The sequence below is a fragment of the Ovis canadensis genome, chromosome 2, assembly GCF_042477335.2.
Source record: "Ovis canadensis isolate MfBH-ARS-UI-01 breed Bighorn chromosome 2, ARS-UI_OviCan_v2, whole genome shotgun sequence".
Lineage (NCBI taxonomy): Eukaryota > Metazoa > Chordata > Mammalia > Artiodactyla > Bovidae > Ovis > Ovis canadensis.
In genome coordinates, this window is record NC_091246.1 from 202,668,909 (window position 1) to 202,740,997 (window position 72,089).

At 38.0% G+C, this 72,089-nt stretch overlaps 1 pseudogene; it reads left to right on the plus strand.

The window, feature by feature from the left end:
* The first annotated feature begins 30,712 nt into the window (after window positions 1–30,712).
* LOC138434707 (WW domain-binding protein 11 pseudogene) lies at window positions 30,713–32,893 on the plus strand (annotated as a pseudogene).
* The last annotated feature ends 39,196 nt before the right edge of the window (window positions 32,894–72,089 follow it).

The window sequence follows — 72,089 nt, forward strand, 5'->3', positions numbered from 1 at the left end:
ATACTTATGACATATCTTGTTATAAAAATTTTCATTTTAATGTGATGTATTTTATTATGTCTTTTCCATATGATTTCTTCTCTGTGTGTCTTGCATCAGAAACCCATCTCTACCTAGAATGCATTAAAAATATTTGTTCATGTTTTCTAAAATTCTTAAAGTTATTTTTCACATTAAGATCCTAGAACCATCTGGAGTTTACTTTTTTGGTACGGTGTGAGATTAGGATCTAATTTTACTTTAACCACATGGAAAGTTAATTGTTCTAATATCATTCATCGAATATCATCTTTATCCACTTATTTTTATTTTTACCCACTTACTTTAATGCCTCATCCATCATATGAATGCTTTCTTTTTTGCTATTAAAATCATCATTTGATTCATCTTGTTTTTACTGCTGCTGCTGCTGGTAAGTCGCTTCAGTAGTGTCTGACTCTGTGAGACCCCAGAGATGGCAGCCTACCAGGCTCTTCCGTCCCTGGGATTCTCCAGGCAAGAACACCGGAGTGGGTTGCCATTTCCTTCTCCAGTGCATGACAATGAAAAGTGAAAGTGAAGTTGCTCAGTTGTGCCCGACTTCGCGATCCCATGGACTGCAGCCTACCAGGCTCCTCCATCCATGGGATTTTCCAAGCAAGAATACTGGAGTGGGGTGCCACTGCCTTCTCCGTTGTTTTTACTAGTTAGTATTAAATAAAATGTATAGAACTTCACTGGTATCAAACAACTTTTGCTTTTCTGATATAAACATTAATTAAATATGATCTACAAACAAGTATTTTTCATATAATTGCTGCATTCAGTTGGATACTATTTAGTCAGAATATTGTATCTATAGTCATTGTGAGAATGGTCCCTAAGTTCCTTTTTTTGTGTACTATTACTATTCTTATGCTTATTTTCATACAGAAAAATTACTCTGGCATCCTAAAAGTTTATTAAAAGGTTTTTTAAAAATTTTAATGTATTCCAGAATTAAATGCTTCAAAAAAAATCCCTCTTTATTCTGTATCTATTTCTTTAAATATATTTCCAACACTCTTCAAAAGATCTAAGCCATGATTAATGACAAAACATGTAGACGTTAATAGTGTCAGTAATGTGATAAAATATTATGCTATATTAACTTTGCATTATTTAGTATAATGAAATGAGACCATTTTCTAAAATGTAAAATGTACATTTTGCAATCATACAAAACAACTTATAATATTATCTTTCCTCTATTAATATATAAACATAAATGTTTTGAACAAACATATGTTTATCAGTAACAATGTATCCAAAAGATTTATCTACAAAATTTTATATTTTGAAAAAAATCTGGTATGCTTATTTCCCATATGAATAAACTAATTTACAAAGTCAAAAAAGTGTTAGTTATTCAGTCATGTGCGACTCTTTGCAACCCCATGTAGTGTAGCCTGCCAGGCTCCTCTGTCCATGGAATTCTCTAGGCAAGAATACTGGAGGTGGTAGCCATTCCCTTCTCTGGGGGATCTTCCCAACCTACGGATCAAACCTGGGTTTGCCTGCAATGCAGGCATTCTTTATGGTCTGAGCCACCAGAGAAGTCCCAGAGACTTGACCCAATTATTTATATAAAGATTATAAAATATTCTAAACCAGTATATGCATTTTTCTCACCTATAGATACATAAAGAGAAGCATTCCTTTTAATGCGAGAGAAAATTCTTGACACGTAAGTCTTATAAAAATGTCAATACTAGAAATGCTTTAAGAGAAAATATCATTTGCACCTGTTACATATGTATCACTAAATTTCTCATTTCAGTGGCTAATCTGTTCAGTTTTCATTCCAATCCCAAGAAAGGCAATGCCAAAGAATGTTCAAACTACTGCACAATTGCAGTCATCTCACATGCTAGCTCAAAATTCTCCAACCCAGGCTTCCACAGTACTTGAACTGTGAACTTCCAGATTTTCAAGCTGGATATAGAAAAGGCAGAAGCAACAGAGATCAAATCGCCAATAACCATTGGATCACTGAAAAAGAGACAGAATACCAGAAAAACATCTACTTCTGCTTTATTGATTACACCAAAGCCTTTGACCGTGTTCAGTTCAGTTCAGTTCAGTTGCTCATTCATGTCTGACTCTTTGTGATTCCATAGAGTGCAGCATGCCAGGCCTCTCTGTCCATCACCAACTCCCAGAGTTTACTCAAACTCATGTTCATCACATTGGTGATGCCATCCAACCATCTCATCCTCTGTCGTCACCTTCTCCTCCTGCCCTCAATCTTTCCCAGCATCAAGGGCTTTTCAAATGAGTCAGTTCTTCACATCAGGTGGCCAAAGTATTGCAGTTTCAGCTTCAACATCAGTCCTTCCAATGAATATTCAGGACTGATTTCCTTTAGGATGGACTGGTTGGATCTCCTTGCAGTCTAAGGGACTCTCAAGAGTCTTCTCCAACACCACAGTTCAAAAGCATCAATTCTTTGGTGCTCAGCTTTCTTTAAAGTTCAACTCTCACATCCATACATGACCACTGGAAAAACCATAGCCTTGACTAGACAGACCTTTGTTGGCAAAGTAATGTCTCTGCTTCTTAACATGCGTCTAGTATGGTCACAGCTTTTCTTCCAAAGAGCAAGTATCTTTTAATTTCATGGCTGCAATCACCATCTAATTTTGGAGCCCCATAAAATAAAGTCTTTCACTGTTTCCACTGTTTTCCCATGTATTTTCCATGAAGTGATGGGTCTGGATGCCATGATCATAGTTTTCTGAATGTTGAGTTTTAAGCCAACTTTTTCACTCTCCTCTTTCACTTTCAACATTTTACTGTGAAAATCACATCATTTGACTGTGTAGATCACAACAAACTATGGAAAATTCTTCAACAGATGAGAATACCCAACCACCTTACCTGCCTCCTGAGAAATCTGTATGCCGGTCAAGAAACAACAGTTAGAACCAAACATGGAACAACAGAATGTTTCAAAATTGGGAAAGGAGTATATCAAGGCTGTATATTGTCACCCTGTTTATTTAACTTATATGCAGAGTACATCATGTGAAATGCCAAGCTTGAAGAAGCACAACTGGCATCAAGATTGCCGGGAAAAATATCAATAGCTTTAGATATGCATATGACATCACCCTTATGGTAGAAAGCCAAGAAGAACAAAATAGATGGGGGAACAATGGAAACAGTAACAGACTTTATTTTCTTGGGCTCCAAAATCACTGCAGATGGTGACTGCAGCCATGAAATTAAAAGACGCTTGCTCCTTGAAAGAAAAGCTATGACCAACCTAGACAGCATATTAAAAAGCAGAGACATTACTTTGCTGAAAAAGGTCCATGTAGTCAAAGCTATTGCTTTTCCAGTAGTCACGTTTGGAGAATTGGACTATGAAGAAAGCTGAGTATCAGAGAATTGATGCTTTTGAACTGTGGTGTTTGGAGAAGACTCTTGAGAGATCCAACCAGCCCATCCTAAAGGAAATCAGTCCTGAATATTCATTGGAAGGACTGATGGTGAAGCTGAAACTTCAATACTTTGGCCACCTGATGCAATGAATTGACTCCTTGGAAAAGACCCTGATGCTGGGGAAGATTGCAGGCAGGAGGAGAAGGGGATGACAGAGGATGAGATGGTTAGATGGCATCACTGACATGGTGGACATGAGTTTGAGCAAGCTTTGGGAGTTGGTGATGGGCAGGGAAGCCTGGCATGCTGCAGTCCATGAGATCACAAAGAGTCAGACATGACTGAGCTACTGAACTAAATTGAACTGATACCCAGAGGATTGTGGTAAGCCAAGCAGTACAGCTTATACATATAAGGTATAGAGATGGAAGCATGGAATGTGAATATTTTGATGACTTATGAGGTCCCAGCTCTGATTCATTTGACTATATGGCTTTAGCAAGTCACTGTTTCTTAATACTAACCTGGAAGATCTCTTAGGAGATATCTAGCAAGGCTTTTTCTATATCATGCCTTCTGTCATTTTGTTATCATGCAATTAAAAGTGTATTATGGCATAGAATTAGAGACAGTAGAATTTGGAAAAGATCTTTAAACTTCATCCAGGTCAAAATGTGATACTGCAGGCAGACGCTTTAACCTCTGAGCCACCAGGGAAGCCGTATACTTTAATGATATGAAATGCATCATCCAGATTTTATTACATGTTATACTGTTGATCATTTTGTTGTGAAATATACTCCAAAGGATCCAGTCTTACTATTCCTTCAGATTTTGTCCAAAAGTTTCGAAGTGATCACTGAATAGCAATAAATCAAAGCTTTCATGTGCTCATTTTCTTGTGGTTTACCCATAGTTGCTTGCTGTCTAATTTAAGCTCATTAGGTGTATTAGTTTTAACAGGGACATCCAATAATCAGAGTGGAAGAGCTGACCAATGTGCTGCTTTTAAGGGTGCTGTGTTTGATACCATAACAACCAGAGGTGCCTTTCTAGTTCAGTGTTTGAAGATAATAATGATACAGACTTCTTTCAGACATTTTCTAGGATTGCCAAATATTATAGAAAATATGTGGCATTATCAACTAATTGAATCACTCATTTCTGTGATGAAATGCCACACTTTTGATGAGAGTGTCCCAGTGGTATTATTTTCTCTACTGGTCTTACAGAAAAATGGAGGCATCTAGGATACTGGGGAGTATTCTAAAGAAGTCTTTGAGAGCAATCTGGTATCATAGCCTTCTGTTATTATTTAGCTGCATCCTTCCTGTGCATCACATTTTGACCTGGATGAAATTTAAAGATCTTTTCCAAATTCTACTGTCTCTAATTCTATGCCATAATACACTTTTAATTGCATGGTAACAAAATGACAGAAGGCATGATATAGAAAAAGCCTTACTAGATATCTCCTAAGAGATCTTCCAGGTTAGTATTAAGAAACAGTGACTTGCTAAAGCCATATAGTCAAATGAATTAGAGCTGGGACCTAGTAAGTCATCAAAATCATTAAAGTATAAAACAAGTCAGTTTCCAAAATGTGACCAAGTAAATCCATTGAGCTACCTATAAGATATAAGAAATGCAAAAAATGGACAACCAATGGACTGAGAGACAATATCTGCAAATGATGTTACCAACATGGGATTAATTACCTAAATAAACAAATAGTTTCTACAATTCAGTAACAAAAAACAACCCAATCAAAAATGGGCAGAAGACCTAAACAGACATTTCTCCAAAGAATGCATATAGATGGCCAATAGAAACAAGACAAGTTGTTCATCATCACTAATTATTAGAGAAATGCAAATCAGAATTCTAATGAAGCACCATCTCATTTGAGTCAGAATACACATCATCTAAGTCTGCAAATAGTGAATGTTGGAGAGGGTGTAGGGATAAAGGAACCCTCCTACTCAGTTGGTAGGAATGTAAATTGGTGCAGCCACTATGGAGAACAGTGGAGGTACCTTAAAAAACTAACAATAGAGTTACCATATGATCCATCGATCCCACTCTAGACATATTACCATATGATCCATTGATCCCACTCTAGACATATATCCCAAAAAAAAACTGTAATTCAAAAAGGTATATGCACCTCAATGTCCATAGCAGCACTTTTACAACAACCAAGACATGGCAGCAACCTAAACATCCATCAACAGATGAATGGATAAAGAAGACGCGGTGTGTGTGTGTGTGTGTGTGTGTGTGTGTGTATAGGAATGCTGTGCTATGTCACTTCAGTCATGTCTGACTCTGCGACTCATTCAATCATAAAAACACAAAAAGAAAGAATGTCATTTGGAGTGATGTGGATGGGTTAAGAGACTGTCTTCCTAGGTGAAGCATATCAGACAAAGAAAGACAAATATAACTTTTATGTGAAATCTTAAAAAAATGATATAAATGAACTTACTCACAAAACAGAAACAGGCTCACAGACATAGAAAACAAACACATGGTTACTAAAGGGGATAGTGAGGCAGCTGGATGAGCAGGGTAAACTAGGAATTTGGGATTAACATATAATAACTAATATGTATAAAACAGATAAATAACTAAGACCTACTGCATAGCACAGAGAACCACACCCAACATCTTATAATAACATGTAATAGAAAATAATTTGAAACTGAATATATACATATATATACATATATAAAACAGTCACTTTTCTGTACACTTGAAACTAAAACAATATTGTAAATTAAATATAGTTCCATAAAATTTTAGGAAAAAACACAAAAATGGCCATTTCACCAAAGATACTATGCTTAGTCATTGCATATCATTATTATATATCATAATCATTGAGTATCTATTCACTACTAGGGGAAACAAGTAAATATAATCCTCATTTGCACAGTACTTAAAGTTACATTCTAATCTCAGTACAAAGCTCATTCACTAAAAGAGAAACAAGGTAACAGAGATTCTAACGGAAAAGCCACATATGTATGATGAATAGATGTATGAAAAATGAAGTTGGAGGTAGAAAAATTATAAAAGGAATCTGTTGGAGAGTTTGTTTTTAATTTGGGTAAAGAGCCAGTTAATGAGGATGCCATTAGAGGATCAAAATATGAGTGAAAATCTCCATCAATTATATTGTTATATTTCCTATTAACAATATCAACTTTTAGCTGTAGTTCTCATTACATATTAAAATAATACCAAATAAATTAAAATAAAGGGCATGTTTAAACCTACAGAATTAAGGTATGCAAAGACAAGCTGAATTGAGGAATGAAATTTTATAAGAAAAGTTAGAGTAAACTTACTTCCCAGAAAGCAGAAAATTCTGAAAATATAAAAATATTTATCTAAAATATGTATCATAATTTCAACTCATGGTACCTATGCTACAATTAGTCTAACCACTGATTTGGATTTGCATTCTTCAATGTGGGTATCTTTAGCTCACATTTTGGCACATGTAGATGCCTACATATTGAAGGTGCCCATACCACAGTTAGACTGGTCATAGATAGAAATCATATATAAGACCTCTACACTATCACCAAAGGACTTTGATCTTTGATCCTAGATAGTAAATGCTTTCTAGTAAATGAAATCAGAAGACGACCGTGTCTTACTAGGAAAGTGAAGACAAACCTAGACAGTGTGTTGAAAAGCAGGGACATTACACTGCCGACAAAGGTCCATATAGTCAAAGCTATGGTCTTCCCACTGGCCATATACAGTTGTGAGAGCTGGACCTTAAAGAAGGCAGAACACCAAAGAATTGATGCCTTCCAACTGTGGTACTGGAGAAGACTCCTGAAAGTCCCTTGAAAAGCAAGGAAATCAAACCAGACAATCTCATTTGATGCAAACAGATGATTCATTGGAACAGTCCCTGATGCTGGAAAAGACTGAGGGCAGAAGGAGAAGAGGGTGTCAGAGGAGGAGATGGCTGGATGGCATCACTGATGCAATGGACATGAACATGGGCAAACCCCGGGAGATGGTGAGGGACAGGGAGGCCTGGTGAGCTGCAGTCCGTGGGGTCACAGAGAGTTGGACATGAGGGGCGACTCAACAACAACAACAAGCAAATGTTTTAAAACCAAGTCTGGGAAATAAACCTTTGATTTTCATCTGTCTATTTCTTTATTGTAAATTTGACCACTGTGCTGTGCTTAGTTGCTCAACCGTGTCTGACTCTTTGTGACTGGACTGTAGCCCAACAGGCTCCTCTGTCCATGGGGATTCTCCAGGCAAGAGTACTGGAATGGGTTGCCATGCCCTCCTCCAGGGACTATTCTCAACCCAGGGAACAAACCCAGGTCTCTTGCATTGTAAGCAGATTCTTTACCATCTGAGCCACCAGGGAAGCCCTAAATTTGACCACTGTCACATCCCTGTTTCCTAAACCTTTTACTTATTTGAAATATTCTTGTTGACAGATAATATTTTTTATTTCTGTACTTGCTTTACTTTTTTAAAAAATGTTATATATTTTTGGCTGTGCTAGGTCTTTGTTGCTGCATGGGCTTGTCCCTAGTTGCAGTGAGCAGGGGCTACTCTCTTGTGGTTGCAGGCTCCTCATTTTCGTTGCCGTGGCTTCTCTTGTCGTGGAGCATGGGCTCTAGAGCACAAAGGCTTCACTAGTGGTGGCATGTGGGTTCAATGGTTAATATATGCATTTTACAAATAGTCTGTACAAATGAATATTTAAGCAGTGCAGCAAGAAATATCCATGCCTATTTATCATTTTGCTCATATGTGGGATACAATATTTTACATGCTTCATTAAACGTATGCTAGACATATCATGGTGCCTTACTGACCACAACCCAAAATTTTTGCTAAAGCAGCAGAGTCATATAGGCAAATTATTATATGACATGAGTTCCTTTTCTCAGCCTAGGAAAATTGGAGTATATGACTTTCTAACTTCAGTAATTAATTTACCAATCTATTGACTTGCCAATACTTACTACATAATACAAGAGCATGTACTCAATTAAACTTTCTCTTTCAGAAAAAAAGGTGCTTAAAGATTTTAATCATCTATTCTCATCATCATCAAATACCTTTCTTATTTTCTTGACTATATTAATTATTGCTATTTTAAAGCCCTTGTGTAATTATTTCACTATCTGTGTCATCTGCACTTGCTTCCATTGTCTGTTTTTTTCTCCTTAGATTTTAAAGGGCAAGCTGAAGACTGTATATGAAAAATGTTGTGGTTCTGATGAAGTTTTCTTCATTCAGGAGAGGTTCTCCTTTCCTTTGGTAAGCAGAGAGACTGGAAGTTGATCAACTCCTTCCAACTAGGAGTTGACCTGAGGCTGGGCTACAGTTTTGATCTATCAGTCTCTTTGTTGTAGACCCCAGGGTGTATCACTTGGTAGGTTTTACTAAAGAGGATAGGGGGCCAGGTGTCCGCAGGGCCTCCCCATTGAATGCTAGTCATCACCATGGGACTGTAAAATCTCTGCTCTGCTTTTTTTTCTCTCAGAAGAATGCTGAGCTAAGCCCTTAGTTCTCTCTTATTATGAGGAATCCTAGCCCCTTAAATCCCAAATTTTTGTTTCTTGAGCTCTATGAGACTATCAGAATTTCCACAAGCTTTTCTGTCTCACAGTAATATCAACTTTATTCCCATTCTGAGAACCAAAAATGCCGCAAGGGAAATAAATAATGGTTGCGGAGTGTCTTTTCACTTCTGAGCTCAGAATCTGCTTTATCGGGATTTTGCCTGCTCAAGACCAAGTACCTGCACAGATTATCCATTGCCTTCAGACATTTATTGTTCATCTGATTTTCCAAATTTTCCTCAGTGAAAGCAGTGGTCCACCACAAACTGGTGCATCACAGCAGGAAACTGAAATCCCTCCCTTAGGAATTTCTACTTAAAAAAAAAAAAAAGAAAAAGAAAACCAAAAGTGAACAACAAGAGTTAAGTCACTTAGCAGTGAGTATTAACACTGTAGGGACATGTAGGAAGGAGAAATTTGAGACAGAATTAAAAATAATATGTTAGGCCAGAGTTATAAGAAAAATAAATGATATATAGCAGCATCCCCTAATTCGGTTCTCGTTTGAAAATTAACAGATATTTAACAATAAATAGTTCTGTAATACAAAACCATTGTGAGAAACTAAGTAAAAGCCAAACAGGTTTTTAAAGATAGAAATCATCAAAGGCTTCAACTTATTCATGTGTTTTATGAATCTTCTAGATCTTATACAGCATTACTTCAAATGTATTAACTAAGAAATCCTTTCACTACAGAACTGTAAAAGCTTAGACACAAAAACTTGAATTTTGTGCCAGACAAAATTCAATAACATTAGGAAAACTAAAAGTCTTAATTTATAACATAAACTACAACAATATCAAGTAAATAGAAAAAATGAGTGACTGTTATCAGGAAGCAGGCAGGAACTTATGCTATTGAGGTCTTACAAACACCTTATATCTGGGTATGAAGACCTGTACAACTTTTTTTATTCTTTGATCCCCCAAACATTCATACCCTACCTATTGGCCCATAAAAATACCTGTAGTAACTCCCTCCACCAGAAAAAAAAAGAGCTTATGTAATACATAAAATGTAAGTATTTCAGTCAGTATCTTTTATGTGATAAAAATTTCTTTTCATTAAAAATTACCCACTACATTTATGTGTTGAATGTATTCTGAGAAATGCTTTATTTCATTGGAGAAGTCTAGAGACATTCTCCTACACTGAAAAAATTAACTCTGCCCCCAAGTGTGTGTGTGCTTAGTCACTCAGTCATGTCTGACTCTTTTTGGACCCCATGGACTGCAGCCTGCCAAGCTCCTCTATTCATGGAATTTTCCAGGCAAGAATACTGGAGCAGCTTGCCATTTCCTGCTTCAACGGATCTTCCCAACCCAGGGACTGAACACATGTCTCATGCGTGTCCTCCATTGGGAGGTGGATTCTTTACCACTGCACCACCTGGAAAGCCCTCTGCCCCCAAGTGGTGATGTTAATAATCATAGATTCCATTGATTCAATTCATGTAACTATAGTTACTGGGCCAGTAACTATCACCTCCTATGAAAGAAAAAAATAATGTATCTCTATAAAGACACACTTTGGTCCCAGAATGCTTTCATTACTTTGCATTCATTTAATATATTAGTATTATTGTGAGACTTTTATGTTAGGTGTGTGTTAGCTACTCTATAAAAATGAAACTTAGAATACCTTTTGTGAACAACTAACAATACATAATTCAAGAATGAACTATCTTATAAAGGAAAGAAAAATGAGGAAATGAAAATCTATATTATTCATTTTCATTTGTGTTACACTGAAGAAAACCCCACTAAAGGTAATTAATTGAATTCTCTTCAGAGGAACTTTCAAGATGGCATATTGACCCAATGTTCATTTTCCTGTTGCAAGCCAATGAAGTGTTATTATCAGGGTTTCTGCAAATGCATAAACTATTTTTATCCTTCATATTAAATAGAACTGGAAGAGAAGTAGTGAGTTTTACAAATGAGAACAAAAGAGCAAAGGGAAGCACCATTGACAAAGTATTTTAGAACAGTTTAGGAGTCAAGAAGATGGCCTAAGTTTTTCCACTGTGCCAGGTATAAGACAAAAGCCAGTGTGGGACTATGACAAATGAGGACACACAGGCTGCATCCATTGGCATCCAAATTCAGTCCTTATGTCGTGTGTGGACAAAACAAAACACAGCAAGATCCAGCATGCGGGTGGTCATTTTTCGGCCCCTCCTTTAAACACTGCCAGCCCCAGATAGTAGTAAGCAGCAAGTTAATGAATATAAATTATATAAGAAGAAATCGCATCCATTGATTGCTTTCTATGCGCCAGGACTGTTGAAATGCTTAACAGGTATTATGTTAACAAAACATCTTGACAACATAAAATGTATACTATTAATATTCCACTTTATAGATGAGAGCTCTAGTAAAATTTGTGATTTGTCATTTTCTTTTACAGAGTCTGGTCTTTTAAAAATAACCTATTTATTGAAACTTTATTCTGTATTCCACATACACTCCTAAGCCCTGTTCCCACTTCCTCCTTGTAACAACTTTTGTTGTGGACTGTTATTTGAGGAAACTAAAGCCCCAACAGCTTAAGCAGTCCAAGTAGCAAAGTGAGTAAGCGATGGCAGTGATATCATATTAAGGTTAGAAATCTAGTTTTCTTGACCCCATTGGTTTTTTGATAAGTACTGGTAAACAACAGTACTGGTTCAGAGTGGACACAAGCCATGCATTCATTCATGCCCCTTGAGCCTCCCTGGGTTTTATCTGTAACCGTGGAGCACAACTAGAAAGCATTCCCATCTCCTGCATATTTGCACTAAATGACAAGGATATTCCAATGTCTCTGTTGCCATTCTTAACCTAGTTTTTTTTTAAGAATGCATTAGCTGATGCTTCCTAATTTGCTCTTTCTAGAATTAGTCATTTTTTTTTAAATACACACTATTTTATTAGGATACTCTTCATGACGAAGAAAATTTACTTCTGAAACATGCTCCTTTCAAAAGAAATTTGCAGACACCCACATAAATGATTAAGTGTAAGGAACACATTTTTTGTGCATTTATGGAATGACACATTTATAGTCTAGTGCAACCTCTATACATAAATTTCTATTGTCACGACAATGTGAAAATAATAACTGTTTTATTACACATTTCAAAGCTAACCCTGTTTCTTTAATTTAAACTTAAACTTGTTTCTTTCCCAAAATAGTTCACTACCCTTCTGTTCAAAAAACCCTAGAATGGGATTTTTAGGGATGCATGTCCCTCTGTAGTTATCCTTAACTCTTGTATCTGACTCAGTCCTCACTGTTTTCGCTCTCTTTATGTCTCACTTGTGCTGTTCTCTGGCTGTTTTCCATCCCTATTCTTACATCTCTCCCATGCACATCTCAGCACTTAAATTGACAATGCCTTATTTAATATCCAGGCCCTGGGGTGTTCACCAGTATCACTGTGTACCCCTCAAAGCTGGTTGCAGCAGAAAGGTGTATATATGAATGGAAATTTGTGACCATTATCCCTAGCAGAGCTATGGGATTTCTCACTGCCTTAAACTGTTAAATTGACATGTGAAAAAAAATTAGCCTAGACCTCCAAACACAATAAAGAAAAATTTTTTCTCTCTGGAGAAAACTATGATATCTTTAAGCTCACTTTAGGTACCTCTGAGTCTCTCTTTCTCCCCAAAGAAAGGCAAAGCCAAAGAATGCTCAAACTACCACACAGTTGCACTCATCTCACACACTAGTAAAGTAATGCTCAAAATTCTCCAAGCCAGGCTTCAGCAGTATGTGAACCATGAACTTCCAGATGTTCAAGCTGGTTTTAGAAAAGGCAGAGGAACCAGAGATCAAATTGCCAAACCACAAATTTTGGAAAATTCTGAAAGAGATGGGAAGACCCGACCACCTGACCTGCCTCCTGAAAAATCTGTATGCAGGTCAGGAAGCAACAGTTAGAACTGGACATGGAACAACAGACTGGTTCCAAATTGGGAAAGGGGTACGTCAAGGCTGTGTATTGTCACCCTGCTTATTTAATTTATATGCACAGTACATCATGAGAAACGCTGGGCTGGAAAAAGCACAATCTGGAATCAAGATTGCCAGAAGAAATATCAATAACCTCAGATATGCAGATGACACCACCCTTATGGCAGAAAGTGAAGAAGAACTAAAGAGGCTCTTGATAAAAGTGAATGAGAGTGAAAAAGTTGGCTTAAAACTCAATATTCAAAAAACTAAGATCATGGCATCTGGTCCCAGCACTTCATGGCAAATAGATGGGGAAACAGTGGAAACAGTGTCAAACTTTATTTAGGGGGGCTCCAAAATCACTCAGAAGGTGATGGCACCCCACCCCAGGACTCTTGCCTGGCAAATCCCATGGACGGAGGAGCCTGGTAGGCTGCAGTCCATGGGGTCTCGAAAAGTCGGACACGACTGAGCAACTCCCCTTTCACTTTTCACTTTAATGCATTGAAGAAGGAAATGGCAACCCACTCCAGTGTTCTTGCCTGGAGAATCCCAGGGACAGGGGAGCCTGGTGGGCTGTCTATGGGGTCCCACAGAGTCAGACATGACTGAAGTGTCTTAGCCACTTAGCCACTAGCCAAAATCACTGCAGATGGTGGCTGTAGCCATGAGATTAAAAGACACTTACTCCTTGGAAGGAAAGTTATGACCAACCTAGGCAGCATATTAAAAAGCAGAGACATTACTTTGTCAACAAAAGTCCATCTAGTCAAAGCTATGGTTTTTCCAGTAGCCATATATGGATGTGAAAGTTGGACTCTAAAGAAAGCTGAGTGCCAAAGAATTGATATTTTTGAACTGAGGTGTTGGAGAAGATTATTGAGAGTCCCTTGGACTGCAAGGAGATCCAACCAGTCAATCCTAAAGTAAATCAGTCCTGAATATTCATTGGAAGGACTGATGCTAAAGCTGAAACTCCAATACTTTGGCCACCTGGTATGAAGAACTGACTCACTGGAAAAGACTCTGTTGCTGGGAAAGATGAATGCAGGAGGAAAAGGGGACGACAGAGAATGAGAAGGTTAGATGGCATCATTGACTCAATGGACATGAGTTTGAGTAAACTGTGGGAGTTGGGGATGGACAGGGAGGCCTGGCATGCTGCAATCCATGGGGTCACAAAGAGTCAGACACGACTGAGCAACTGAATTGAACTGAGTCTCTCTATATCACAGGCCTCTGTAAGATCAAGTTGTCTGAAACTCTTCCTGCAGAAATTCCTGAAATCCAGCACATTCAGCTCTACATGCCTCTAACCTCATCTTGCTCAGTGCCAGTCAAACAACTTACTAGACCCTGCAGTCTTCTCAAGATCTAGCATCTGTTTATGGGGCTTTCTTTCCCATTGCTTAACTGTTAACATCCAACCCAGGACAAAAACCAACATCCTGGTTACACTGACATTCCCCAGACAAACTGGGAGATGGTGAAGTACTGGGAGCTGGGAAGCCTGTGGTGGTGCAGTCCATGAGGTTGCAAGGAGTTGGACATGAAACTGAAATACAACAGTACTTTATATGTATTTCTACCAAAATTCTTATAATAACTTATTGGCCTTTTTGGCATATCTACTGCTCTCTGAGACCATAAGCTCTTTCACAGCAGAGATCAAGTTTTATTCATCAATCTCAGTGCTTGGCACAAAGAAGAGAGTCAAGTACACACTTTATAAATATTTCATAGAGTAATCAATACATTATTCTTCTGAAAAATTGCACTGATTTCACTTCTGCCAGAAATGCTCAGTTGATCTTATTCACTATTTTTTTTATTAATAGACTTGCTTTTTTGAACAATTAAGTTTACCAAATAATTGAGAAGAAAACACAAATAGTTCTCAAATACCCCCTCACTCCCCTTCCCAGTTTCCCTTATTATTAACTCTTGATCAGCATACTACATCTGTTATATCTGATAAGCCAACATTGGTAGAGAATTATTAACTGAAGTCCACAGTTTACTTTGGAAGCTACTCTTGGTGTTGTAGAGTTCTATGAGTTTTGACAAATGTATACTGACATGTATCCACTACTACAGTATTATATAGAATTGTTTCACAGTTCTAAAATGGTCTTCAGTTCAGTTCAGTTCAGTTCAGTCGCTCAGTTGTGTCCGACTCTTTGCGACCCCATGATTCGCAGAATGTCAGGCCTCCCTGTCCATCACCAACTCCCGGAGTTCACTCAGACTCACGTCCATCGAGTCAGTGATGCCATCCAGCCATCTCATCCTCAGTTGTCCCCTTCTCCTCCTGCCCCCAATCCCTCCCAGCATCAAAGTCTTCTCCAGTGAGTCAACTCTTCGCATGAGGTGGCCAAAGTACTGGAGTTTCAGCTTTAGCATCATTCCTTCCAAAGAAATCCCAGGGTTGATCTCCTTCAGAATGGACTGATTGGATCTCCTTGCAGTCCAAGGGATTCTCAAGAGTCTTCTCCACACCACAGTTCAAAAGCATCAATTCTTCAGCACTCAGCCTTCTTCACAGTCCAAATCTCACATCCATACATGACTAATGGAAAAACCATAGCCTTGACTAGACAGACTTTAGTCGGCAAAGTAATGTCTCTGCTTTTGAATATGCTATTTAGGTTGGTCATAACTTTTCTTCCAAGGAGTAAGCATCTTTTAATTTCATGGCTGAAGTTACCATCTGCAGTGATTTTGGAGCCCCCCAAAATAAAGTCTGACACTGTTTCCACTGTTTTCCCATCTATTTCCCATGGAGTGATGGAACCGGATGCCATGATCTTTGTTTTCTGAATGTTGAGCTTTAAGCTGACTTTTTCACTCTCCTCTTTTACTTTCATCAAGAGGCTGTTTAGTGCCTCTTCACTTTCTGCCATAAGGGTGGTGTCATCTGCATATCTGAGGTTATTGATATTTCACCCGGCAATCTTGATTTCAGCTTGTGGTGCTTAGTCATTCAGCTATGTCTGACTCTCTGTGACCTCATGGACTGTAGCCTACCAGGCTTCTCTGTCCATGGGATTCTCCAGGCAAGAATACTGCAGTGGGTAGCCATTCCATTCTTCAGGGGATCTTCCTGACCTATGGATCAAACCCATGTTTCCTGCATTGCAGGTGGATTCTTTACCATCTGAGCCACCCTGGAAGCCCCCAAACAGTCTTATGTTCCACCTATTCAACCCTTCCTCCATTCCCTCCTAAACCACTGGCAACCACTGGTCTTTTCACTGTCTCCTTAGTTTTACTTTTCTAGAATGTCATAGAGTTGCAATCATATAATATATACCCTTTGATGACTGGTTTCTTTCACTTAGCAACTTTGCATTTAAGTTTCCTCCATGTTTTCTCATGGCCTGATAGCTAATTTCTACTTCTTGCAGAAGTATACTCTTTTGTATAGATATACCACAATTTGTGTGTTCATTCACCTATTGAAAAACATTCTGGTGGCTTTCAAGTTTTGACAATTAAAAATAAAACTCCTATAATCATATATATGCAGGCTTGTGTGTGTGTAAACATAAGTTTTTAATTCACATGGGTAAATACCAAAAAGCATGATTGCTGAATCGTATGGTAAGAGTTGGTTTAGCTGTGTAAAAAATTGCCAAACCATTTCCCTAAGTGGCCATTTTGCTTTCCCACTAACAATGAAGACAGTGCTTGTCCCATTCACTTTTCAGGATATAATGACCTACTATTTAAAAAATGCTCATATTGTACTGTTTTGGTTTTTTTTTTTCCTTCTTTGAAGACTTATATTTTCCAGTCAGCATTCATTGCTACTTTCTTTCTGATCTCATATCATTTGATCAGAAGCCTATATACCACTTTGCACATAGCACTTCCAGTATGTCAGTGTAGAGGTGCCTCTGCTACCTAAGTGATACAGATCTCAGTTTTCTCTTTGTATCCTAAAACAAAGTTTTCTCTTTGATTCTATTCTTCTATGTAGAAACAAAGTAGAATCATGGGACTAACGGGATACTAATAGAATCTGAATTAAGAGCTGGATCAGATTACAATGAATAATGCTAACTGCTCTGGAGAAAAATATTCCTGCATAAAGTGCACTACCCAGAAGAGAATGGAAAAAGCTTACAACTAGACTTTATGTTCTGTGCCCCTTTGTATAAGGACAAGCATATCTAACTCTAAGCATAGCTACAGGGGTGCAGTAAACAAAACATTAAGCTGTGTGTCAGGAGAACTGGCTCTGTCCCCAGCTCTGCTGGTGACCATCTGTGTGACCCTGGGCAAAGTCCTTAGTTTACCCTGTGTCCTCATATGTAAATAAGGGGTTTATTCATCCAACTTTAAAAAACTGTATTGATTTCCTACTATGTGTCGATGCCTAGATGCTTCAGCCACAGCAGGACCCAAGCAGTCAAAGTCAATGTGCTTCCATTCCAAGGATAAGAGAAGCAATGAGAAGAAAGAGCAAACAAACAACAAGAGCACATATCAAACAGCAATAAGTGACATGAAGCAATGAAATGGAGAGAGCCTTCCCCATGGGATGATATGAAATTGAATGGCCTGTCAACCTCTCTGAGGATATGATATCTAAGCTGAGTCCTGAGTGGCCAGAAAAAGCCAATCAGCCTTATTATGAACATCTGTGGGGAAAAAAATTCTATGAGAAACAAGAGATACAAAATACCCAAGCCAACTGATGCTTCTAAATTCCCTCCCACCTCTTAGATTCTGATTTTACTGTTGTGTGATCATGGCCATTGACGGTGTGACATTTCACTAGTGAAGTTATACAAAAGAAATTAGTATTCTCCTTCAGAGGTCTGTGAATGGGAAACATGACTTTGCAAGGTACTCTATCAGCCCACACTTAATAATTTATAAATGTTATTTATCCTGTCATCCAGCCTTCCCCCTTCCTCATACAACAGCACCTTTTAAAAGTCCATCACTACACAATTTAGCACTTTGAACTGCTTTATGTTCCAAGGATCATTTAACACTTTTTTTTGAACTCACTTAAAGATGATTTAAGCACAACAACAAGCAAAGAATTTCTTTGAAGTCATTGGTATTAAGCAAATCAAACTATGACTCAAATACCAGGAAAATAAATTCTTATCTAATTTGCCTAAAGAGGCTTAATGAACATTAATCAGTTATGATGTTAAATTATCAGAGCTCACATTCTTGGTGAGTTTTATACATTCATTAAATTTCTGTATTTATTATATCCAACTTGATTCTTAGGTGATTATTTTACTCATTATTAGATGCAAAACACCTTCTTGAATTTATGTAGCCCACTGTATTCTTCACATAACTCACAACAATACAATACATATTATCTTCATTTCAGACAGGAGGAAAGTGATGTTGAGGGAGATTAAAGAATTAATGGAAGTTTCACAGTCAATCGCTGGAAGAGCAAAGCTTGATGGCTAGGTCTTCCTTCCTTTATTCCTTCCTAACTTCCCACTACCCACGTGTCAGAGACTATGTAAGCCACTGGCAATTTGGTCATGAATAAATCTAAGCTCTGCCTTCAAAAAGCTCACAAGGGGCTAGAAAAAGACAAACTTGTTCTTACCACCAGCAAGGATGCAGGAGAGATATATACTCTAGTGTAGTCTACACATGGGAGCCATCTCTCACAAGACTCCACTGCTTTCTTTTCCATAATGCAAGGACAACAAGGCTGTATTTGCTCATCTAAACATATTCACAGTATTTACTGCATTGGACTCTACGTCTGCTTCATTGAATAGAAATAGCCATGATCTGTGTTAAAAAAAAAAAAAATGGCTACAACAGAAGAACTTTTTCAAATACAATTGAGTTAATGCTTTTCCAGTATTGCCCTTGAAGTGAAGTCGCTCAGTCGTATCCTACTCTTTGCGACCCCATAGACTGCAGCCTGCCAGGCTCCTCTGTCCATGGGATTTTCCAGGCAATAGTACTGAAGTGGATTGCCATTTCCTTCTCCAGGGGATCTTCCCAACCCAGAGCTTGAACCCAGGTCTCCTGCATTGTAGACAGACGCTTTACCATCTGAGCCACCTGGGAAGTCCCAGTATTGCCCTTAATTTGCATAAAAGTTATACTGACTCAAATCTGGTAGGTCAGTTTTCCCATGCTAAATGTGTAAACTTAGCTAACTGGCTAATTGTGTGGATGAAAAATCCCACTAAAACAGTAGAGCTGCTTTCAAGTGTTGATTTAGAGAATATGAGTTTAGCTAACTTGTTCCCACCTCCTTCACATTTACATGCATAGAAATAATACTTACTTGGAAAGGAATAAAACAAAAGTAGTGCCTGAATAAATCAGAATTCTAATTTTCTTAACAAGGTCTGGGCTGTTACTTCAGTCATGTCCGACTCTGTGCAACCCTATGAACTATATATTTCCTGCCAGGCTCCTCTGTCCATAGGATTCTCCAGGCAAGAATACTAGAGTAGGTGGCCTTCCCTCCTCCAGGGGATCTTCCAGTCTCAGGGATCGAACCTGGGTCTCCTGCATTGGCAGGCAGGTCCTTTACCACTAGCACCACCTGGGAAGTTCATTAACAAGGCAGCAGAGTCAATAGCATGAAGTTGGGTTCAAATAGCTCTTAGGTCTCATCCTTGCTCTTTCACTTACTAATTGCATGGTAATTTGCATTGGTAAAGTTGATTAAGCTTCATAAGCTTAAAATGGGGATAGCAAAGATTGAAGTAAGGAGGAGAAGGGGACAACAGAGGCTGAGATGGTTGGATGGTATCACCGACTCAATGTACGACTTTGAGTAAACTCCGGGAGTTGGTGATGGACAGGAAGGCCTGGCTTGCTGCAGTCCATGGGGTCGCAGAGTCAGACATGACTGAGCAACTGAACTGAACTGAGGACTTTATTAATATTTGTATAATTCCCAGTATAGTTCCTAGTACCTCCTAAATGAACAAGTAGATAAGAATATCATTCCTGTCCTGCAGAATTGCCCCTTATATCCAATTCCCTTGGGTATTATAAATATTGGTGTGTGTGTATGTGTGCTGAGTCATTCAGTCATCTCTAACTCTTAACTACCCCATAGACTGTAGCCTGCCAGGCTCCTCTGTCCATGGAATTTTCCAGGCAAGAATACTGGAAAATTTCCAGTTTTGGGTTGCCATTTCCTACTTCAGGGGTTCTTCCCCATCTAGGGATTGAACCCATGTCTTTCACATCTTCTGCATTAGCAGGCAGATTCTTTGTCCCTGCACCACCTGGGAAGCCCATTATAAATATTTACTATCCAAAATATTTTTAAGTAATGAAGCTTATGAGAAATATTCATATCTACAATATTTATGATTATGATCATTAAAAAACAAAGGCTCTAAATAAATTTAAAAAAAGGATCTAAAGGATCTACTTCCTTCTGCAAAGGATATTTGTTTGACAGTTAAGGTTATATTTTGTCTATATTTGAATATCATATCATGCTAAAGATCTTTAAATGACTAGGACCAAACTCATCTGTTATTACAGTCCAATGATTTTATCATTCATCAGCCTATCCAACATTCTTAACTATCCTAGTGTTCAGAAGAACTCGAAACAAATCAGGGTGATAGTGAGATCATTCTGACTCTTTCTAGCTGCCATACTAGTCTCTTTCCTAGATTCCAGGATACCTCCTGAAGTTTTCCATTTGGTCTGAAGTAAATGGAAGCCATATGGACTGTTTTAGACATCAAGAACAGTAAAGAACGAGTAAATATTGTTGTTCATAAGCTGAGTTATTCTTGACTATTAACTGTACTATTACAACTACTTGTAATTTTTATTAAAATAATACCAGACACCGTCCTCTGGAAATGTCTTATTCAGAGAAGTGAGGTCTCAACTAAATGAATGAAATCACTTAATTACCTTGTTTTTAAGTTGGTAAAGCAGCCAGAACATCCTTAAAAATAATTCACATTTCTGTCCCAATTCCTCATTCCTGGGCATTGCAGCAGATGAAAGGGGTGAAGGAAAGGAGAAGGACAAGTCAGAACAACACTGCAGTGACCATCTGTCATTTTAACCCCCTCTCTGTGGTATATTTACATGAAAGTCAGCTGAAGTTTAGCAAAAGCCAACAGTAAATCATCTACACTAACAAAACTGAAAGACTCTCACTAGGAATTTTTAATGCTTCCAAAGAACAACCTTAGCCAAAATGAATATAGTCAATATTTTCAAAAAGATGTTGTGCGTTTATTAATAACTACTGCCTTTTCTCTGGACAGCTGTTTAAAAGCACCGAGTTTGGAATTTGCAACCACTCAGACTTGAAAGTGTTGGATTCTTTGTATTATTTGGAGTCATAAACACTTCCTTCTAGAGATTCCAAGTAAATAGGAAACATAATGAGAAATCAACATTACTCCCCAATCCCCTGGTATGTTAAATATTTGCTCCCATATAACATTTCCAAATGCTTGCTTTGCATTTGGGCTTCCCACCTGCCAGAGTTTCCTCAAAAGAAGTCCCAGAACACTTGCTGTTCATCCACTCAGTGTGCCCTGCAGACTTCTTTAATTGAAGTGCAGTTTGCACACTTTGGAAGAACTCCTTCAGGACCAAACCAGTGCATGAGAACTTGAGGACCAGCTTTCCCAGAAAGTCACAGGCTTCATTTCTTTGGCAGTTTCTGCACAAAATACTGCCAAAAAGCAAGGACATGCTACCTATGAATCTTACATCTCCATGTGGGTCAGCAATCAGTCATTTGTAAGCAACCTCTATCTGTTTAAGCAGATTGGGTATTACCTTATCCATTTCTATATCTCTGTGTATCTATTATCTATCAGTGAGATATATATGTACAATAAGATTACACACAAAAAGAAGCAGAAAAGGAATCGGTTTTTTTTTTTTTCAATGGAGACCCTTTACCCATCTTAAGATTTTCTTAGAAGGCAAATACTGTAGAATATACCATCACCTGAACAAAAAACTCTCTTGATGCTTTGCATGTTAAGTGTGTTTGCAGTTTTTTCTTATAACTATTCTGCTAAGAACTTTTTGAGAAGGATAAAACATCAAAGTGATTTTCTGTTTGTTTAGCTATTAAACTTCCTGCAATCTTTGTTTATTTTAAGTATTTCCAACTACACGTTTATAATATGTCTGTTAAATTAGTTAAGAGACTTTAATTGGGCATTGGGGATTAGTTGCACTATTCCCAAATCTCTTTACTAAAAATACATGAGACTAGTGAGCAGTTTATTCATAACCTTGTTACTCTGAGCCACTAGTGATGCCATCATTTTCCCTCTTCACATTTTTACTATGGCAAACTTAAAATTCAATTCATAGCTTGGTTTGCTCATGTTTCATAAAGTAGCCTGCAATAATTTTAAGTTAAACACAGTGTATCCACCTGCTAAATTTGGAATAGAAAAGGATGGGAAAGTTTCCAAAAAAGCCACATTAAAACCACAAATAGAATTTGTAATTTTTCTAGTCATTGTCCAATAATTCATAATATTATTCTTCCATAAAAAAATATATATTACATTGCCAAAAAGCAATGTATCTTGCTTAACTATAGGAAATTAAAACTGAAAAACAAAGAATATTTCCTGTGGGAAAAATATTCAACACTATTCATATAATCATGAATCTACATCATTTCTATGTGCATTAAGAACTAGATAATAACATCATGTCACTTACAGCATTGGCTGGAAAATTTTTTGTGACATCTGTGTATCCGGAAATCTGCTTGGTAGTTGAGAATCATTAACACACAATAAAGAAGTCTGACAAATTGAATCTTGCTTCCCTTACAGCCTGAAGGTATGAGTTCAACCCAGAGAACAACTGAGTTCATACTAAGCCATCAGGCTGGAAGAAGGCATGCTAAATCATCTCACTTCCAAGGGGATATTCCTCTGCAGGTAAAATTCAAAGTAGTCCTTAAAATTCACTGGGCTCTTGTTTTTCTCTAAATCAAGAATTTCATGATGCAATTCTTCCCATAACCTATCCTGAGATAAGCAATAGGATATAAAGTTTGAGACATGACAAGTCTTTTGATCACAGTTTGAGCCTTACTCCCAACAATCATCTGTGGAAGGAGGAAAGTCCTACATTAAAATTACTGACCAAAAGGATTTTAATATTCCTCTCAGCTTGATTAAACTTTAGACCTCAATTTTCCTGACTATAGGCTCCTGACTTCCCTTTTTTGGAGTATTCACTTTAGAACATTTGACATTGTAAATTCATTCTCTGCCACCTTTACATATAAATCTTCTACAATCCAGAAATATTTCTCTCAAGGTCCTTGAAGACATCTCTTTGAAATGGGATCATGAAGGAGAGACCCAGTTTCTGTGGCAGGGTAGGAGCCTAACTTCAAGAAGCAAAAATTAGTAAATGCAGATGGCCTAAGCACACAGATTAGCCCACTCTGAACATCCTCCAGGACTTTTCCATTAGCTTGGCTCAGAATGTAAAAATCCTCCCGCTATCTATTTCAGCACTATTGAGTCCATTCCCTCTCCCCTACTGAAATAGTTTGTCTCCTGAACTGAAATATTCTTGAACAAAATCTCCTCTGACTGTGAAACTCATCTAATGCAATTTTTCCTTCATAGTTCTTTTTTTTCTCTCAACAAGACAGATGCTCAACCTAAATTATTAGCAACTAGTCTTTACTGCATGAATGGAAAAAAAAAAAAAGAAACCTTTACAAAATGAAAAAGTTCTGGCTATTACTGAAATTCCTTTTGTGGGAGATTAATTTATAAAGATTGTAGGTTACATATGTTCTGATAGCTTTAATATGAGTAAGTCAGCTCAGTACTATTCCAACCTCTTTAACTAGAATACATCCACTTGAAATAGTCCTATTTCTTTCTGACATACTAGATCTGAGTCCACTTGCTGCCAAGTTTTTTGTTTTTTTTTTTTGTTTGTTTCTTTTACCTCCTCCTCCCCTCTTCACTCCCAGGACACTATTCTATCCTCAGTTCTTAATAAGTAATTTTGATTGATGCTTACTGAGGATGAGGGCACCAGTGAGAAAGAAGTCTGAATAAAGATATAAGAAAATAATTTCTCCATTATCTCTTTAATGATTCCCTGGTGGTGCCAATTCCCTCCAGTCCTGTAAAACCAGGCAACAAAGATAAAAGTATATTCCTGCTGATGAGTCTACTGTGATATGAAGAATGAATCTCATTGTGGCTGACGGCAAAAGGTTAACAAGGAAATGATTAACTTACATACAGAGGCTCCTTCCTCTTCCTGTGCTTTCAAAGTGTTCAATAGAGAAGGAAAAGACTGTGCCAGGGAAGAAGACACTATTTATGACTTTCTGGCAGAAATTCTAATATTTTTTCTTTAATTTACTAATGCTGAGTTCTTTTTCATTTTTATGAACTTGTAAAGTCAACTCTATTAGGAGCAAAATGTATAACTAAGGTAATTGCTTCTATAAATCAAGGGAATGAAAAGTAGCAGTAATAAATTAAAATAAAAATACTCTAAAATACTTTCCTATTAAACATGATATGTAAAAAATTTGAAGTTTATATTAGTCTCATTCCCTATGAACTCAAGATCTCAGAAGACTTGCACTTGAATAGTGAATGAAGTGTATATCACACATATCCCTCAACTATTTTATACCGTGTTGTGTGTGTGCATATATACATGGTGTCAGTGAAGCCATGAGATGAATGAGTCAATGCCATGATATATTCTCTAGTGTCAAGAGAAAGAGCTAGTATTGACCGAAATTTATGTAGATAGCACAAGAGAAATTCCACATGAGTCAAATACTTCAGCATTAAAGAAAAATATACTAAATAATGTGTCCAAAAATAATGATTTATGTTCCTTTCAGGAACAATAAAATAAATATATGTATTATTTATTTAATTTTAAAGCGTAATTATTTCATTGTAAAAACATTGTCTCAAACAGATGTGTTAGCAACTGAAGAGACAAAAATCTCTAATAATATCAGAGGATGGTACAAATGTAACATAAATGGGTGAAGCTATATATTTCAGTAAGAAGCAGGATTGAGTAAGGAGTAGCATTCCAGTTCTGAGCTAGAAAGAATGCACACTACCCATCTCAGAGCATTCAAAGTCATTTTAAAAACTATCTCCTGACCCTCACAGGAGGGTCTGTCTGCCGCCTAGATATGTTCCCCAAATTTCTAAGTATACAATCCCTGAAGTTTTGGATGACCCTGTTTGAGGGGTCTGAAATGTATATTTGTATAATTTAAGCATACCTAGGATATAAAAGTCCATTCTAATTGTAATAGTCATAAGTCAGGTCAATGAGTTGTATCTGAAGTGGTAGGTGGTTTTCAAAAAGAAGCATAAACAGAGAGAACATAAACTATTTTGATCACTCTTTCTTTGCCCCTTTCTCTCTCTCATTCTTGATGCACAGACCTGGTTATACTAACTAATGCCAATATACTTATCTTCCCCAGTGCTTCTGCATTTTTTCACTTAGATATATTTTCTGGGGTATAATTATCACAGTCTCTTAATAAATTCATGATGGATAATTTAGAAATATATTTTACTTCTAGGTCCTGTCACTTGAAATGCTTGATATTAGATGATTAGTTTGATCTTTGGTATATTTCAGAAACTTTCACCTAAGTTCAAATCATTATTTGCAAAAGTGGTCTAAGCACTAGGGCTGAGATATGGAAAGGAAGCAAGCCTAATGAGTCCTTTTGGGGTTTATAAAAGCAATCAAAAACTTGGAAGGACCAAGAGGCAGTAAACTGATTGATGGTCCCTGTGTACTGCGGCATACAACAAACCCATGAGGTGCTCACAAGTGTGCATTCTTTCAATCTGTAGGAGGCTTTCAATGACAATTTAAGTTTTATCTCATGTGCTGTAGTAAGCAGTCCAGGAAGAGTAATTAATAAATAGCAACCTTTATATGTAAACTGAGTTTCTGGAAAAGTAGATATCTCGCGGTGCTATGAAAATAAAGACTGATTTAGTTACTACTTAAATCTAATTATGGAACAGATTTTGTTCTCATTAAAACTAGCTTTTCTTCTACTAGATAACATTTGATATATTTTACCACATGCCAACCTCTATCTCCCAAAGCAGTTATGTCAGATTCTCCTCCAAAGTCCTCCTAAACAAGAATTAAGTTAAAAATCTAAAAGTCCTCGGGTAGTATATATATCAGGGAACAGCAGCCACATTCCCAGTGAATAGACAGCTCAATGAAAAGCAGCTACTATTTTCACAATGTGTTTTGATCAATTTAGGACTTCAGGTCCTGGGAGCCCAGATTCATGCCCATCTGGCAGTGCTGAGAGACACACACTTAAATATCTGATGTGCAGCAGAGCTAACATTATAACATGGGAACCAGGCAGTCACTCACTTCTGATTTTCACCACTCACCAAGTGCAACATATTTCCCGATTCTGCTGTCCAAAATGCAGGAAGAGCAGCAAGGAAGAAAGAGACAAGATGGTAATGTAAGAAAGAGCTAATAAAAGAAACAAATGATTCACAAGCAATCTGGCGAGCAGTGATCAGGCCTATTGTGCCTCCAGTTCACTATGCTAAAGACAAAAAGGCCTTTATCTTTCCCTAAACAGAAAATGCTCCAGTTAGGTTTCTCCTCTTGAAAGCTTGCAGATATTGCCACAAAATGCCCCTTACCTGTCCTTGGAGGATAATGGGAGGACGTCAGTGTCTTCTTATATGATCTCAACAGACTTTATTCATACAAATGTTCTGTAATCTTGTATATGCTTATAGAGATATATATTTTTTTCTTTTAGACAATTAATTATACTAGTGGTCTCAGGTGTAGAATTTTATTTTCAAATAATATTGAAATAATATTAAAATAATAGTTCCAATCCATAATTTACAATATGAAACATTCATATTTTACATTTTATGGTAACACATGCTTAAGAAAAAATAGATATTGCTTTCATTTCCTTACTGTTTGTGGATATGACATTTGGTAGCAGCTCTCTAGCATTTACTTTAAGTATAAGCAGTGTGGGTTGTTACCAGGGTGGGAAGAATGAAAATAAAAGCCCCTTTCCTTGCAATTCTTTAGCAAAAGTTTTGATAAAGTTTTAAAGTTCCTTATCTTTGAGTCCCCCATATAAGCATAAAAATACACACAGAGCAAAATCCAACAATTATTCAGTAAAGACTGACAGAACCAGTCACCACATAATAACAAACTGAGATTAAAAATGAAATGTGGATTTAAATGTTTTATCACCCAAATTATATGCTTTTCTGAGATAAATCAAAATACTTTCCATTTTTCAGTTACTTATTTAAAAACAGGTAAATATTTCATACCCATCAAAAGTGTTTTCTTGATATATGCAATAACGATAAAAGAAGAGGGCAACAGAGAATGAGATGGTTGGGTGGCATCACTGATTCAATGAACATGAACTTGGGCAAACTCCAGGAGAAAGTGAAGGACAGGGAAGCCTGGCATCCTGCAGTCCATGCGGTAGCAAAGTGTCGGACATGACTTGGAAACTGAACAACAACACAATAAAGACAATAGAGGGAAACATTAAATCATAACTAATTCCTATAAATTTAAACCTCATCTGTACACTTTATTAAAGAGAAAGTATTTTCTTTCTTCTCTTTTTTCTTTCAAAAATATTTACTAAGTTCCTATGAGTGACAGACATTATTCCAGGCACCAGAAAGACATCACTGACAAAAAAAAAAAATTATTGCCCTTGAGAAGCTTACAATCTAGACAGTAAATATACACCTAATGAAGGAAGAAATAAATCTGTCATTATTTGCAGATGACATTATATTATAACAAAAAATCCCAAAGATGCCATCAGAACTATTCATTAATGAATTTGGTAAAGCTGTAGGATAAAAAAAAATTAATCTACAGAAATCCATTATATTTCTACATTACTAACAACAATATATCAGAAAGAGAAATTAAATAAGCCCATTTCTTATCACATCAAAATGAGTAAAATACCCCAAAATAAACTTACTTCAAGGGTTTCCCTGGTTGCTCAGGTAATAAGAATCTGCCTGCAATGCAGGAGACTTGGGTTTGATCCCTGAGAGAGGAAGATTTCCTGGAGGAGGGCATGACAACCCACTCCAGTATTCTTGCCTGGAGAATTTCACGGACAGAGGAGCCCAGTGGGCTATAGTCCATGGAGTGGCAAGGAGTCAGACAGAACTGAGTGACTAAGCATACACACACAGGGAGGCAAAAAATCTGTACTCTGAAATCTATAAGACACTGATAAAGAAAACTAAAGATGACACAAAGAGATGGAAAGATAAACTGTGTTTTGAATTGGTTGTTGTTTCTATTCAGTTGCTAAGTCATGTCCAATTCTTTGGGACCTTATGGCTTGCAGCACGCCAGGCTTCCCTGTCTTTCACTATTTCTCAAAGTTTGCTCAAATTCATGTCCATTGAGTCAGTGCAGCTATTAAACCATCTCATCCTCTGCCTCCCACTTCTCCTTTTGCTTTCAGTCTCTCCCCACATCAGGGTCTTTTCCAACAAGTTGGCTTTCACATTAAGTGGCCAAACTATTGGAGCTTCAGCTTCAGCATCAGTCCTTCCAATGAAAATTCAGGGTTGATCTCCTTTAAGATTGACTGGCTGGATCTCCTAGAAGTCCAGGGGATTCTCAACAGTCTTATTCAGCACCACAATTTGAAAGCATCTGTTCTCTGGTGCTCAGCCTTCTTTATGGTCCAATTCTCAAATCTATATATAACTACTAGAAAAACAATAGCTTTGACTATACAGATGTTTGTCGGCAAAGTGATGTCTTTACTTTTCAATATGCTGTCTAGGTTTGTCATAGCTTTTCTTCCAAGGAGCAAGCCTCTTTTAATTTCATGGCTGCAGTCACTGTCCATAGTGATTTTACAGCCCAAGAAAAGAAAATCTGTCACTGCTTCCACTTCTTCCCTTCAATTTGCTGTGAAGTGATGGGACTAGATGCCACGATCTTTGTTTTCTGAATGTTGAGTTTCAAGTCAGCTTTTTCACTCTCCTCTTTCACCCTCATCAAGAGACTCCTTAGTTCCGCTCCACTTTCTGCCATTAGAATGGTATCATTTGCATATCTGAGGTAATTGATATTTCTCCTGGTAGTCTTGATTCCAGCTTTTGATTCATCCAGCCCAGCATTTTGCATGACGTACTCTGCATATAAGTTAAATAAGCAAGGTGACAATATAAAGCCTTCATACACACTGCCTGATTTTGGACTAGTCATTTGTTCCATGCCTGGTTCTGACTATTATTTCTTGACCCACATACAGGTTTTTCAGGCGACAGGTATGGTGGACTGGTATTCCCATCTCTTTAAGAATTTTCTACACTTGTTGTGATCCACAGAGTCAAAGGCTTTAGCATAGACAATGAAGTAGAAGTAGATGGTTTTCTGGAATTCCCTTGCTTTTTCTATGATCTAATGAATGCTGGAAATTTAATCTCTGGTTCTTCTGCCTTTTGTAAACCCAGCTTGTCCACCTGAAAGTTCTCAGTTCACATACTGGTGAAACCTAGCTTCAGGGATTTTGAGCATAACTTTCCTAGCATGTGGAATGAGTGTAATTGTTTGGTATTATGAATATTCTTCATCATTGCCCTTCTTTGGTGTTGGAATGAACACTGACATTTTCCAGTCCTGTGGCCACTGCTGAGTTTTCCAAATTTGCTGGCATATTGAGTGTAGCACTTTAACAGCATCATCTTTTAGGATGTGAGATAGCTCAACTGGGATTCCATCACCTCCACTAGCTATATTCGTAATGATGCTTCCTAAGGTTCACAGTAATCTTCTGGTATTGAAAGAATTAATATTGTTAAGAGATTGGCAATCTGCAGGTTTAATGCAATCTCTATCGAATTACCAATGGCATTTTTGAGAGAACTAGAACAAATAATTTCAAAGCTTATAAGGAAATACAAAAGACCCTGAATAGCAAAAACAATCTTAAGAATAGAGCTGGAGGAATCACTCCCTGATTTCAGACTATAATACAAAGCTATAAGAAACAAAACAGTATGGCATTTGCACAAAAATAGACACATAGATCAATAGAATAAAGAGCCTAGAAATACACCCACACACTTATGGCTAAATAATCTATGACAAAAAAGGCAAGAATATATGGTGTAGAAAGGATATTCTCTTCAATAAGTAGTGCTAGAAAAACCGAACAGCTACACATAAAAGAATAAAATTAAAATATTCTCTGATACACAAAAATAAACTCAAAATGGATTAAAGACCTAAATGTAAGAATGGATACTCTAAAACTCCTCAAGGAAAATATAGGTAGAACACTCTGACAGAAATCACATCTATATTTTTTTAGATCTGCCTCCTAACATATAAGAAGTAAATGTAAACACAAACTAACTGAACCTAATTAAACTTGAAACTAAATGAAACTTAAACTTCCTTTGCACAGCAAAGGAAACCATAGACAAAACAAAAAGACAACCTATTGAATGAGAGAAAATATTTGCAAATGATATGATTGATAGTGAATTAACATGCAATATATATAAATAGTTCCTACAACTCAACATCGAAAAACAAACAACTTGATTTGAAAATGTGCATTAGGGAGAGGCACGAGGTTTCAAGATGGGGGGTGGTTGGGTGGTTGACCGAAAGGCAGAGGTGAAGGCCCTTAAGAAGTGAAACAGGCTGAGAATCGTCCCCTCCCCAGTTCTCACAGCGTCAGGAGCCCAGCAGAAGTGTTTTAGGTTTTATTTTCTAAACAAGCAAGTAAATCAAACAACTTGTCAACATGGGGTGGAGATCCACGTCATCCACCAAAAGTGGAAAATTTATGAACCCTACAGACCAAGCCAGAAAAGAAGCTCGGAAAAGAGAATTAAAGAAGAACAAAAAACAGAGCATGATGGTACAAGCTGCAGTTTTAAAGATGAAGGATCCCAAACAAATTATCCGGGACATGGAAAAATTGGATGAAATGGAATTTAACCCAGTGCAGCAGCCACAGTTAAATGAGAAAGTGCTGAAAGACAAAGCGTAAAAAGCTACGTGAAACATTTGAACGTATTCTACGACTCTATGAGAAAGAGAATCTAGATATTTACAAAGAATTGAGAAAGCTAGAAGTAGAATATGAACAGAAGAGGGCTCAACTTAGCCAATATTTTGATGCTGTCAAGAATGCCCAGCATGTGGAAGTAGAGACTATCCCTCTGCAAGATATGCTGCATGCTCCTTCCAACATCTTGATCCAGGACATTCCACTTCCTGGGGCCCAGCCACCCTCCATCCTTAAGAAGACCACAGCCTATGGACCTCCAACTCGGGCAGTTTCTATACTTCCTCTTCTTGGACATGGAGTTCCACGTTTGCCCCCTGGCAGGAAACCTCCAGGTCCTCCCCCGGGCCCACCTCCTCCTCAAGTCTTACAAATGTATGGCCACAAAGTGGGCTTTGCCCTAGATCTTCCCACTCGTAGGCTAGATGAAGACATGTTATATAGTCCTGAACTTGCTCAGTGGGGTCATGACGATGATGTTTCTAGCACCAGTGAAGATGATGGCTATCCTGAAGACATGGACCAGGATAAGCATGATGACAGTACTGATGACAGCGACAGTGACAGATCAGATGGAGAAAGTGAAGGGGATGAATTTGTGCAGCTTGATGACACTGAGAGAGAAAACAATGAAGAAAAGAAATCAGGTCTGAGTGTACAGTTTGCAGATATGCCTGGAAAATCTAGGAAGAAGAAGAACATGAAGGAGCTGACTCCTCTCCAAGCCATGATGCTTCGAATGGCAGGTCAGGAAATCCCTGAGGAGGGACACAAAGTCGAGGAATTTTAGAGGACGATGATGAAGATTCGGGTGATTCTGAAGCAGAAAAGCAATCACAGAAACAGCATAAGGAGGAATCTCTCTCTGATGGCACGTCTGCAGCTTCCCAGCAGCAAGCCCCTCCACAGTCTGTTTCTCCATCTCAGATATAAGCACCCCCCATGCCAGGGCCACCTCCGCTTGGACTGCCACCTGCTCCACCTTTACGGCCACCTGGACCACCTACAGGTCTTCCTCCTGCACCACCTCCAGGAGCTCCTCCATTCCTGAGACCGCCTGGAAAGCCAGGACTCCTAGGGCCTCTGCCCCGCCTTTTACCTCCAGGCCCACCACCTGGTTGACCTCCTGGCCCTCCTCCTGGCCCACCCCCAGGTCTGCCTCCTGGCCCTCCTCCTTGGGCACCGCCACCACGGCTACCTCCCCCTGAAATTCCAGGTATCCCTCCACCCTGTCCTGGCATGATGCGCCCACCTCTGGTGCCTCTTCTTGGACCTGCCCCACCAAGGCTCTTCCCACCAGCTCCCTTATCCAACCCGGGGGTTCTAAGTGCTCCCCCCAACTTGATCCAGTGACCCAAGGCGGATGACACACGCGCAGCCACCATCGAGAAGAAAGCCACGGCAACCATCAGTGCCAAGCCACAGATCACTAATCCCAAGGCAGAGATCACACGATTCATGCCGACCACACTGCGGGTGCGTCGGGAGAATAAAGGGGCTGCTGCTGCTCCCCAGAGAAAGTCAGAGGATGATTCTGCTGTGCCTCTTGCAAAATAGCACCCAAATCTGGCCCATCTGTTCCCGTGTCGGTGCAGACTAAGGATGATGTCTATGAGGCTTTCATGAAAGAGATGGAAGGGCTGCTGTGACAGCTTTGGATGCTAGATCAGGCTTCTGTTCACATCAGTGGTTCCTGGAGAAAGAGGCTTTTACTCAGCTTAGGTGGAAGAGTTGCTTTCACTGTCAGGGTATTTTTAATTTCATTTCAAGGAATATCTTAAAGTTTAGCCTTGTTCAGAATTTACTGCATATAAAAGAGAGGGTATTTCATTAAAATAAATTGGTTATTGAAGCAGTGCTGCTAATAACATCCATCCCCTTTCATACCACCGTTTTCATCAGATTTCTTCCCCTACTCCAATTCCTTGGAAACTTGTGATCAAGGGGAACTTTATTTGTTTTGGCTCTCTTATTGTGTGCTGTGGGCACTGGAGTAGAGATTTCTGGAAAAACCAGTTTATTTCACCCCCATCCTGCCTTTCATGTTTGAGTTATTTTTAATATTTTCTTGTAAATATTTTGTAATATTGTAGTGAAATGGATCACAACGTCATTTCCTAATACAAAGCAATATATGTGGGAAGAAAATGTACAATTCTTTGATTAAAATTCCCACTGATCTAAACTTTTGAGTGTTCCATGGAATAAGTAAATAAATGTTCTATACCGGGGCGGCGGTGGGGGGGAAGGAGAGGGGGAGAAAATGTGCATTAGTACTGAATTTTCAAAAGAGGAAGTGCAGATGATAAACAGGCATATAAAAAGATGCTCAAAATCACTAATCATCAGAAAAATGCAAATCAAACAACTACGAGATTTCACTTCATGCCTGTCAGAATGGCTATTATCAAAAAGAACATAAACAACAAATTGTTGGTGAAAATGTGGAGAAAAGGGAAACCTTGAACCTGTTGGTTGGAATGTAAATTGGTGCAGTCACTGTGGGAAACAAAACGTTCTCTAAAACTAAAAATATAAGTACTATAAGACTCAGCAATTTGACTCCTGGGTATATATCCAAAAAAAGCAAATGTACTAAATCAAAAAGATACATGTACCTCAATGTTCCTAGAAGCAATATTAACAATTACCAGGATATGGTAGCAACCTGAATGCCCATCAGTAGATGAATGGATAATGAAGATGTGGTATATATTAATGGAACACTACTCAGACATTAAAAAAAAAAGAATGAAATTTTGCCATTTGTAGCAACATGGATGGAATTGGATGGTATTATTATAAGTGAAGTAAGTCAGACAGAGAAAGACAAATACTGTATAATATCAAGTATATGTGGAATATAAAAAATACAGCAAACTCATGAATATAACAGAAAAGAAGCAGATTCACAGTCATATAAAAGTAAAATCGCCTTATCATAGGAAGGCATATTCACTTGGGTGTCCCCTGGGTAAATGACTGCCTCTATTGGAAAACATAGCTACTTTGGTTTTGCTTCTGTACTGTTTCTGATACTCAGATGTGGTCCAGAGCATAGGATTTAGGTAGTCAGTTTTGAGAAATGTTCATGGGGAAAAAAATTTAAGAAGAAAACATTTTTGATCCACATTCTCCTGTCACTGTAGCAGAATATGGGTAAATATTGATAGATTTATAAGTAAATAGACTTTAAAAGTATTTAATAGGAAATAAAATATATTTAAGATTTTACTAAGATTTTCTGTGCACAAATATCAAAGTATAAAATAGAAAACTGCATATTTTCAAACTTCTACTCTTGAGAAACAAAATAGTTGCACTATAATCCAAAAATTTTTGTAGGACAAGATCAACATCTACCAGTTTATGAGAAACAGTTTGAAACTGGCTATTTCAAAGTGTATTGAATTTCCTAATGGAAATGTGTTTTTTAAAGTATAATGGGTTATTTTAAGAAAATCTTTATAATGTAAACAGTCCATTCATCAATAATAGGAAATCTTTATTTGAGCTATGTAATGATTGAATCAACCTAGGAAAAGATATTTCATTAACTCTGTCCTGAGTTTTGTACTCTTCAACATTTTTAACATGAAGATACAATTTTCTTAAGGTAAGCTTATAAAATCTGTGAAAGATAAGGAAATTTTGGAAAGGACATAATTTGTTTGATAGAATGAAAATCTAAATAGATCTTGACAGATGTGAATAAGAGGCCACATCTAAGAGGATGAAATGAAATAATAGTTGCTCATCTGATCTCTTTAGCTGGGCTAAAAGCCTAATTTTACACTCATATAGCACCTTGTGCATATCTGAGTCTCAGACACCATGTTAAAATAATACATTATGTGATAAAAATCCCACAATATTTTGCAATTATATGTTTACCTACTATTTCCCTAGAACAGTATATGCCTATTCATCTTTACACTTTATCTATCAGAGTGCCTAGTACATTGATAATTTTTTACAGAGCTGAACAGAAATATAACTTAACATACTACTACAACAATAACAAACAAAAAAACAAACAGATGGCATGAGAATCAGAGTGTAAATGGACATGAGGAAGAGATATGAGTGGCCTTCAAATATTAGAGATAGTGTCACAGAGAAGCACGCATAACACCATTGTTCATAATTATAAGGTAGTAGAATTAGCTAACATGTAGTATTTACAAGGACATATATAAGTGCCCTACATCAAGAGAAATTTTAAAAAATCTTTAAAATGGAAATTATGGTCATGTATTATTTTCAGTTTTCTAGCCATGATGTTTAAAAATATATATTGATAACCACTTCTGGTATTAATAGAAGAAAATCATATATCCATTTAGTCAATAATGTTCTCTGTGTTCTGGGTAGAGGTCTGTGCTTTAAGGACACAGAATCCACAGTTCTGTACTCAAGAAATGTATGATTTAATGGAAGATACAAACAAGTAAATAGCCAATAATGATCATTCTGTGACAATTGCTAGAAAGTGCAACAATGAGAACACATAGAAAAGACAACCTCCTCTTGGAAGATCAGGGGAAAATTCCTTTCCCTGACTCTACAATTTGGAAAGTTGAGGTAGGTGATCTTCAATTTCTTTGAAATCCTGATTAGATATAGTTTCCCACCTTACACCCCTTAGAGTATATGTATTGAAAAAGTTACACTACTTACCTTAAAAGTCAGTGGGAAGTCTCAAGATGCTTTTGGTCTGAATGATAGCCCTTCATGACACATAAGTGTCATTCCTTCCACTGTTGTGATAGCATTACAATTTCTATTACATATACACACATACAAGAAATTTGACTATTTCTATTATCTTTAATTGTATTGATTGGCATATGACAGACAATATTCTGAGGACATAGTAACTTTTTGTTTTCATTTTCTATCACTGCTATCCCCTAATATAGCAACAATTAGAATCTCACAATTATGTTAAAATCAATCAATACTTAGAATTATAACAGTAAATAACCCAACCCAATCTAATGATAATTCTTGCATGAGGCAGTGAAAAAAAATCATATATATACCCTACTTTTTATTCTTGAATGTTTTTTATTGGTGATGGTGATCAGTTGCTTTCAATGAGGATTATAAAGTATGACCAATTCTGATTTTTATTCCTAAAGTACTAAAATAGAAAGCAATGTGTCTTAGAACTTTATTTAAAAAAAAAATGAGAACTGCTAAGAAATAGCTTGTGTCCATTGTATAATACTAAACTACAACATATTCCAAAAATTTTTAAAGCTTAAGCTTTCTTTGACATTTAACAAAAAAATAAACGGATAATGAACATATAGAGACTGTTGAGGTCAAATTGAAATTGTCTAAATTTAGAAGATTTTTAAAAAAGCCTGCACAATCTACTGAATCAACATATACTGAAGACATATTTCTCTTTAAATTTGGTTAAATAAAATAATTAAAATATTGTACCCTCTATATTCTGAAGTTAATTTTTATACAAGCTGAGAAGATTATTCCTATATTATTCTTTAAGGCTGCATAGATTTTTTTATAACACAAAAACTAGCTCCTTGAGATTTGTCACTTTGAAAATTGCAACAAAAATTTTAGGACACTGGATCTGAAGGACAGATACTCTGAAGGAGTAATTAACAGTACTTTTAGATATATTTGACACACTTCTCCAAAAATACTGCAGCACTAGATATCTGGCAGTTCTTTAAAACATCCAGAATAATCTTGGGAACAGGATGTGAATACTTTAAGATGTGTTAAATAATTCATTTGCATTTACCTGTTATTTTATTTTATTTTATTTACCTGCTAATTATGGTTTAACTTTCATCAGAAACATGGAAATTGCTGTCATAAACTCTCCTCCTCATGGTGCATAAGAATTTTTAACACTTCTCATTTTCTTTTTTACAGATCTATATTCTGACTCCGAGAGCATTTTCCTGCTTTTTATAAGCAATTACTATGTGTCTGGGGGCAATGTGGCCACTGCCTCAGGAAAGGGGAAAAGAAAAAAATTCACAAAACATCACTAAAATCCAACAAAGAGTTAGGAAACTTAAACATAAAAAAACATTAAACATATTCAATACTACACTGCAAGATACATTTAAAAGAAAAGAAAAAGAAAGACTTTTAAAAATTAAAACTGCAGTTTTAAAGACTAAAAGAATAAGAATAAAGGTAGAAGATGAGATTAGAAATGAGAAAATCGAAAAAACAGAGGCTCTGAATACATTATATTTAAGATGAATAATTAAAAGTACTAGAGGACAAAGCATATTTCATGATAACTAACCAGAACTTAAATATTAATAATTATATGTAAGCTTTACAATTAGACATATTACATAATTCTAGCTCTGTAGTCCTATGCCTTTGTTAATGCCTAATTATCATGTAAAAATAAATCATGATAAAGTATTAAACACCCAGGATGATGTACATGTAAGTAATAAAAGGAGATATATATGTTAACCATGTTAAGTTACCAGCTAATGAATCCTCCAGAGTATCCAAGTAATTAAGAAAAAGCAAAATTTGCTTGCATAAATTAGCAATGCCTCTAAGATGTTATGTGACTAAAAAAGTAAAACAGCATTTTTTCAGGATCACTCATAGTGATAAAGGATGGAGAATTATAAGGTCACATAAATACTGAACACCAATATTAAACTCCAATGGATGTATTCATAAAGTAATGTTGCTCTGCAAAATGCTTTAGGATATATACATTGAGTCTACTCAACAAAAACTAGAGAATTTTCAATTATCTAATTAAATTGGGCCGTAAAGTTTGACAGACAAGAAATAATGATGTTAAAGTATATTTGTTCAGTCGCTCAGTCGGGTACAACTCTGCAATCCCATTGACTGCAGCATGCCAGGATTCCCTGTCCTTCACCATCTCCTTGAGCTTGCTCAAACTCATGTCAATTGAGTGGGTGATGCCACCCAATCATCTCATCCTCTGTTGTCCCCTTCTCCTCCTGCCTTCAATTTTTCCCAGCATCAGGGTCTTTTACAATGAGTCAGTTCTTCGCATCAGGTGGCCAAATTATTGGAGGTTAAGCTTCAGCATCAGTCCCTCCAATGAATATTCAGGATTGATTTACTTTACAACTGACTGGTTTGATCTCCTTGCAGGCAAGGGACTCTCAAGGGTCTTCTCCAACACCACAATTCAAAAGCATCAATTCTTCAGTGCTCAGCCTTCTTTGCTAGAGCATCCGTGAAGAGATACCCAACGTCCAAGGTAAGAGAAGCCCAAGTAAGACAGTAGGTGTGGAGAGAGGGCATCTGAGGGCAGACAGACTGAAACCAATATCACAGAGAACTAGCCAATCTGATCAAACAGACCACATCCTTGTCTAACTCAATGGAACTAAGCCATATGGTGTGGGGCCTCCCAAGACGGAAGGGTCATGGTGGAGAGGTCAGACAGAATGTGGTCCACTGGAGAAGGGAATGCAAAACACTTCAGTATTCTTGCTTTGAGAAGCCCATGAACAGTATGAAAAGCAAAAAGATAGGACAAGGAAAGATGAACTCCCCAGGTCGCTAGGTGCCCAATATGCTGCTGGAGATCAGTGGAGAAATAACTCCAGAAAGAATGAAGGGATGGAGCTAAAGCAAAAACAACACCCACTTGTGGATGTGACTAGTGATAGAAGCAAGATCCGATGCTGTAAAGAGCAATATTGCATAGGAAACTGGAATGTAAGGTTCATGAATCAAGGCAAATTGGAAGTGGTCAAACAGGAGGTGGCAAGAGTGAACATTCTAGGAACGCTCAAGTCGACATTATAGGAATCAGCAAACTAAAATGGACTGGAATGGGTGAATTTAACTTGGAGGATCATTATATCCACCACTGTGGGCTGGAATCCCTTAGAAGAAATGGAGTAGCCATCATAGTCAACAAAAGAGTCCGAAGTGCAGTACTTGGATGCAATCTCAAAAACGACAGAATGACCTCTTCATTTCCAAGGCAAACCATTCAATATCACGGTAATCCAAGCCTATGCCCCAACCAGTAATACTGAAGAAGCTGAAGTTGAACGGTTCTTTGAAGACCTACAAGGCCTTTTAGAACTAACACCCAAAAAAGATGTCCTTTTCATTATAGGGGACTGGAATGCAAAAGTAGGAGGTCAAGAAACACCTGGAAAAACAGGCAAATTTGGCCTTGGAATGCGGAATGAAGCAGGGCAAAGACTAACAGAGTTTTGCCAAGAAAATGCACTGGTCATAGCAAACACCCTCTTCCAAAAACACAAGAGAAGACACTACACATGGACATCACCAGATGGTCAACATCAAAATCAGATTAATTATATTCTTTGCAACCAAAAATGGAGAAGGTCTATACAGTCAGCAAAAACAAGACCAGGAGCTGACTGTAGCTCAGATCATGAACTACTTATTGTCAAATTCAGACTTAAATTGAAGTGGGGAAAACCACCAGACCACTCAGGTATGACCTAAATCAATTCCCTTATGATTATACAGTAGAACTGAGAAATAGATTTAAGCGACTAGATTTGATAGAGTGCCGAGTGAACTATGGATGGAGGTTTGTGACATTATACTGGAGACAGGGATCAAGACCATCCCCAAGAAAAAAAAATGCAAAACAGCAAAATGGCTGTCTGAAGAGGCCTTACAAATAGCTGTGCAAAGATGGGAAGTGAAAAGCAAAGGAGAAAAGGAAAGATATACCCATTTGAAAGAGAGTTCCAAAGAATAGCAAGGTGAAATAAGAAATCCTTTCTCAGCGATCAATGCAAAGAAATAGAGGAAAACAATAGAATGGGAAAGACTAGAGATCTCTTCAAGAAAATTAGAGATACAAGGGAACAATTCATGCAAAGATGAGCTCAATAAAGACCAGAAATGGTATGTACCAAAGAGAAGCAGAAGATATTAAGAAGAGGTGACAAAAATACACAGAAGAACTGTACAAGAAAGATCTTCACGACCCAGATAATCATGACGGTGTCATCACTCACCTAGAGCCAGACATCCTGGAATGTGAAGTCAAGTGGGCCTTAGGAAGCATCACTATGAACAAAGCTAGTGGAGGTGATGGAATTCCAGTGGAGCTATTTCAAATCCTGAAAGATGATGCTGTGAAAGTGCTGCACTCAATATGCCAGCAAATTTGGAAAACTCAGCAGTGGCCACAGGACTGGAAAACATCAGTTTTCATTCCAATTCCAAAGAAAGGCAATGCCAAAGAATGCTCAAACTGCCGCACAATTGCACTCATCTCACATGCTAGTAAAGTAATGCTCAAAATTCTCCAAGCCAGGCTTCAGCAAGACGTGAACCGTGAACTTCCTGATGTTCAAGCTAGTTTTAGAAAAGGCAGAGGAACCAGATATCAAATTGCCAACATCTGCTGGATCATTGAAAAAGCAAGAGAGTTCCAGAAAAACATCTATTTCTGCTTTATTGACTACGCCAAATCTTTTGACTGTGTGGATCACAACAAACTGTGGAAAATTCTGAAAGAGATGGAAGTATCAGACCGCCTGACCTGCCTCTTGAGAAACCTATATGCAGGTCACAAAGCAACAGTTAGAACTGGACATGGAACAACAGACTGGTTCCAGTTTCTGATCTTACATTTAGATCTTTAATCCATTTTGGGTTTATTTTTGTGTGCGGTGTTAGAAAGTGATCTAGTTTCATTCTTTTACAAGTGGTTGACCAATTTTCCCAGCACCACTTGTTAAAGAGATTGCCTTTACTCCATTGTATATTCTTGCCTCCTTTGTCAAAGATAAGGTGTCCATATGTGTGTGGATTTATCTCTGGGCTTTCTATTTTGTTCCATTGATCTATATGTCTCTCTTTGTGCCAGTACCATACTGTCTTGATGACTGTGGCTTTGTAGTAGAGCCTGAAGTCAGGCAAGTTGATTCCTCCAGTTCCATTCTTCTTTCTCAAGATTGCTTTGGCTATTCGAGGTTTTTTATATTTCCATACAAATCTTGAAATTATTTGTTCTAGTTCTGTGAAAAATTTGGCTGGTAGCTTGATAGGGATTGCATTGAATTTGTAAATTGCTTTGTAAGATCAGAAACTATAAAACTCCTAGAGGAGAACATAGGCAAAACACTCTCAGACATAAATCACAGCAGGATCCTCTATGATCCACCTCCCAGAATTCTGGAAATAAAAGCAAAAATAAACAAATGGGATCTAATTAAAATTAAAAGCTTCTGCACAACAAAGGAAAATATAAGCAAGGTGAAAAGACAGCCTTCTGAATGGGAGAAAATAATAGCAAATGAAGCAACTGACAAACAACTAATCTCAAAAATATACAAGCAACTTATGCAGCTCAATTCCAGAAAAATAAACGACCCAATCAAAAAATGGGCCAAAGAACTAAATAGACATTTCTCCAAAGAAGACATATGGATGGCTAACAAACACATGAAAAGATGCTCAACATCACTCATTATTAGAGAAATGCAAATCAAAACCACAATGAGGTGCCACTTCACACCAGTCAGAATGGCTGCGATCCAAAAATCTGCAAGCAATCAATGCTGGAGAGGGTGTGGAGAAAAGGGAACCCTCCTACACTGTTGGTGGGAATGCAAACTAGTACAGCCACTATGGAGAACAGTGTGGAGATTCCTGAAAAAATTGCAACTAGAACTACCTTATGACCCAGCAATCCCACTGCTGGGCATACACACCAAGGAAACCAGAATTGAAAGAGACACATGTACCCCAATGTTCATTGCAGCACTGTTTATAATAGCCAGGACATGGAAACAACCTAGATGTCCATCAGCAGATGAATGGATAAGAAAGCGGTGGTACATATACACAATGGAGTATTACTCAGCCATTAAAAAGAATTCATTTGAATCAGTTCTGATGAGATGGATGAAACTGGAGCCGATTATACAGAGTGAAGTAAGCCAGAAAGAAAAACACCAATACAGTATACTAACACATATATATATGGAATTTAGGAAGGTGGCAATGACGACCCTGTATGCAAGACAGGGAAAGAGACACAGATGTGTATAACGGACTTTTGGACTCAGAGGGAGAGGGAGAGGGTGGGATGATTTGGGAGAATGACATTCTAACATGTATACTATCATGTAAGAATTGAATCGCCAGTCTATGTCTGACGCAGGATGCAGCATGCTTGGGGCTGGTGCATGGGGATGACCCAGAGAGATGTTATGGGGAGGGAGGTGGGAGGGGGGTTCATGTTTGGGAACGCATGTAAGAATTAAAGATTTTAAAATTTAAAAATTAAAAAACTGAAAAAAAAAATACAGACTGGTTCCAAATAGGAAAAGGAGTACGTCAAGGCTGTATATTGTCACCCTGCTTATTTAACTTATATGCAGACTACATCATGAGAAACCCCATGAACTAGATATAGATCAATAGATCAACACCTATAGATCAATATAACATCAATAATTACTAGTTTCTTGTCTGTACTAGCCTTGTTCTTGTTGAGCTTATGGTCTGTTGGAGGAATAAATGTAATTATTCCATCAAATATTCAATTATGCTAATGATAACTGTCAAGAAGGGAAAATCCAGGCTATAGTAAGCACAGCTACAAAGGGACCTAGTCCTGACTCCAAGGAATGTTTCCTATGTCAATAACTTTAGAGCTGATTAACAAAGGGTAGGGATTATGTAGATAATGGGAAATGGTGCAGAGAAAACAGCTTGTGCTGACACCCTGAGATGGGAAGAGCATGACATGGTGACTTGATAGAACAGAGAGCAATTGAAATAACAGTGCTGAGAGTGGTAAGAAGACAGTACAGATAACGCAGGGCTTTGAGACCTTAATTCTAATGCCAGTAGGATGTCAGGAAGTTTTAAGCAGTAAAAGTTGCCTGTTAGATTTAAATGCTAAAAACATCACATTGCGGGGTCAAGGAGATCTCTCAAGACTCTATTACTAGTTTAGACAGAGAGTAGTTTCTTGAGTGTGATCAACATCGAAGAAGGGAATGGGAAAGAGCTGATACAAAGAAGACAAAATGTAAAAAGACAGTTATTGTTCTGGAAGAGAGAAATATCCAAATAACTAAATTTTCATGTTTGTGTAATATGAATAATGGTGATACTACTCAGTGGAGGTTTAAAAATATTGTTAAGAATCAAGGCCTGGGGAGTGAGATGAACCAAACATCTATATAAGAACATGTTGAGACTGCTTTCTGTTGTGATCTCCAAGATTTGGAGTGAAACAAAGCTGGAGTTAGAGAAAAAGTTTGGGCTGGAAATATAAATGTGGGAACCATCAGTATATAGATTGTATAAAACCCTGCTTGTTCATCTGTGGGGAGAATGTAAAATCTCTAATATCTAAAAGCATCAATATCTAAAAGCCAGTCACAAGATGAGCCAGCAAAGCAAACTCAGAAGGCACTAGGAACAGAGGTTAAAAGAAATGCAGAAGAGTAGTTTAGCATTGCAAACCAAGGCAAGATGTTTTGGAACAAGCAGATTCTCAGCAACTATTATGTAATGCCAAATAGGTTATTGGAATCATCTCTTTATATTCAGCACACATTTTGCCAAAGAAGGAAAAAAAAAAAGTCACAGACGATTCACACAGAGGAATACAATAGAATCAGAGTGTACAAAAGATGCTCAACCACACCAACTATATCTATACAATATTTTTAAAATTCTATTAAGTGCTATTTTATAACTATAACAAAAAGCAAAAGTTGGCAATGTTGCAGGAAAACTAATAAATTTATTAACAGTTGTTAAAATAAGTAATACAATGATTTAAAAAGACAACTTAGTAATAAATATGAAAAGCCTGGAAATGTGTTGATGCTTATTGGCATAACACTCCCACTGCTGCATGGAAATAATTTAGAAATCCCCAAATAGCAATAACTAGAAATAATTTTGTTGGAGATTAATTTACATAATGTTAACAACAAAGTAGTAATGTACAAAGTGCTAATTTCATTTTTTTAGATGAGTAAACTGAGGCACAGAAAGGTAAAGTAACTTCTTTAAGGTTGCTTGTTAGGGAATGATAGGGGATTGACTAGAAGGTGGGCATTTGAACTAAGAGGCTGTACTCTACTCGATTATGCCCTGTCTTTCTAAACACTTTTCCCTCTGTGCCTTGCATTTACAAGGGAGTTGTACACCTTCTACTTGCCTCTGTAAGTCCTATATCAGATTTATTTTTTTGCCACAGTGTCTGAACATCTAAGTGTTGGATAATTATTTTAGAATAAGCAAACAAATGGAGTTGTGAATCTTTAAGAAAAAAAATAGTCATAATGAACAACAAAAAACCTAATAGATTATAATTTGAAGATCACATGAAAGTGGAAGTATTAGTCATCTAGTTGTATCTGACCCTTTGTGACCCTATGGACTGTAGCCCACCAAGCTCCTCTGTCTATGTAATTCTCCCGGCAAGAATACTGGAGTGGGTAGCTATTCCCTTCTCCAGGGGATCTTTCTGATCCAGAGATTGAACCTGGGTCTCCTGCATTGCAGGCAAATTCTTTACTGTCTGAGCCACCAGGGAAGTCATATATTTACCTCTAAATTTCCTCCTACACTGCCACTACTGATACATCACATCTTCCAAAAGCCCAGCAAGTAGTTTTCTTTCACACTGTTCAGTTCTCTAAAAATCTCATATTCAGTTGACTCTGAATATTTGTTGGCATTTTTTATATATGAGACACTGTGCTAGATCCAATGGAAATAAAAATTAATTTCATATGATCCTATAGTCGGAGAGCTCACAGTCATTAGAGAAAGCCAAACATGTAAATACATAGTGTGTGTATGTTAAGTAATATCTATAATTTTGTAACAGAGTCGGCATCATGATAAAGTCACCCACAGAATACATAAGAACCAAAAACAGCCCACTATGGGGACCTGGAAAAGTGGAGGTGATACCTAAGCTGAGTCTTGGAGCATCATTATACATTATTCAAATGAAGTTTTGAAGAGGCCAAAATATTCCAGGATAGGGAAGACAGAATTTATATGGAAATGGTATATGTGTGTGTTTATTGTGAGGGTTGGAAAGGGACCAATGGAGAGGAGATGTTCTTCTAAGAATTACTTTGAAAAGAACCCTCCATTTTCCTATGATGCTGAATGTACAGTCCTAGTTGTGGGTGTGTGTGCTCAGTCACTCAGTCATGTGTGACTCTTTGAGACCCTATGCACTATAGCCCACCAGGATCTTCTATCCATGAGATCTTCCATGCAAGAATACTGGAATGGGTTGCTATTTTCTTCTCCAGATCTTCTCAACTCAGGGATTGACTGAACTCAGATCTGCATTGCAGGTGGATCCTTTACTGACTGAGCTATCAAGGAAGCCTTATTTTTATTTCTTAGCAGGAATAATTTTATCCCAGTCACCCTCCACTTAAAAATAGGACCAATGATTGATATTGGAGCAAGCTAAATGGGTAGATATATACCTGAGAGTCCTTTGATACTTCACATTATACCAAATAGGTGCCCTGCTATTCTCTCCCTGCTGTGCTAATTGAACCTATGTTCATTCCCATTTTCAAAAACTTAATGTAACTTTTGACTGCACCAGTGGTCCTATTAGTTTTGTTTAGGGACTAAAGTCATGGGAGTATTTTTGCAAGATTTTCCCTCTTAAATCACTTTGTCCTTGTCTTTCACTCACAATGACTGAAAGAAAATTTTGACAGGTAGACAGAACCCTGTGAGGCAAAACCATGAAAAATGTCAGAGTGGTCACTAGTCAGTCAACAAGAAAAGAGTGTGAGGCATGGGGCCCACTGGCAATAAGTGGGCACTGCAAGATGCCTAGAGAGAACATCTCACTGCCTCTTTCTCCCCTAGGCAACTCTAGCAAGTACGGTTGCATTTAAGATAGCTTGTTCTCATTACTCATCTAAGACCAAAATCAAACTCCTTACCCCTGGCCCTCTGTCCTTGCAGCCGTTTCTTTCTTCTTTGTTTCAGTTAATTACATTATGTCAACGAAGCTAGAAAACTGAGTCATTGTGGAACATTACTTTCCCCCACTTTCTTCTGCAAAATCTTCCTAAGTAAGTGTTTCTCAATTCCTTTCCATACTTGTGATCACAGATCAGGACCACAACATTCCCACTGGGTTTACTGTAACAACCTAAAACCAGCTGCCTGAGTCATGGTCTCCTACCCCCTCCACCTCCACCTTGTCACTCCAACTATCTTTGACAACACAGATCTTTTCATGTACCTTCTCCTTAAAATATTTTGATGGCTCTCCAGTATGGATATGATATACCTAGAACTCCCTAAAAGTTTACTTTGTTTTGATTTAATGAACTGTCCCCAATCACCTCTCTAAAAACGGACTTGTCTCTGTCAGATGCACACACTCTCCTGGAGGAGAGTTTTCTGACCCAGGCATGAGTCTATGAGAGCTTCACTTAGAAGCAAGCAGAAGACTGCCTATATACTGATATTTTCCTTTTAATTTATCTCTCCTTCTTGACAAAAGTTAGCCCAGCTTAAGCTGTTGTTAAGAAATATAGCTATTTAGGGATAGTAATAGATACAGCCAGATTGGTCTTCCGTTTAGCAAATGAGTTGGCTTGTTTAACTGTAAAGCAAAATTAAATATGTTTCTTGTTTCACTTTCAGAAACTTTCATATATTAACTTGCATTTTGAAATTCCAAGGGAAAGATTTAAAATGCCTGTACCCAGGGCATTTGGTAGTATGGCACCCCATGTTCCCCAAACACTGCTTGCTTAACATCACTCAATCCATAACAGAGTTTGACAAATGCTGATATATATTCTATTCATGTTAAGAATCAAATTATTCTTCAGAAAATAGGATTGGATAAGGGGAAATAAACAGAAGTGGTAACGCAGAAAACACAGACATCTGGAATCCTGAGGCATGTGTGTTGGATGGAAGGAGGAGTACAGCAGGTTAGGAAGGGTCTGGAGCACCTGACTCCAAGTGCAGGAAATAAGAAAGCAGACTGAGGCACCTAAATTCAAATTTCATCCACTTCTAGCATATTCCTTTCCTTAAATTAATCTGAAATATGCTAAATACTGATGAAACATTATTTAGAATAGATAAATATCATATATGTTTACCCCTTGGAAGGAAAGTTATGACCAACCTAGATAACATATTGAAAAGCAGAGGCATTACTTTGCCAACAAAGGTCTGTCTAGTCAAGGCTATGGTTTTTCCAGTGGTCACGTATGGATGTGAGAGTTGGACTGTGAAGAAGGCTGAGCACTGAAGAATTGATGCTTTTGAACTGTGGTGTTGGAGAAGACTCTTGAGAGTTCCTTGGAATGCAAAGAGAGTCAACCAGTCCATTCTGAAGGAGATCAGCCCTGGGTGTTCTTTGGAAGGAATGATGCTAAAGCTGAAACTCCAGTACTTTGGCCACCTCATGAGAAGAGTTGACTCATTGGAAAAGAGTCTGATGCTGGGAGGGATTGGGGGCAGGAGGAGAAGGGGACCACAGAGGATGAGATGGCTGGTTGGCATCACTGACTCGATGGACGTGAGTTTGAGTGAACTTCAAGAGTTGGTGATGGACAGGGAGGCCTGACATGCTGCAATTCATGGGGTCGCAAAGAGTCGGACATGACTCAGCAACTGAACTGAATGACTGAATGAACTGATGTAAGTAAAAGTCAAGGATTGACTTTTCCTCATAAATTGGGTAACAGTCTTTTGATGCTATCACAAAAATACATTAAGTATGGATACAAGAACTATAGTCCTAAAATATTTTCATGGTCTATGAAGATCACAGCAGCTCTTATAAAAATTACACATTAATAGTTAAAGGTATATATACACTTATTATTTAAACTATCAAACTTCTCTGTATGGGTTACTGTGAACATTTTGCTTATTAATGTGAATATCGTTTACAATAATAAATATGCCTAGCATTTTCAAAATAAGCAGGTCTGAGAAATTAGGTTAGACATTTCAGCCCTACAGAAACCAACAGCATTCTAACTCCTAGCGTTTGTAAGTTAACTCCAGGGAGAAAGCTTGCACATTGTACAGTTGATTTCCTAAAAGCAGACAAAAAATAAAAACTGAAACAAAACTTGGAGCACACAATTTAATTTAAGGGTCAGTGGGAACAGGTGTGGGTTTAACGGGAAAGCAGAGTAAATTAAAGGACAGAGAATCATCATTGTTAGGGAACAGTTCAACAGAAAATGTTCTCAACTCTTTACCTTCAAGAAACTTGAGTAAATTCTGGCAATTTCAGGTTTTACATTCATAAATATCTCAGCCTTCATTATTTTCTACTTTACTGTGTCTAAGCAGGAAGAATTTAGGTCAGAGTTGAGACTGAGTTAGTTGTGGTAACTGTCAACAAATAAATCTCTGCCCCATATTTCATTCTTCATGAAAAATAAATGTGTAGGGTAAGAAAATTGACAATCTTATGGAGACAAGAATCTGTTAGCACCTGTATTTGCATTTTAAAATTACTTTTGAAGAAACGATAATGGACTCTCTACATTCTTCCCAAGACACTAAAGACAGCATTACAGGGTGGCCCATATTTGCTTTGCTAGGTCCAAAATAACTAGAACTATATGTGCATTTTCTTCTTGACTCTGATGTAGGTGAAAGCACCCCTTAGGATAGTAAACAAACTCTAATAGAAAATGATTCCAATTAAGCAGCACTTTGAAAATGACCCTGTGATTTTGCATTGTCTTCTGCTGTCAAAAAAAAAAAATGTGTTTAAAACAGCCTTAAATTACTGTAACAACAAGGATTTTTATGTTTGTATCACTCCTGGCATTACAGTCAAAGTAAGTGTCTGAAATAATGCCTCGTTTTCTGCTCCTACTGGTTTTCTTTTTCTCTGCAAGGCTTATGAAAATTTACCTAATTTGGTTAAAGTCACATTTATTTGCATCAGAAAAAAAATCTATGGAAGATTTTTTTAAATGTTCTGTGAAAATCTCAGGACACAAATACAGAAGCTTCCTCTTAGGCAGCACCTTGAACTTCAAGGCATAAATAATGTTGAATTTGTCTTATGTTCAGGGCAAGTCTCTACCTCTTGGTCTGAAAGAATATGACTCAGAGCTCACGTGATTCTATCATGAGACGTTTGAAAAAAATTTTTTTTCAGCCCTGTTCATTGTTCCCTTTATACTTCAGCTAGGCTCCCCTCTTTTCTCCTCTAACTGCCTATAAAAGATTGTTGGTCACACTCAGATGGTTGCTGTTCCTGGTACCTCCCATAGACACAGCTTAAGAAGGACCATGCCCTCAGCAGGCATTCTGAGTTTCCCTGGGGCCAGTGAATTATAGATCATTTTCAAAGTAGATTCCTTAGGTTTCTAGGGATGAACCTTTGATGTGATGAGACCTTCCAAATTATTTCTCTTCTATTTCAGATCCAATTCTGCATCCCTCTTTTCTACGTGTGGCTCAGATGGTTAAGCATCTGTCTACAATGTGGGAGACCCGCGTTCGATCTCTGGGTCAGGAAGATCCCCTGGAGAAGGAAATGGCAATCCACTCCATCACTATTGCCTGGGAAATCCCATGGACTGAAGAGCCTGGTAGGCTACAGTCCATGGGGTTGCAAAGAGTTGGACACGACTGAGCAACTTCACTTCACTTCACTTTTCAAAAGAAAGTTGCCAGTGGGCTTGTTTGGCATCAAGAAAGAGACTCCATTTATGAAATGATGGCTTTCACTCTCACGTCGTGATCGGTGTATTGGTCACAATTTTTTCTACTGAAAGTTTCTTTTTTTAAACTTCTTATTTTGTATTGGGGTATAGACAATTAACAACGTTGTGACAGTTTCAGGGGAACAGCAAAGGGACTCAATCATATACACACATGTATCCTTTCTCCCCCTAAACCTCCTCCCACCCAGCCTGGCACATAACATTAAGGAGACTTTCATGTGCTGTACAGTGGGTCCTTGTTGGCTATCCATTTTAAATATAGCTATGTATATATGTCCATACCCTAATCCCTAGGGGATGTTGGCTTCTCTGGTGGCTCAGACGGTAAAGCGTCTGTCTACAATGCAGGAGACCCAGGTTCAATCCCTGGGTCGAGAAGATCCCCTGGAGAGGGAAATGGTGATCCACTCCAGTACTATTGCCTGAAAATCCCATGGACAGAAGAGTCTGGTAGGCTACAGTCCATGCGGTCGCAAAGAGTTGGACATGGCTGAGTGACTTCACTTTCTAATCCCTAACTATCCTAACCTCTCACCTTTCCCCCAGCAACAGTAAACTCCTTCTCTAAGTCTGTGGCTCTCTTTCTGTTTTGTAAGTTCATTTGTATCATTTCCTTCTAGATTCCACATATAAGGGATGTCATATGATAGTTCTCCTTCTCTATCTGACTTCCTTCACTCAGCATGACAATCTCTAGGTCCATCCATGTTGCTTCAGATGGCATTATTTCACTTTCTTTAATGGCTAAATAATATTCCATTGTCTATGTGTGTCATATCTTCTTTATCCATTCCTCTATCAATGAACATTTAGGTTGCTTCCATGTCTTGGCTATTGTAAACAGTGCTACAAGGAACACTAGGGTGCGTGTATCCTTTCGGATCCTGTTTTTCTCCAGATATATGTCCAAGAGTAGGACTGCAGGGTCATATGGCAGCTCTATTTCAAGTTTTTTAAGGAACCTCCATACTATTTCCCATAGTGGCTGTGCCAATTTACATTCACACCAATAGTTTAGGAGGGTTCCTCTCTCTCCACATCCTTTCCAGTATTTATTGTTTGTGGATTCTTTGAGGAAAGCCATTCTGACTGATGTGAGGTGATATCTCATTGTAGTTTTGAGTCTCTAATAATTAACAATGTTGAACATCTTTTCGTGTGCTTCTTGGCCATTTGTATGTCTTCTTCTAAGAACTGTCTATTTAGGTCTTCTGCCCATTGTTAACTCAAAATCAAATGAGCAATTTATTGGCTAGAATACCAAGGAGAAAAGAAGATGCTGGAAGCAGATTTTAAAGATAAGAATAATGAATTCATTGTCAACAAGTCTCTCCCTCTTTCCACCATCTCACCTTGCCTGTTTCCCTTTACATGGTACTTGCATCCTCTGCTTTTACCCAGGTGGTGGTAACATGCCTCCCAGGAGTCCCTGTGTGGCCACCACAGCAATTCATGTATCTTTTTCCCAACATACAAATATATTCAAAAGAGATGTACTGAGTTCCTGCTACAGGTCAAACACCACCTTACTTGTTAGTGATACAGAGTCAAAATTTAAAACAATCTCTTTGTTCACGAAACTTCCATCTAGTGGAGGGAAAAAGAAATTTATTTTATAAATAAAAATACAATGTCATACAGATGGCTAATAAACACATGAAAAGATGCTCAATATCACTCATTATTAAAGAAATGGAAATCAAAACTACAATGAGATGTCACCTCACACCAGTCCAAATGGCCATCATCAAAAAGTCTCCAAACAATAGATGCTGGAGAGGGTGTGGAGAAAAGGGAATCCCCTTACACTGTTGGTGGGAATGTAAATTGGTACAGCTTCTATAGAAGACAGTATGGAGATTCCTGAAAATAGTACGAATAAAACCACTATATAACCCAGCAATCCCAATCCTAGGCATATAACCCGAAAGTGAAGTGAAAGTGAAAGTGAAGTCGCTCAGTCGTGTCTGACTCTTTGCGACTCCGTGGACTATAGCCAGCCAGCCAGGCTCCTCCATCCATGGGATTCTCCAGGCAAGAATACCGAAGTGGGTTGCCATTTCCTTCTCCAGAGGATCTTCCCGAACCAGGGATCAAATCCAGGTCTCCCACATTGCAGGCAGATGCTTTAACCTCTGAGCCACCAGGGAAGCCCGTGTGTTGTTTTTTTTTTTTTTTTCAATTTTGTTTTCCTCAGGTTATATGCCTGAGGAAAACAAAATTGAAAAAAAAACACATGTACCCCAATGTTCATTCAGCACTATTTACAATAGCTAGGACATAGAAGTAGCCTAGATGTGCATCAACAGATAAATGGATAAAGAAGCTGTGGCATACATATATACAATGGAATATTACTCAGCCATGAAAAGAAATGCATTTGAGTCAGTTCTAAGGAGGTAGATGAATCTAGAGGCTATTATACAGAGTGAAGTAAGTCAGAAAGAAAAAAACGAATACTGTATACTTACACATATATATGGAATCTAGAAAGATGGTATATATGGAATCTAGAAAGATGGTACTGATGAAATTAATTGCAGGATAACAGTGGAGATGCAGACATAGAGAGCAGACTTATGGACATGGTGAGGGGAGGTGAGGAAGAAGAGGGTGGGAGGTACAGAGACAGTAACATGAAAATATACATTTCTATAGATAGCCAACGGGAGTGTGCTATAAGACTCAGGGAAGTCAAACTGGGGCTCCGTATCAACCTAGAGGGGTGGTATGGGGAGGGAGGTGTGAGGGAGGGGACATATGTGTACCTATGACTCATGCTGATGTTTGGTAGAAACAAATACAATACTGTAAAGCAACTATCCTTCAATTAAAAATAATTAAAACAACAAACAAAAACACAACATGTCAGATGGTGATGAGAACTGTGGAGGAAAAAAGGAACCTAAGTGATCTTATTTTGGAAATAAGGTCTTTGTAGATGTAATTAGTTAACATAAGAACATAGTAGGTTCAGTTCAGTAGCTCAGTCATGTCCAACTCTTTGTGACCCCATGAATCACAGCACGCCAGGCCTCCCTGTCCATCACCAACTCCTGGAGTTCATGCAAACTCATGTCCATCTCATCCTCTGTTGTCTCCATTCTCCTCCTGCTCCCAATCCCTCCTAGGATCAGGGTCTTTTCCAATGAGTCAACTCTACGCATGAGGTGGCCAAAGTATTGGAGTTTCAGATTTAGCATCAGTCCTTCCAATGAACACCCAGGACTGATCTCCTTTAGGATGGACTGGTTGGATCTCCTTGCAGTCCAAGGGACTCTCAAGAGTCTTCTCCAATACCACAGTTCAAAAGCATCAATTCTTCAGTGCTCAGCCTTCTTCACAGTCCAACTCTCACATCCATACATGACCACAGGAAAAACCATAGCCTTGACTAGACAGACCTTAGTTGGCAAAGTAATGTCTCTGCTTTTGAATATACTATCTAGGTTGGTCATAACTTTCCTTCCAAGGAGTAAGCATCTTTTAATTTCATGGCTGAAGTCACCATCCGCAGTGATTTTGGAGCCCCCAAAAAATAAAGTCTGACACTGTTTCCACTGTTTCCCCATCTATTTCCCATGAAGTGATGGGACCAGATGCCATGATCTTTGTTTTCTGAATGTTGAGCTTTAAGCCAACTTTTGACTCTCCTCTTTTACTGTCATCAAGAGGCTTTTTAGTTCCTCTTCACATTCTGCCATGAGGGTGGTGTCATCTGCATATCTGAGGTTATTGATATTTCTCCCAACAATCTTGATTCCAGCTTGTGCTTCTTCCACCCCAGCATTTCTCATGATGTACTATGCATATAAGTTACATAAGCAGGGTGACAATGTACAGCCTCAGTAGGTTAGGATGGGCTTTAAACCCAATGCCTGGTGTCCTTATAAGAAAGCTATGTGAAGACCCAGAGACACACAGGGGAGAAGTGTATGTGTCAACGGAAGGGAAGACTGGAGTGATGCATCCACAGCCCAGGAATGTCAAGGCTTGCTGGCAACCACCAGAGACTGAGGAATGGATGGAAGCCAATTCAAAGGGAGCATGGCCCGCTAATACTTAATTTCAGACTTCCAGCCCCAAGGAATCTGAGAAAATATATTTCTGTTGTTTAAATCACCCAATTCGTGATACTCTCTTATAGCATATAGAGGTCTTCCTACTTCACAAAAGCTACTATGATATGCATATTCCAGGTTTCCACTTCATGCTATTGAGCAGATAGTGCCAGTCAACCAGCACAGTCACCTCTCCAAATGTCCTGCCACTTCAGCAGAGAGTACTGCTTAGACAGCACTTGCCTCAGTTCAAGAGCACCCAGGGCTGCACCTAACCTGCACTATATCCTACTCTGCACCTTGGTCTGGGCTTTCTGATCACAGATTCATCCAGTGCTGTCACTGAGTAATCACTGCAGTGCTGGCTGGACATGCCAAACTGGTGGCCTTTTTCCTTAAAGCAGCCGGGCTCAGCCAGCACGTCACCAGGAAAGTTGTCCAGCCCTCCAGTAGGTGGTTGATCAGAGATAAGATGTTTTCACATTCTCAAGAAGCACCCATATGTTCAATGTTCCTCAGCCCCGAGATCGTCAGCAGGAAAGCCTTCATTCTCCACTCTCCAAATGTTGGGACAGTCTTGCCCTCTGGTGTACTTTGTACAATCTTCACACTAAATCTTCCCTCACTTCAGCAGTTCAGTTGTGTTGTCCAATTCATCACCTTCTATGGGGAGAGATAGTGAGAATGCTTTAGTTTCCATGAGCTGCTGCTCTTTCCTCAGAAAAGGAGGGCTGCTGCCTATGGGGAGCCATCTCCCCTCAGTGTAGAGGTCTGCTCCATCAGACTATATGTGGAGAGATGTTTTTATGGGAGGAAAACCCAGAGTTTGTTTTCACCAAGTCCCATTTTAACAGGAGACAGAGGTAACAATCCCAGCTCCGCTGCTTATGTGAAGAGCTTGGGAAAGATCCTGTCATCAACCTCTCCATGAAGACTATCATCTACAAAATGTCATCCTCCACAATGTGAGGAAAGTACCCCAATCTCTGTTTCCCAAAGTCCCAAAGGAAGTCAAGACAGAGCATAGCCAGGATGAGCAGGCTCTGAGGGGAGAGAAGCATCAATGGATTCAGACGAGGGATTCCAACAAATTGGGACAAGGAATTCTAATAGCTCAAGACCTTGATTTACTGAAGGAATTTCACTACTGGGAACTCAAACTTCTTCATCTGAGCCCAAAAGAAAGTGAAAATGTTAGTCACTCAGTCATGTCTGACTCTTTGTGACCCTATGGACTGTAGCCACCTCTATACACAGAATTCTCCAGGCAAGAATACTGCCATGCCCTCCTCCAGGGGATCTTCCTGACCCAGAGATTGAATCCAGGTCTCCTGCATTGCAGGCAGATTTTTTACTGTCTGAGCCACAAGAGAAGCCCCCAAGGTCAAAAGAACTTCTAAAGACTAGAGGTTGTAGCCTACAGATCAAGTGTTCTTCACACCTGGCTGTGGCTATGGTTAGGTTAGGGGCCTTTAGCTCATGATGGACATCAGGAGGAAAGGGAAGTAAAGATGTAGACTCTGAAACTAAAATGAATGAGTCACATTTGGGCTTATGCTAAATGTCAGTTCCATGCAGAAAATCATGGCACAGCATCAAGGAAAATCTAAATTAACATTCTAACAGTCACATGGGTCACTCAGACATAACAAAGTCAATTTTTTGGTAGCTTTCAGATTTTCTAGGGAGTTCAGTTCAGTTGCTCAGTCTGCAACCCCATGAACTGCAGCACGCCAGGCCTCCCTGTCCATCACCAATTCCTGGAGTCCACCCAAACCCATGTCCAATGAGTCGGTGATACCATGCAACCATCTCATCCTCCATCGTCCCCTTCTCCTCCTGCCCTCAATCTTTCCCAACATCAGAGTCTTTTCAAATAAGTCAGTTCTTCACATCAGATGGGCATAGTATTGGAGTTTCAGCTTCATCAGTCCTTCCAATGAACACCCAGGACTGATCTCCTTTAGGATGGACTGGTTGGATCTCCTTGCAGTCTAAGGGACTCTCGAGTCTTCTCCAACACCACAGTTCAAAAGCATCAATTCTTCAGTGCTCAGCTTTCTTAACAGTCCAACTCACATCCATACATGACCACAGGAAAAACTGTAGCTTTCACTAGATGGACCTTTGTTGACAAAGTAATGTCTCTGTTTTTTAATATGCTGTCTAGGTTGGTCATAACTTTTCTTCCAAGGAGTAAGTGTCTTTTTATTTCATGGCTGCAGTCACCATCTGAAGTGATTTTGGAGCACAAAAAATTAAAGTCAGCTATTGTTTCCACTGTTTCCCCATGTATTTTCCATGAAGTCATGGGACAGGATGCCATGATCTTAGTTTTCTGAATGTTGAGCTTTAAGCTAACTTTTTTACTCTCCTCTTTCACTTTCATCAAGAGGCTCTTTAGTTCTTCTTTACTTTCTGCCATAAGAGTGGTATCATCTGCATATCTGAGGTTATTGATATTTCTCCCAGCAATCTTGATTCCAGCTTGTGCTTCTTCCAGCCCAGCGTTTCTCATGATGTACTCTGCATATAAGTTAAATAAGCAGGGTGACAATATACAGCCTTGACGTACTCCTTTCCCTATTTGGAACCTGTCTGTTGTTCCATGTCCAGTTCTAACTGTGCTTCCTGACCTGCATATAGATTTCTCAAGAGGCAGGTCAGGTAGTCTGGTATTCCCTTCTCTTTCAGAATTTTCCACAGTTTATTGTGATCCACACAGTCAAAGGCTTTGGCATAGTCAATAAAGCAGAAATAGATGTTTTTCTGGAACTCTCCTGCTTTTTTGATGATATAGCAGATGTTCGCAATTTGATCTCTGGTTCCTCTGCCTTTTCTAAAACCAGCTTCAACATCTGGAAGTTCAAGATTCATGTGTTGCTGAAGCTTGGCTGGGAGAATTTTGAGCATTATTTTACTGGCATGTGAGATGAGTGCAATTGTGCGGTAGTTTGAGCATTCTTCTAGGGAGAGAAAAGCTATAAACTTCATTTCAATTTTGTTTAGTAAGAACCAGAAAAGGAAGGTGATCTCTCAAATATACATAGCAGAGCAGATGGATCACATTTTGTCTCCAGAGTTACTCAGGTATAACAGGTAATATATTTTTGAAATACCTATGCACCAACTGCCATTATTGAATCCAGGAAAAGTGTGATATCACCCTAATAAGTATGACTTAAAGAGATTTTTCTGAACAGCTAGAAAGAGGGAGGGGAAAACCTGATCTTTCTTTCCTTGATGACTGTGGAATGAAGACAAGAAAGGAGAGCAGAAATACATAAAAAGGCAAGTCATCCCCAATCACCCTTCTCTTCAGTGAAGTCATGGTGAGGACAGTCTTTGGAGTGTTAGATGGGTAAAGAAAAAAGCCATTGGATATAGGGGTTTTGTGCTGTTTTCCACTTGGAAATTACAGGGGTATTACCAAAGCAACCCAGGGGACCCCGAGGGTTAGGGAGGTGAAGTCCAGACCTACCCTCATCTGGTCATCCTAGAATCCCATTTTGCACAGAAAAATAAAGGCAGGTTCCCATGGAAAGAGATTGCTTCTGGGAGAGACAATTGACTATTTAAAGTCCACAGAGGATACCTAAGGTTAAGGAGCAAAGAGAAGTTACAACTAGACCTCAGACGGGGCTGATGTGAAGCCAGGTCAGTAACAAAGAACCCCAACCAACATGAGAACAAACTACACAGAAGATCCTGTTACAGTGAGACCACCAGGTTAGGCCGTCACTGCAAAGATCTGAGAAGCAGAAAACCAAGCAAAGAAAACCAAGCATAGACCTAAACATTGAGATATGTACTGCTTTCCTAGCTGCCAGATTACATAGCTCCCCAGGACACACATATCACCTTGGAAAGAATCAGGGAACAGGAGAAAATCTACAATACTATCTTATTCAAAAAGACAAATGCCTGAAGAAACTGAATTTATGAGACTGAATTTTCAGATGGATCAAATTTAGTTTCATGAGTTTATTTGATCTTTCCCCCTTGCTGCACTGCAAAATCACATCAGAGGGAGAAAACAAAGCATCCACAATGAAACTGCACATCAGAGTGCACCTCAAGTTACTTGAGATCATAGTACATGATAATCCAAGAGCAAATCACCAGCATTTCTTATGTTACTACAAGGGCTCTTGAGTTTTCAAGAAAACACTGTCACCATGACCATCTTCAGATTTAATTCCATACTTTCAGGAAACTAACAAACCAAAAATAAAGGTGAGACAAAGAAGTTGTTATAGGCATAAGTTCAATTTTCAATCGACAGAAGGATAGAGCAGAAGAAAGACAAGGAACCATCTCCAGATTTCTTTCTAAATGTTACTCTTAATTGCTGCATGATTAAAACTATGTTAAACACATTTTACATAAAAGTAGCTGTTCACAATGAGGAACTGTCAGTTAGGACTCAAATAGATCAGTTTTCTAAGGTCTCACCTTCCAGAGGGTAAACAGTTGCTAAATACAATGCCAGCTTTAAACAGTTGGTCTGATATAGGAAAAGAGATCCTCTGAGCTTGAAAGGAGCATGAGGTAACCTATTTGGAAGATTCAGCAATACATTCTAAAGAAATATTTTCACAAATGTCAACTGGTAGTAGAAGTAAAAAGTGATCAGTTGAACCTTAGGTGGAGTGGATGTGTCTTTTATATGTAAAATTTTTATGACTTTAATCAAATGATTTCTGTAAAAAAAATTACACTAATATAAACCTCACAAGGACACTAAAGCACATGATAATCTGCAATTTCAATCAGCTTTTTATTCTGTAACTGGAATCTGATGGAAAAGAAAACAGCCTAAATTTGTGTGAGCTTCAAGTAATTTTCTCTAGAGGTAGTTTACTACTCCATCTCTTTACCCCAAGACAATACAAATCATTGTGTTAAAATATTATAAATTTCAAATTAAATGTCAATATTTAAAAATAGCATAGAAATGTGAAATACAAGTGGAATAACTTTTATGGAAGAGAAATATGCTTCTTGAATATATCTAGGAATGTAAGCCACTCTAGACTTCTAGACATTTTTACAAACTAAATTAAAAACAGTTGACATGACTATTAAGACTTTTCATGTAATGAATAGTGTCCTGTTCTTGTTGGGAACTCAAAATATAGCATCAATTTTCACCCTGATTAAGTGCAAAACAAATACATGTTGACATAATCTATTTGTCTTAAGGAAAATATTTCCTCTTTATTAAATGTATATGTGTACATATATTTCAAAATTAGAAACTGTTTCCCAAAACCAAATGTTTAAGTTGGAGTTATTTAATTGAGAGTCTATTTTCACTCCAGTTTATTTTCCCTCAGTAGATAAATAATAGATCATTTTTGGAGAATTCTAAAAATATCCTCATTATAACTCATACTTGGGATTTACAAGAGGTTAGGGGAATGGTTTTTTAATCTGGTAACTGTTTTTATGTATATTCACTGCTTGTAACCCCAGGAGCTTAGTGAAATGCTACTTGTTCCCTGGGTAAATTATCTGATCTCTATTACTGATAAGATATCACATATATCCAGTTTTCATCTATTTAACATTAATTCCAGAGAAACACAAGAACAAAGCTCTATGAGCTTTCTTTAAAACTTGGCTTTATTGCCAGTTTCCTTGGTAAGTAAAGGACCTGAGAGATTGCCTTCTCCAGTCCTGCCTCTACCTTGTGTAGTATCTAAACAATTAAAAAAATGAAGACTTCTAGCTTTCCAAAATCTCCATTAACTTTTTTGGCTTATTCAAATAAGATGAATATGACTTTCTCAAAAGTAAAGATTTTTTCAATGTATACCCTAATTGCACTAGAGCTGGATTTCACAAATTAATAAATACAAAAATTAAACTACATTAAAACAGATTACAGAGGTTTTATTTATAAAGCATCCTTGCCCTTTGGAATTTTCACTTTTTAAACATGAGTTATTTGCAGGCACTGCTCTGTGTCTGTACTGAGCTAATTTCAGAAACAATCAGGTGCTTGCAGCCCCTCCATGTGTCTACAAATATCTGTAGGTGTGAAAATGTCATAAACAAAACAAAAAGTTCCTATATTAAGCCCATACCTTACTGTGAAATGAATCAGATCAGAAGATGAAAATCAAAACTTCCATTAAGGATTTTCAGCCAGGTTATTGAAGCATTTATTGTTTCTGAAGCAAAGAATTTCAGATAAACAAAAGAGGCCCTATTTCTGTTGTCAGTTCTGTTTTTGTTTGGAACAACAAAAGCCCACCAGCCTGCTTCTTCATTAACTGAGAAGTCAGAGAAAGAGAGAAAAGAAAAATTCACACTTTAGAAAGGAACTCCCTTCCCCAATTACACTGAAAATTAAAATAACTGAGAGCAGAGAATTAGTATATGCTTATTTTTTTCCTCAGCTTTGCCCTTATCACACCCACTGATGCTGAGGATTATGGTGGCTTCAGTTACTTATCCTCAGCAAGGAAATTCTCAGGACCAAGGAAATCTAGGATATTCTTCCCTGACTTGCTAATTTATCTTTATATGAAAATTATTTTAAAAAAATCATTCCAGTCATTTGATAACTGAAAATGAAGCTGAAGATTTATATCCTGCAATAGATAAACTGAGCATTACTATGAAAAATGAAGAGAGGGAAACAACCAAGCAAGAAGACTATTTACAACTAAACAAACAAAAAAGATCGCTCTAAGAAATGAGTCTTGACCAGGGAATTTGGAGAACTCAGTTTCAAGTTATCAGCAAGAAAAAGAAAGCAAAATTTCTTGAAACTTCTAGAAGTACAAAATTTTAATGCTTTTCAGGTTGCCTCCCATTAAGTTGCTGAATGTCAATGTACAAAAAGGAACTGTGGTACAAGAGAGACTGACAGTCACCTTGGCATCCGCTACCCTAGTCTCTGTAGTAAATGCTTATGGATTATATTTTTGAAGAAACTCAAAATCTAGAGAGTATTTGTGAAAATGTATATGCATTTGGTAGAATGATGCAATTCTACCACATTCTCTCTGCTTGCTTCAAATATTAAATAATTTAATTTATTGAAAAAATTCAACCTGAGGTTTATATAAACTCTATCCTTCAGGGGAAATGGAAATAAAAATAATATTTGTTAGTAAAGTATGTCCTCTGAAGGAGAGAGATGACAACTTCCTAGTCAAAAAACTTGTTATAAACTTGGGTATTGGTATTCACAAACCTCAATTCAAGCACAGCTTCCTACATTCATAGCTGTATAATGGGGAAAGTTACCAAAGTGTTCTAAATTAGAGTTTATGATTTTTTAAAATAGCACTTTCCTCTTAGAGTTGTGTTATGGACTAAAAGTTTGTATCTCCCTGTTGAAATCCTATCAATGTGATGATATAAAGAGGTAGGATTTTTGGGAGGTATATAGGTCATGAGAGTAGTACCCTCATAAATGGCATTCAGTTCAGTTCAGTTGCTCAGTCGTGTCTGACTCTTTGCGACCCCATGAACTGCAGCATGCCAGGCCTCCTTGTCCATCACGAACTCTCGGAGTTTACCCAAATTCATGTCCATTGTGTTGGTGATGCCATCCAACCATCCTATCCTCTGTCGTCCCCTTCTCTTCCTGCCCTCAATCTTTCCCAACATCAGGGTCTTTTCAAATGAGTCAGCTCTTCCCATCAGGTGGCCAAAATATTGGCCTTTCAGCTTCATCATCAGTCCTTCCAATGAACACCCAAGACTGATTTCATTAGCACCCTTTAAGAGACTGCAGAGAACTCTCTCTCATCCTTTCCACCCTAGGGGAAACACAGCAAGAAGACAGTCATCTGTGAACCATAAAGTGGGCTCTCACTAGACACTGAGTCCGCTAACTCCTTAATCTGGAACTTCCCAGGCTCCAGAACTATAAGAAATAAATCTCTGTCATTGGTAAACCACCGAGTCTATGGAATTCTGTTACAGCAGTCTTATCAGAATTAGACAAGTTGTTATGAGCATGATATTAATTTGCTTATGTATATGTGTGCCTTCATTTCTGGTATTGAGATAAACATAATTTCCAAAAGAGTAACTTAGGTCACAATCACTGTCTTGTGAAAATGGCTTCTATCAAAAGTTACTATGAAATTTTTAAAATATATCTGTCATATGTTTCTGTTATAATTCTCTTAGGACGTAGTAACAATGATAGCATCAATCATTATTTAAGCTTGCAGCCAATTTTAGCTTTTCATAGAATCAGGAGAGCCCAAAACTTATATACCAAAAATCCTATCTAGAATAATTCTTGGTATGCCATTTCTCAGGTGAAATCTATCTACTTGCTTTTCCCATTTAGTCAAATGCTTATTCATTGAAAGTATATATAACACCTTACAAATCTGAGACTGCAACTATATAGGAAATAGGATGACAGAATACTCAGTTTTAAACATATATACAGCATAGTTATTATCTATTCCTCCCTTTCTCTTTTTGTCCTTATTTCTGACTCCTGCTTTATCCTGTGAGATCATTCTCTTATGTCTGAGGGAAGATTAATAGACAATTTTTACCACTTTCAGGCCAATGGAGGAAATTTCAGGTGTTAAAAAAATTAGATTACCTGTTAAAGTAACGTAGAAATTTCTTAAAAAATAATTTAAACTCACTCTGTGAATCATGTTCTTTAAAACTTTCCGACACTCCTTTGCAGCTCATGAGTTAATGTTTTATCACAAACTTTTAATACAATTTCAAGGCAACTGAGTTTAGACTGGATAGAAGAAATGAGATTCCCAGTTCTAATGCATCTTAGCTTGCTAATTTGGGCAACTTATTTAATCATCTGTAAAATGGGAGATCTTTATGTTAAAAATCTAACATAAAAGGACTACTATGTAGATGAAAGGAAATGACATATTATAAAAATACTACAATATAAGCCATATATAAATGTTGAACAATTATAAGTTGCTGGTGGTATTAACTTTTATAGTCTGTTGACTATATATTTTAAAAATGCTATTAAGCTGTAAGCAAGTGTGCATGATTTCCTTTAAAATCTAAATGCAGCAGGTAGAAAAGTGTTTCATTTATACTGGTTACTCTGCTTTACATTTTCTCCATTCTTTGGCAAAAAATAAGAAATCCATTTTTCTTCTAAAGCTACTTCTACAGAATTTCTGTTTCCTTGAGGCTATTAATGACAGTCATCTGCCAAGAGGTTTTTTCTCAAAGGACCTCATGCTGAAAGTAGGAGATGAAAAAAATATCTATTCATAAGTATATGATTACCATATTGGGCAGTGTATATTTTCATTCCTGTGAATTCATGTCGCACAGCTTCTTTGAAATTAATGTCTCTTGTATTTTCCATTGTTCTCAATATATAGAAAGATTCTATTCTGTTTTATAATCTATTGTTTATTCAACTTCCAGAAAATAGATAGCTGAGATACATTTGTTTTGAAAAAATTACATAGCTATATTTAGTACCACTATCTACATGATCTGAGTTTAGATCAATACAGGAGTCTCAAACTACAAGTCCCAAATGTTAAAGCAGTACATCTCAGAACTCATGCATAAATCTGAACACTAAATTTCACAATGGAATTCTAGGTATTTTTTTTACTTTATTTTATCTTTTCTTATTTTACCTATTCCATCTAACTTTGGGTCAGTCATTAGCGTTCTCTCCACATCTTATTATACCACTGACTTGACAGTTTAATAGATGTACCAAGAATACTAAAATAAATAGGTTACCCATATAAATAATAAACAACTGAAGAAGTATTACAAATTGACATATCCAAGAATACAAATGAACAAAGTATTAGTTATACATCTGACTATATCTGGCCACAGAAATGATCAAAAGAGACCAATCAGAAAAGCTTCCTGAAAAGAATGCATTTTTGAAGTTGGAAAAGTAAGTGCAAGAAGAGGCCTGGAGGCAGAAAAAAACAACCTGAAACTCAGAATGATGAGCATGGATAGGGAAGAAGATTCTGCCATACATTAACCAGATGAAAACTTGATGAACAATTGTAGATAAAAATGAACCCCTGGGATGCACTTTTAACAAGTAGTTTTCCATGGAAAGATCAGAAAATTAGCCTTTACCCCAGCTAGCGTTAATTGCAAATGCTAAGGTCTTTCATGAGCTGTTGCAGGTTTCTGAACCATGTGTATTTTTATTTTTTTTTTCCTGAGTGGTGGCTATAGTATTGCAAAAGACACATGGCATTAGATCACTAGAGGTATCCAGTTTAAAAGCAATCAGCAAATCATGTAGCTGCAATGGTTTCCTGCACCTCACCCCTCAGAGAAGCCATTTCTGAATACTATCTGTTACCTGAATGATTTTACAATGTTGTTGAAATTGTTTTGTCAATGCTTGCAAACTTTCATGCCATCAGCTAGGTTTTCAGCAGAAAAGGAACTGGTTATACGGTCTTTTGGTCTTCCCAGGTGGTTCAATGGTAAAGAATCCACCTGGAACACAGGAAATGCAGGGGATGCAGGTTACATCCCTCCATAGGGTTGCACAGAGTCGGACATGAATGAAGTGACTTAGCATGCACATATGCATATGTTCTTTTATGTGCAAAGCAGCAGGCACCCACAAAATAAAGCTTCATTGATTAAAAAAAATTGCAATCATCCTGTAACTTTCAGAAGTTAAGCATGCACTGTTGCCTGCATTAGGAGAGCAAATGAAGAGACAAATATTATTTTCATTACATTTTTTACCTACTGCTGCTGCTGCTGCTGCTGCTGCTGCTGCTAAGTCGCTTCAGTTGTGTCCGACTCTGTGTGACCCCATAGACGGCAGCCTACCAGGCTTCCCTGTCCCTGGGACTCTCCAGGCAAGAACACTGCAATGGGCTGCCACTTCCTTCTCCAATGCATGAAAGTGAAAAGTGAAAGTGAAGTCGCTCAGTCGTGTCTGACTCTAGCGGCCCCGTGGACTGCAGCCCACCAGGCTCCTCCATCCATGGGATTTTCCAGGCAAAAGTACCGGAGTGGGGTGCCATTGCCTTCTTGGTAAAATATATCATAACTTACCTCAAAAACAACAAACTGTCTCAAATCAGTCATAAAATGTGTACTCCTCAGCTTCCTCAGGTAGAGTTTCAATTTGCCCAGGAGAAAAATTCTCTCAGCCAGGTGAGCTGACAGATATGAACTAAATGACCCCAATTTGGGGGCCTTGGCAGAGATGAGGGCTTCAGGACAAGAAGTCAGACTGGCACTTACGAGTTTTATCAGAGATATCCTTTTGTGCCTGTATAATGTATAATTTCATTCAGAAAAAATATCTGTGTGGTGACAGTAAGATAGATTATTCAAGAATTATAATGCCTGAAGGAGGTGTTTTTCCCTTAAAATTTAGGAGGATAGCAAAAGGATTTGCTAAGAGTGACTAAATCACAGGTCTAGATAAGAATTCTAAACAACTGATTATAAAACACTGCACGGAAGTGTATGCAGCCACGGTGTAGATGTAGTATATACATCTACATTGGCCTGTGATGTATGTGCTCATGTTTATGTGTGTGTACACACATACTTCCAGTTTCTCCTCAATAAAGAACCAACGGAGACTTTTGGCAAGAATTTTTATTCATCCTGTTCTTCTCCTTTTACATTTTCAGATCCATTGCTCTTCCTATAACACACCATTTACTGTAAGAGTAGTTATTTCCCTATTTTAGGATGCTTTTTTCTATTTGCCCAAGTCTTTAGTCATTCTATTTGCAAAAGCTCATTTCGCATACAGACTCCATCAATGAATTGTATAAAGGCTTTGCTTATCTCCAGTGTACTTTACAAAATGTGAACTGCCTGCTTTCTTAATGAAGCGTTGGACCCTTCAGATCCTTATAATTCTGAGCACATGATGCTACATGGCTTCTCTGTCACAAGCATAATTCTCTCTAGATATTTCATTGCTAGAATAATTATATCCAATCCAACTATGGCAGGAATAAACCTGACTGTGGTCCACACTAAAAACAAATCTTTCCTTCCTCATTGTTGTCAATATCATCAATCACCTTAGTCAATATTAAAGAAACTCAGTGACTTTCAAATTTAATGACTTCAAACATGTCAAGATGTAGGCTAATAGGATAATTCCAATTTTCAAAATATTCAGAATTTCAATCTTAAGAATAAAATATTTAAGAGGAAATATAACTTATAGGGCTTCCTTGCTAGCTCAGCTGGTAAAGTATCCACTTGCAATCAGGAGACCTTGGTTCAGTTCCTGGGCTGGGAAGATCCTCTGGAGAAGGGATAGGCTACCCACTCCAGTATTCTTGGGCTTCCTTGATGGATCAGATGGTAAAGAATCTGCCTGTAATGCAAGAAATCTGGGCTCTATCCCTGGGTTGGAAAGGTCCCCTGGAAGAGGGCATGGCTACCCACCCCAGTATTCTTGCCTGGAGAATCCCCATGGACAGAGGAGCCTGGACACAACTAAGCACAGCACGTATAACTTAAAGCTGAATATTTTGTCCACAAATATTTTGTCCACAGAAGTGTCATCTTACAATGGAAGAAGATAAAGATGAGGAAAAATAATATATCAAATACATTAGTACAAGACTACAGAAGAACACCTACAGATTCATTATGGGCTCCTTTTTCTTAATATCCCATCATAAATTAGATATATTTGTCATATACTATAAAACAGAGTTGAAAGAAGGGTTACATATAAGATTATATCAACATACTATAAAAACTAGTCAAAATGGTTGATTCTAGAAAATATATTATCAGAGCTGAATGAAAGCTGAATTGTAACTGCCTACAAGGTATGGGGGAAGGGACAATGGAAAACAAGCATATTTTCATCATAAAATGTGTCAGGTACAGAATGTAAGGTGGAGTTAACAGAAGCATTCTTTCAAAGCCTGCTGAATGAGCAGCTGTACACCCAACACTGCTCTCCTCTCCAACCCACTGTCACCTAACATAGCAGAAGGTGAACGGTTTTCTTCCTGCATTTGAAGGAGAGATGATCTGAATTGAAGCTTTGAGGCTGATTGGATGACATTCTGAAACTAAGCACATTAGGTAATAGTTTCCACATTAAATACTGATACCTCTTCCAAGTACCTGTTCTTTTCCCAGAATACTGGTGGGGGATGGTTTATATCATCATGGGCAGAAGAAAGAGTAAATGTCCTACAGAAAGTCTTATATGCTGTGCTAAGTCATGTAGTTCTGTCTGACTCTTTGCAAGCCCATGGACTGTAGCCTGCCAAGCTCCTCTGTCCATGGAATTCTCCAGGAAAGAATACTGGAACGGGTTGCCACGCCCTCCTCCAGGGGATCTCTCCAACCCAAGGATCGAACCCAGGTCTCCCACACTGCAGGTGGATTCTTTACCAGCTGAGCTACCAGGGAAGCCCATAGAAAGACTTATAGATACTGTTATTTCAGAATTCCCCATCAAAAAGACCAGGTCCTCTATAGATCACCTTACTGTGACCTATACCAACTGTTACTTTTTAGAACAGAAAATTTCCAGTTTTTCAGCCATATTATTTATATTTTCAAAAAATACTATGATACAATATTATGTTATATTTATTGTAACAATTTTAATGAGACTTAAGTCATCAAAATATTTAGGAATTGTTATTGTTTAAATTGTTTAGCAGAACTTAGTTTTGTTATCGATCCTTAATATATTCAAGAGAATTCAACTTAAAGTAATTTGTGGTTTATTAGTCATGTGAATAGTATTTAAATGTTTGAGAAAGTGTTTAAAATAAGTTTTTTAAAATTCGGCATTGCATATAAACCATAGCTGTATTCTTCACAAATGTAAAGCAAGGCCTCTTGAAACCAACCCAAGCAACAATTAACAAAACGTCAACAAAAGCAAATGAGACAGACTAAGTTCTCAAGTAGCTGGGGATAAACCGCTTTTGAGATCAATGCCTACAGAACATCCAGGTAGAAATTTCTAATGGTTAGCTGAATATACAGATAATTGGCATCTGGAGTTTATATGTGATGTTAGGGTTCAAGTATCAGTGCAAGAAGAGTTGCTGAGATAAGTGTTCTGGAAAGGGGGCATTTGAAAGCCCCAGGATTTTAGTTCAATCTGAAGTTTTTCTTAAACTACCTTCATGGCATTGTCCTCAAACCTGGTACCACACAGAATGAACTATTTCAAAAATTCCAAAAAACTTAAGATGAATTCAGGCAATTTAGGATATACTTACTAGTAATAAACTTGCTCTATGATTTTGAACAGGTATTTTCCATCTATTAGATTCAGTCACATTATGCTAATTAAATAATTAGGTTTGAGTAGGTACTTTCTCCCTTGGACAGCAAGGAAATCAAACCAGTCTTAAGGAAGATCAATGATGAATACTCACTGGTAGGACTGATGCTAAAGCTGAAGCTCTGGTATTTTGGTCATCTGATGCAGATGACACCACCCTTATGGCAGAAAGTGAAGAGGAACTAAACAGCCTCTTGATGAAAGTGAAAGAGGAGAGTGAAAAAGTTGGCTTAAAGCTCAATATTCAGAAAACAAAGATCATGGTATCCGGTCCCATCACTTCATGGGAAATAGATGGGGAAACAGTGGAAACAGTGTCAGACTTTATTTTGGGGGGCTCCAGAATCACTGCAGATGGTGATCACAGCCATGAAATTAAAAGACGCTTACTCTTTGGAAGAAAAGTTATGACCAACCTAGATAGCATATTCAAAAGCAGAGACATTACTTTGCCGACTAAGGTCTGTCTAGTCAAGGCTATGGTTTTTCCTGTGGTCGTGTATGGATGTGAGAGTTGGACTGTGAAGAAGGCTGAGTGCCGAAGAATTGATGCTTTTGAACTGTGGTGTTGGAGAAGACTCTTGAGAGTCCCTTGGACTTGCAAGGAGATCCAACCAGTCCATTCTGAAGGAGATCAACCCTGGGATTTCTTTGGAAGGAATGATGCTAAAGCTGAAACTCCAGTACTTTGGCCACCTCATGCGAAGGGTTGACTCATTGGAAAAGACTTTGATGCTGGGAGGGATTGGGGGCTTGAGGAGAAGGGGACAACCGAGGATGAGATGGCTGGATGGCATCACTGACTTGATGGATGCGAGTCTGAATCAACTGCAGGAGTTGGTGATGGACAGGGAGGCCTGGCATGCTGCGATTCATGGGGTCGCAAAGAGTCGGACATGACTGAGTGACTGAACTGAACTGAACTGAATTGATGCCAACAGGCAATTAATTGGGAAAGTCGCTGATCCTGGGAAAGATTGCGAGCAGAAGAAGAGGATATTGAAAGCAGAAGCAGAAGATGAGATGACTGGACAGCATCACTGATGTGATGGACATGAACTCTGGCAAATTCCAGGAGATTGTAAGGGATAGGGTGGCCTGGTGTGCTGTATTCCATGGGGTTGTAAAGAGTCAGACACGACTAGGACTGAAGAACAACAAGGTAGTTTCTGGGCTTTGCAAGTAGTGGTAGCAGTAAAGAAGTTCACCTGCCAATGCAGGGGACTTGAGAGAAGCAAGTTCAGTCTCTGAGTTGGGAAGATCCCTTGGAGGAGGGTGTGGCAACTCATTCCAGTATTCTTGCCTGGAAAATCCCATGGAGAGAGGCACCTGGTGGGCTACTGTACACAGGGTCACAGTTAGACACAACTGGAGCGAAGAATTGATGCTTTTGAACTGCGGTGTTGCAGAAGACTTTTGAGAGTCTCTTGAACTGCAAGGAGATAAAACCAGTCCATCCTAAAGCAGATCAGTCCTGGGTGTTCACTGGAAGGACTGATGCTAAAGCTGAAACTCCAGTACCTTGATTACCTCATATGAAGAGCTGACTCATTTGAAAAGACCCTGAGGCTGGGAAAGATTGAGGGCAGGAGAAGAAGGGGACGATGGAGGATGAGATGGTTGGATGGCATCACTGACTCGATGGACATGGGTTTGGGTGAACTCTGGGAGTTGGTGATGGACAGGGAGGCCTGGTGTGCTGCAGTTCATGGGGTCGTGAAGAGTCGGACATGACTGAGCGACTGAACTGAACTGAAGTCCTATAACATAAACAGCATAGAATATCTAGGTGGAAAGTGAAAGTTGCTCAGTTGTGTACGAATCTTTGCCTGTCAGGCTCCTCTGTCCATGGAATTCTCCAGGCCAGAATACTGAAATGTGTAGCCTGTCTCTTTTCCAGGATATCTTCCCAACCCAGTGATAGAACCCAGGTCTCTGGCATTGCAAGCAGATTCTTTACTATCTGAGCCACCAGGGAAGCCCAGGAATACTGGAGTGGGTAGCCTATGCCTTCACCAGCAGATCTTCCCAACCTGGGAATCAAATCGGGGTCTCCTGCATTGCAGGCAGTTTCTTTACCAGCTGAGCTACCAGTTGCTGCTGCTGCTGCTGCTGCTGCTAAGTCGCTTCAGTCATGTCCGACTCTGTGCGATCCCATAGACAACAGCCCATTCCTCCATCCCTGGGATTCTCCAGGCAAGAAAACTGGAGTGGGTTGTCATTTAGCCAATCACAATTCAGAAATTAACTGTCACAGGTTTCATATTTCCATATTACAATGTTTTTAAAAATGAGTTGGGCTTCTTGGTATCGAAATAATGCTGCATGATTTTAGTGGATCTTATTTTACTGATACTATTATTAGTAACCTATATTAACAAAATCTTTTCTCTACAAAATTGAATGTGTTTTCACTTGGAAAAATCTTTATATAATATTAAAAAGGTTAAGAACTCTTGATTAGAGACACAACTATTCAGTCATCTCTATTCATAATTTCTACAACTTATATATACAATTTCTGACAGACTCATTATCTTATAAACCAACCTCTCTTAGAAAATACTCAGCTTTAATTTATTACTACTAAATTCAAACCACAAAGATAATGATGTAGCTTCAGTTCTAAATTTTTTTTTTAAATTTTTGGTTATTGTAATGCTTAAATTTTTGGAATACCAGAGCCCAAATCCTTGATTTTAGTTATTCATTATTTTATGGCCAAAACTAAGAAAATTAATATATGCTATCAGATCATAAAAATTATAGACTTGTATCTATTATTTAGATTATATTTTTGTTCATCTGAATGTAAAAGACCTTAAGCAACAAGATTTTTCTATTTGATTAACTCCCTAGAGAACATGGAAGCCTGAAAATCTTTTTTTGCACTACTCTAGAATGCTGGGTGTTTACAATGAAGAGTATGATTTGATATAAAAAGATTTCTGAAATTACTCATTAAAATAATAAGATAAGGTATATTTTAAATGTCTTTCTTGTTGAAAATTTTCACCTAATTTACTCAGCTATATTTCTGAAGACAAAATATTATTGTATTCCTCCATCCTTTATTTAAATAAACAAGTGCATTAATGCCTATTATTCATAGTCATCCTTCCAGTTTTGAAAACATAGGGCAATGCATACTGACTTAAATTGAATGATGTATTAATTAGCTTGATAGTGGTGATCATTTCACAATGTATGTGTATATCAAAACATCATGCTGTTCATTGTCACCAAGTGTTCCCTAGGATTTTGAGGTAATGCTTAAGGATGTCTTTCAACATAACAACATTAGGTGTCACACTTCTTTTGTGACCATCTTCATCCTCTAATTCATTTGACATGTTAAACAGATTACTTTTAAGGGATTATACATGGCTGTTAACATATCTAGAGCACTTGGACTATACTAGTTTTTATCTCAATTGATTTGGATTGATTAAAAACTGAATGTCTGTAAAAGGATGGAGATAGTCTCACTGCCATCTATGCAATGTGAGGTAACCTAAACTTCAATTTGAGTAATGAAACCCGAACTTAAGAACCCAAGAAATATAAATTTGCCAAACCGCAAAGCAAGTATAAATTGGTTCCATTGCCATAACTGTTCTGGAAAGATAAGAACATGAAGTTTCAGTAGACAGTTTGCTTAAAGATCCTGCTCAACAGTCTCCAGGTTATTAAAAGTGACTTCAGTCTGCCCATGTTATCCAATCTGTATGCATTCCTCGCTTTAGAAACTCCACCTCAAAAATTATATAGGTACCAGTTTCAATTCTATAAAACTTTCTTTGTAGCTTTCCTTTTCAGGACTTTATTTATTTGTGGGCAAGATTATTAATAAAGTCAACTTGTTTTTTTAATAATCATTTACCTGGTGATTTTGGGGGATTTCATAGTTTCATGAGGCTCCAC